This window comes from Populus euphratica, unplaced genomic scaffold (genome assembly GCF_000495115.2).
Source record: "Populus euphratica unplaced genomic scaffold, PopEup_1.0 scaffold153.1, whole genome shotgun sequence".
NCBI lineage: Eukaryota > Viridiplantae > Streptophyta > Magnoliopsida > Malpighiales > Salicaceae > Populus > Populus euphratica.
In genome coordinates, this window is record NW_011499953.1 from 679333 (window position 1) to 751421 (window position 72089).

Consider the following 72089-nt stretch of genomic DNA (forward strand, 5'->3'; position numbering starts at 1 on the left):
ACATTAAGGTTGAGAAAGAAAAAGGCAATGAAACACATGCCACTAACTAATTAAATTCTAATAGATGAGAAATTAGAATAGATTGTCTTGTAAAATATCTATACCATCCTTTATTGCATAGATAAAAACTAGTTGTGTAGAAGTGTTATGCTGCGGAGCCTTTTATGATAAAAACAATATTAATTTTATGATAAAAACAATATTAAAGTGGTGCCAATGTATTTTTTTTTAAAAAAATGTATCTTGAGCCATGGATCAAAATGAGTGAAATATATCGATTTTATTTTAATAAGATTATAAAAAAAGAAAAATTCATGATAACAAATAGATCAAATGTTTAAAAAAAAATAATAATCGTAACTTGGGAAAAAATATTTTTGTAAAATAGAATAGATAATATAACTCAATTATTAGCTCAATAAATATACAACGACAAAACCGATTTAAAAATATGATAAAAAATTAGATCAAGTCAATTGGAGTTGGCATGATAAATTTATAACTTATAGAATAAGAGACATGCTAACCTTAGTTAACTAGTCAAACCCATGGCCTAGATAATAAGATCAGGATAACCCGAAAAGAAATAAAATGTAAAAAATCACAAAATTAAAAAGAACATATGTAAAAAATAAAAAATAAAAAAGATGTTAACATATGTTAACTTTTCAAACCCATAACTCAGGGCATTAGACCAAAAACACTATATCTAGAAAAAACACAAAGCTGAATTCTCAACCTATTAAATGTTGAAGGATTAACTTGAAAAAAAATCAAATACACAAAAGAATCTAAAACAACAAATGACAATTAGAAGAATGATTATTAAAATTAAAATACAAAATAAATTTTATTTTTTATTGAAGGGTGAGTGGAAAGAAAAATTAATTTAACAAAAGAACCAAAAAATTAATCAAAAGAATAAGGATAAAAATTAATAAAAAAATAAAAGCAAATTTATGATTGAATTGTGAAATTGAAAAGAAAAATCGATTCAACAAAAGGTCCAAGAAATTAAAATAATATTGATCAAATTAGAAACAAATTATGAAAAATTAGGATGGAAGGATGAAATTGAAAAGAAATAAAATTATACAAGAGGGTCAACAACAAAAATTAAAAAACAAAAGAATAAGGATTAAAATTGAAATACCAGCAACAGAAAAGGTCAAATTGTAAATTTTAAGGGAGGAGAGAAAAAAAAAAAGAAAAAAAATTCTCATTGACGACAAACCAGACCACCTCCGCTAACAATCATCGTACCACTAAGAAAAGGACGTGGTGGCACTTCCAATGATACAATAAAAAGTCATTTTTAGATGTCAATAGGAACCTCCAACGCATTTAGAGTGCACCACACATGCCCCAACCTTTTATATATATATATATATTGCTCAAATACCAAATTTCCACTTAACTAACTTGATAATAACAACAAAAAAAAAAAACCATTATGAAAGGATAAAAAGCCCCTAAGGCCAGTTTTAATTTTTTGGTTTTTAATGGTATTTTGGTTGTTTCACTATTTTTATTATTATTTATATTTGATCAAATATCAAATTTTTTTCTCTGCTAGCATGATAATAACTAAAAAAACCATTTTGAAAAATACAAAAAAGCCCTTTAATGCCAATTTTAATGTTTTTGCTTCCAATGATATTATGATTGTTTCACTATGCAATTGAAATTGGAAAAAAAAAATACCTTTTTTGTCCTTTGTTAATTTGATAATGACTAATAAGCCTTGTAAAAAGACTTTAATGCCCAAGAAAAATTGTAAAAACACTGTTATAATAAATAATGTTTTCACTCACGTGCTATAGTGAAAATCCCTTCTCAATTAGCTTTTGTTAATGGAGAACCTTTTATGTTTTTATCTGTCATATTTTTATTTTGTTTATTAAATCTTATTAAGTAGATAAATTTAAATAGAACAAATATAACTTAATTTAGGGTGTTCATGTAAATGATAAATATTTTTCATTAAAAATAAATGAGAAAAATAAAAAAAAATATTTATATAAAAAATTTAATTAGAAGTGGTGTCTATGCTATCTGTAAGTCTTAGTGCTCATAAGTCCATTATGAATATAGAGTTCCATGAATCACTTTGAACATAGACAATTTATTAAGATTATGATAAGTTATATTCTAAATCTCATAATTATTTTTGAATTCTGATGATGTCCTGAAATATAAGTAATTTAAAAATAAGGATTATATGTTAGATAATTGGTTAATTTTTTGATTCAAACAATATGTTCTTTTCGCCCTAATTAAGGTGGCTGGTAGTCGGTAGCTGATACCTAATAGCCTAAGGTTGCTTTGAATAGTACCTAAAAAAGATTATTTTTTTTTATGGATTTAAAGAATCTTTATGCTTAAGTAAGTATCTTTTAAAAGAAAAAATAAAATAATATTTTAGATAAAGATGCTCTTAAAATATATATGCAATAGATAATAGAGATTGTGAACCCGAGCTCTTTGAAGGAATAATTTCGACCTTTTTAATCTATGAACCTTGTTCTTTTATAGAAAGAAGAGGCTAAAGTGTTATCTTACCCTGCTAATATTTATAAATAGATAAAAATATCTTATATATCATTAATAAATGATAAATATCTTTTACACATCATTAATAAGTGATAAAATAACAATTCTTTCAAAGACTTTTATATAATTAGAGATATAGGGAGATGGATATCTTTGACCTTAACTATTTATATTAAAGGTCACAACAAAAAACAAGCAGAGTCTTGTGATATAATAAAGATCCTAAGTTACTAATAATGGTAAGATTTGAATATGATTGTTCATAATTTTAAAGAAAGAAGAAGATCTAAACATGGTATAAACTAGATTATTGACTTGTGTTCCACTGCAGGTTAGATTAAAAGAAAATTTAGCATAAAAAAATATTTAGGCATTACTAGTATTATTATATTAGAAAAAAATTAACTACATGAGAATTGTCCCAATGTGATTCAAATGACTTGGCAAGTACAAAAGTAATATGAATGATAGGTAAAAATATAATTTGATTTAAAATAAATATTCAAAATAATTTTTTTCTTATAAATATTGAAACAATAACATATTGGATCAATTAAGTTCAACATGTGTTATATTGGATCAATTAAAGTCAACTTCGGTTAACTTGTCAATCCATGTGTTAAGCCATGAAATTATAATAAATCCATAACAAACAAATAAAAATAAACTATGAAGACTAATTTTCAATAAATGCAATGTTAAAGGATAAAATCTAAAAAAAAATTAAAAAATAATCTAAGTTAACCTGACAAACTTGCGACCTGAGTCATGAGATTAGGATAATCCAGTAACAAGAAAATTAAAATAAATTATAAATTCTAATTCTCAATTAACCTATTGTTGAAATATGAAATTTGAAAAAAATGATAAAAAAAAACTCGGGTTAATCTCCAAACTTGTTACCCAAGTCCTGAATATGTAATAACATCATAAAAAGTAAGTTTAAAAAATAAATTATAAAGTTCAATCTCCAATAAATCTAATGTTAAATGATAGAATTGAAATTAAAAAAACAAAAAATACATCTTAAATTAACTTGTCAATCTCATTACTCGATTCATGAGTTGAAAATAACCTTATAAAAATTAAATCAAAATAAATTATGAAGTTTAACTTTCATTTAATTCAATTTTAAATGATAAAATTAAGAGGGGGAGGCCAATTAGAAAAACAAATTAAGTGAACTAAGTTAACTCATGAAACTTACAATCCAGATTATAATATCATGATAATTCCATGAAAAGTAATATATATATATATATATATATATATATATATATATATATATAAAAGCAAAAGAAGAAAACAAAATGTTATTTTAATGAATAGTGCACAGTAAAAACCCTTCCTCTTTCAGGTTTTTATTTATTTATTGAACTGATAAGATGATATAGTTAAGGTATCAACTATCAAAATTCGATACTTTAGACCCATTGCAGCTGGGTTGCTAGTCAACGGCACTGTAGCCCCCTCAACCTCGCACCTCTTGCGCTTACTTCTTGTTTTTTTCCTACCAAGAAACTAAGAAATCCCACCTTTTTTCTCAATTTATATTTGTCTTTAGAATATTTGTGTACAATAACTAGACATTGAAACACATGTAGAAGACACCAATCCAATCTCTTTGAAGATTTAAAGCTCACTGACCCATATTATCATGTTATTTTCCATCCTTAATTTCCTCGTTCTAATTTAATTTAAAGATCAACCCAATGTGTTTATCACCATCAAATTAAGACTAAAGCCAAACCTAATAAAAAGGGTCAGAGAATCCACGTTTATTGTGAGAAAAAGCAAATGTAAGGGTCCCTATGTATATTTAGTTTGGATCGTCTTATATTTTTTTTGCATTATATATAAGAAGATGCTGTCGTTTTAATCATTCGTTCAATTTATTTGTCGCTTTTATAATTCATTCAATCTATATTCAACGAATTCAAATCTAACGGTGACATTTGAGAGATGATTGGCAGTAACTTGAGAAAGAAGATCCAAACGTATAAGATAATTTAATCAATTCTTGCTTTTGCTAGGAGATTTGGACCGAGGCTAACTCCAGTGGGGGCTGACAAATGAAAGCCATGAGGCTTACACGCGTGCGAGCCAACATGTAATAATTTTATAAGTGAGGGTGTTTGAGACGGTAGCCGTATTAAATTTTAAAAAAATTAATTTTTGTTTGAAAATAAATTAAAATAATATTTTTTATTTTTTAAAAATTTATTTTTATATCGAAATTAACCAAAAATATCAAATAAAATTTATTTTAATAAAAAAAATTAAAATTTGAAAAAACTCTATGTAAAACACTTTTATAAACAGCTAGTAAAAAAGGTTAAAAAAGAGGCTTAGAAAGAGGGAGAGGGAAGAGGGTCCCTTGAAGTGGTGGGATTTGCAGGACAAAAGCATGACATCCTAAGCTCTGCTCCCACACCATAAACTTATCCGTCTATATTTATTTCTATTTTATTTTTTTCATCTTTTTTCTGCCTTGTGGTGGGCTGTGGCCCCCACAACTCCCACTCTCCATCTACGTGTCGATCTGTACCACGTTTCGGAACTACACGTGTCAGGCCATCAATGGTCCTATTTCAAGTTTGCGTCATTATCGGCTACCCATCACCCCCACATCAATCCCTTCTCATTCACTAACAATTGCATGCCTTTGCCAGCCTATGCATGAATTTGGCGAGAACAGCCATGGCTAATCATGTAATCGCAACAACCACAATTACTAATCAGCCCTTCAATTGTATTACATGCTGGATTATGATTGGTGATTAAGTTAAAGTCTAAACAGACTCCTTTGTACCTGATTATTGCCCTAAATATCCATCAGGGTATATAGCTAGAGTAACTCTCTCCCCGTTGTCCTTTAAAAAAATGGGCCATGCCACCCCTATGCAACATTTGAACTACCTCTCTAAATTGCATGTTCTCTGATAATAAACCCTCTAAATCTCACGACTCCTCAATCTCACTACTCCATCAATGGAAAGAAATGATTCCTCCACAGGAGGTGCGGGCGGTGGTGATGGCGGTGGCCGCAGCTCGCAACAACCAAACCTTCCACCGGGGTTCCGGTTCCACCCCACTGATGAAGAGCTAGTGGTTCACTACCTCAAGAAAAAGACCACATCTGCCCCTCTCCCTGTGGCGATTATCGCAGAAGTTGATCTTTACAAGTTTGATCCATGGGAATTACCAGGTTACATCCAATTCTTATTTAAGTATTGTGTGCTATATATGTAAGGAATTAAAGCCTAGTAAATCTTGGGTTCATCTTGTATTCAGCTAAGGCCACTTTTGGTGAACAAGAATGGTACTTTTTTAGTCCGAGAGACCGGAAGTACCCGAATGGAGCTAGGCCAAACAGGGCAGCAACTTCAGGGTATTGGAAGGCTACAGGAACTGATAAGCCAGTCCTATCTTCAGGAGGTACACAAAAGGTTGGGGTTAAGAAAGCACTAGTCTTCTATGGTGGTAAACCTCCTAAAGGGATCAAAACCAATTGGATCATGCATGAATACCGGCTAGCTGATAACAAAGTCAATAACAAGCCACCAGGATATGACTTGGGAAACAAGAAAAACTCTTTAAGGGTAATCAGTGATCGCTTTCTACAAATTTTTTATTACATATATGTTGTCCTTTTACTTTCGATACTTTCCCTATACACAGCAGGATTAATGGTGATTGCTGTTTGTTTGTTTGTTTTACCTTTCTTTCCAGCTTGATGATTGGGTGTTATGTCGGATATACAAGAAAAACAACACACAGAAACCAATGGATCATGATAAAGATGATTCCATGGATGATGTGCTTGGATCAACACCGCCTTCGATATCAGTTGGAAGCCATCAGAATGGAACACTGCATCTTGCAAAAGGAACAAACTTTGGGGCATTGCTTGACAATGACCAGAATTTATTCGAAGGAATAATCAGTAGCAGTGATGGTATCAGAAGCAGCAGCTCTTCTTTGTCTCACATGGCCTCTTCAGTATCCAAGCGAGACCTACTTATGCTTCCACCTAAAAGAGCACTCCCATCACTATATTGGACCGGCGAGGACATTATTGGCCCTTCATCAAGTAAGAGATTTCAAGGGGGTATTAATGGTGATGAAATTGTTGTGAGGACTGATGGGAATAGTTCGGTAGCCACCCTGCTTGGTGAACTTCCACAGACACCTCAATTGCACCAACAGACAATGTTGGGATCTATGGCAGATGGGATTTTTAGGCCACCATATCAAATTCCAAGCATGAATTGGTACTCTTAAATTAAAATTAGTCTTAATTCACTGGTCTATGCATATATTATATTTAGGCCTATAAATACATTCCTGGTGGGTAATTTGAAGCGGTCAAATGGTGATCACGGTATATACTTGTTTGTATATACGATCGCGATTAATTAGTAGTAGTATCAGCTTCCCATTGGTGTATTGATCAGACTTTGATTGTTATGAAGAGATTAGAGAGTCATTTAATGGTCTCCAGTTCTCCAAATTAATGAAACATGTAGCTGCCAATTTGAAGCGAGGCCATATATATATATAAAGACATATATAGTTGCATATATATTCTATACGTGTTTGGTTTCGAATATTGTTGTTAAGGAAGCGAAGAAAAATTGGAGGTGGGATCCTGATATTGTAGAAAAATAAAATTGTTGAGTGATATAAATATTTCTTTAGGATACGGTAGATTAAATCTTGTATGTACAACAGTACTATATTCTTACTAGAAGTTGCTTAATTATCCCAAAAACATCACTACTGTTTATCGTTTCCCTTTGTGTATATTAATTTGTGTTCATCTGGGTGATCATTTAATAAGATTGTGCTATGAGTTGTTTTCGTTGTTCAATGATGCTTGACGTTTAAAGATGGCATGCTTGGCTCTTCTGCATTTTATGGCAGCTATTTTTTGGTGAATGCATAAACCCTATAAGGTAAAAGAGATCTTGGTGCCTTTTGTTACTTTATCTTTTCCAGCCACGCTCATGTTTGTGAAGAACATGTACAAAAGCATGTATAATTAAATTGTGATTATGGAACTAGCATAGTTGATTTTCTTATGACATAATATATATTCTGTAAATCCTGAGAGACTCGATAACTTTTCTAAGATGGAATTGCCACATTCGACAAAAAAAAAAAAAGAAATAATCTAGATAATTATTAATTTAATATACGCACGCGCACGCGCTGATCAATACATATATAAAAAGAAAACAGATAATTAACACAAAGAAATATAAATATGTTGGTAGTGGATCATCTGTAGATGTTCATGATATACAATAGCAACGTGAAAGAATCGACGCACATGGTTGTCGCATGAGAGAGATTGATGATCTCGTGAGCAACAAGCGAAAAAAAGGATTGATTAGTCGAAAATGAAGTTTACTAACCTCTTGTTGGTTTTTCCTTCTGCAAGATTATAAAAAGAGGGATGTAACTTTAGCACTAATTGGTGCATCTCTTCTAAAAATAAAAAAGCAAAAAAAAAAAAAAAACTTCTTTGGATTTTATAAAAATCTCTTCTTAATTTAAAAGACATTCATGAATAGTTCCTTACAAGTATTATCCTTTAGCTTTATAAATCGGAATGAAAAGTTAAACTAGGAGGTCGTAAATAGTTACAAATTTATTTTAATTTAGAAATTTAAGTTATTAGATAAAATTTCAAGATATAATTATATTATTTTTTAATATATTTCAAAAAAAAAAACCATCTGGACTTAAAATTTATACAAGTTTATTTTATTTTATTTTAAATTTTTATTAAATAATTAAATAGAAATTATAAAATTTAAACTCGTGGCTGTTTGGTTATTAAAATTTTAGTATTATATTAAAAAAAATATTTTAATATAAAAATTTAAAGATATTAAATAAAATTTAAAGATATAATTTATATATTTTTATTTTATATAGAAATGAAAGCTTTCAAACACATACTTGTAGAGAAAGATAGGATGGATTGAATTAAAAGAAGCTGATTTTCTGTTTTAGCCTTAGAATATAAATTAAATTAAATTGTATGTTTGGTACGATCTCCGAAAGAATGATAGGTATTCGAGGGTGGGTGTCCTTTTCTTGATTTCATCTGCCGAGTGATGATTGATTAGACATGGCTAGCTAAGTATATTCTATATATTGGATGACCTAGCCAGAGTCGAGGGTCACACACTAATATTGACAACAAGAGGCTACCTCACAAATGGCTTTTCTCTTGCTGACCATGGGACCATCTCGCTATCACCATAAGGAATCATTATCTCAAAGCCACACAAAATCAATATCTCCTTTAATTGCATTCCTTTCCGAGGAAAGCGTACAAAACAACTTTTCGAAAAATTCAATTCATCAGTGGTTAATCTTGGAATGTAAATTGATATTTGATAAAATGTGCCATTATCGATTCATCCCCGTCTCCTTTTCGGACGATGCTTTCTATTAATTAAGCCTTGAAAGCTCTGCGAATATGATTTATTAGATGAATGCTAGCTTCCATTATAATCTTTTTTGATATACATGCTTACGTACGTAGATTGATAATCATGTACACACACACAAAGATGTATCTTTCCATTGATCGATGCCTTACAGACATAAAATATTTGTGAGTTGAGTGGTTAATTACCAGCTTATAAGTAAATATATATACATGAGATCTGTGAGGTCGAGTGGTTGAAAACTAACAGGAGAGCACTTCTTGATTGAGAATAAATTCTATGCATCAATTAGGTCTTTATCTGCTAAAAGATGGCCATTGTCAACTCTGATATGCAAAGTTCAAGAATGCGAGTTTCATTTTCATAAATGAAGGTGCCGAAAGGATGGGGCTCTCCTTGACGAGGCCATGTCCAGCCAACTAAAGTTCTATACAATCTTCAGGCGCATGATTGAACTTGAAGAATGGTCAAGAGGGATTAACATCTAGTTTAGCTGCGACCCACAAATTGACAGATGGTTCAGGCAGAAAAGCACCCTGGACCATTGATGATTCAGTTGACAAAGGCCAAGTCGCCCCGTAATCATGGCTTGTTATAGCAAATGGTAGGCACCAGATTAGCAATTTGTAGCTCATAATTGAACATTTGGCCACTCCCCCACATACAAAATGTAAAAAGATTTAGCTTTTTAATAAACCTATTTGTCAATCATCGTCGACAAGAGTCGAGGATTTGGGTTGCAGATAGCTGGCGGTGGGTTGGGCTAGCTTGAAATAAAAGCAGAAATTTAAAAACTACCACATCCGTTCCCATAAAAAATTTCTATTTTATTTTTTTACATAATCTACTTCATACTTTTTTATACACTTACTATGTTGTCTTTTATATTTAATTTAATTTAATAGTAAAGCATGTGAATTTATTTTTTTTTTAAATAGGAAAGTAGTGAATTCTGATGTTCGATGTTTTACTTTAAAATAAAGATTATATATTTTGAGACATCCAAAAAAGGATTATTTTTATGAGAGTGAGGGAGTAGTTTGTAAGTTGCTTCAGTGTTCATCAACAAATCTATCCATAGGCAATTTCTCTTGAAAACAGCAGGCTCATTAGCAAACCGAAAAGAAAGCAAAAACAAAAGTTTCTTTAAGACAGAAAAAAGAGTCAGAATTATGCCATATTGATTTGGATGAGGCCATGCCAACACCTGACCATATTGTTAAGGTATTTATTTATTTAGCGTTGCGGTCCAATTGTATTTTTAAATTTTTAATTTAAAGATAATTTTTTATATTTTTAGATTGTTTTGACATATTAATAATAAAAATATTTTTTTAAATAATATAATTTTAATATATTTTAAAACAAAATGCACTTATAAACAATTTCAATCATACTCACAAATATTAAATGATGCATAAGATTATAAAATCTACCCTAATGAGACGGGGGTGGCCAATTATTTTCTTGCAATTTGCTTGTTCATCTTTGGTTAGTCTCTTGTATTATTTTTAGAGCAGTTATTTATTAATTTTTGCTCCATAAACACACAGAGAGAGAAATTATTTAATTTCATGCTTACATGAAAATTGTAATATCACCTTTGGCTAGTCTTTTGTAAATCTTTTTTTTCTCTTTTTTCTATTCTGCTTATATGGAGCAAACATTGAAAATTATATAATTTCTCTAAATACTAAAAATTAAAGTTAGAGATTAATGAATAAAGTGTTGAAGACACAAGTGACGAAGGGAGGGGGGGCTAGTAGGGGCTCCGGCCCCTCCAAGAAAATACCCTTTCCTTGTAAATATTTAATAAAAATAACTAAAATTTTTTCTTAGCCCCCTCTAATTTATAATTTGCCCCCCTTGATTTTTTTTTCCCATCCGTCCCTAGAAGACACTATGATGTTTTGAATCCAATCAAATTAAGTTTTTTTTTTTAAAATATTGAATCCAATCAAATTAAGTTTTTTTTTAAAAAAAAATTTATTTGCATTTCCATTGCATGCAATATCTAGTTACTAAAACAATTAAAATAAATTAGGTGGATTTAATTATTCATATCAACACTTAACCAAAGTTAATATTTTGTTTTTAATCTTGTGGCTATATGAGTTTTGTGTTATAATGTGAAAACGTATGGAATGTTTTTGAGATTGCGGGTTTGAGGTTAGGAAAGGTGCTTTATTAAATTTGAGGAGTCCATCTCTTTTTTAATTCAAAAAAAATAAAAAAATTCATTCATCTCTTATGAGCAAGTTCATATTAAAACAACTCTCAAATAATTTAATTTAAAATTCAATCTAAGTAAATAATCAAGTTATTTTTTTTAAATTTAAACTCTTGTATTCATGAAAATGCCAAAAACAATTCCAACAGTCTAGATATTATTTTATTACATTTAATTTATAAACTAGTAAGAAACTACATAATAACTGTATTTTTATATATTAGTTTTAACATTAAGATTATTATTATTTTTTTAATTGGATCTTATAGTTATACATGTATATTCAAATTGGCGCAATAATAAAATATTAAAAAAAAAAACCTTTTTCACAAATCACCATCCACACCGAACACTTCAAAAGGTTCCATTTAAAATGAAATTCCATAACTTGCCAAAGAATTGGCAAAAGGAATAAATATTAGTAAAAGGAAGCACAAAAAAAAAGGTAAGAAGGTTCCATTCATAAATTTTGTTTGTTTCTATATTTTAAAATCACTTTTAAAAAACTTTGAAATTTTTTATTTTTTATTTTAAATTAATATTTTTTCAGATTATTTTAATATATTAATATCAAAAATAATTTTTAAAAAAATAAAAAACATTTAACAAAATAATGATCATAATCACATTCTCGAATACTCCAAAATCATGTCGGTGCTGGTCATCGAAGCCATTAATATGCCGAGTAAACCGTTGTGGTTTGACAAGTAGTCTAACATTTGAAAGTCAAAAACAATGGCTTTGTATCCACCAAGCCTTGATTGACACACTACCAGGTGCTTAACAGTTCAAAGTCTTCTTGCCAAGCCTAACCATATGGAATCATGAGAAACAGAGAAAGTCCTGAAGAAAAGCCTCGTCAAAACATGCATGATTGCATTACTGTTTAAAAAGCTTTTAACATACGAGAAGCCAACTGTGACAGAACAATTCTCTCTCATTTCCAGCTCAAAATCACACCTCCATCTCTTTCTTGGCTCACAAAATGGAAACCATCTCCCAAAAACAGACGATAGGAAGGCTACAACCTCCAGCAAGACAGTCACTTGGTGAGGGCAACAGGGTTAGAGGAAATAATCAAGTAGCGTCCATATCTCCCAGGCCACGGTCAACTTGTACTTGCTCAAACCGTCCGGGGTCAGTCAGGTGTAGCAAGCACGGCTACCTGGTGCCTAGTGACAAGTTAAGAAGAAATCAAGCAAATACAGAGATATTAAGGAGGGCTTTGGCACCACCAAATCGGAGGTTAACCCTTCGGTGATTTAACTTCCAGCCAACGCCTAGTCGGCTTTCTAACATGTCCATGGCATAGTTATTTGCAAGATTTTTTTTTTTCAAGGCTTGAACATATGGGTGTTCTGTATTTATCTCAAGAAATGATTGTCTATATGTAAATCAACTGAACAGCAATTCCTTTTCGTTTGTCTTCTTTTTTTAACATTTCGTTAATATGGCATCGCTGTTTTTCAAATTTATATATCTGCTTGGTAGAGATTCTTAAGGTTGACCTGTTCTACTCTTGTTGTTAGAGAGAGGGATGACCTCTTCAAGTCTTTATATGGCATGAAATTCATAAGGTTGGCCTTTTCTTTTCTTCTTGTTAAAAAGAGGAATGATTTGGAGTTCTCCCATTTCATTAAGAACAGAAAAACACCAGAAAAAAGAAAAGTAAAAGATAAAAAATGTAAAAAAATGGTGAAGTGCTTTTTTAGTGCCAGGATGTAGCGATAAAAACAAACATTTTATTAGATTAGTGCTTTTGAAGATGCTATTTGGACAAGGACACTAAAATGTATGCAAATACTGTGCATGGAATCATGATGTTGCAGTATTGCGAGCAACAGTGGATGCATTTTCAAGTCCCAAAGATGTAGCTTAATCAATATGGAAAGCTTAAGAATTACGTTCAAGTGTCTTAAATTCATGCAGTATCAGGACTATCCTCTGGTGGGTAATTTTTTGGAGACCCTAGACTTTGCTCGACTACCCAGTATGCTGCTTGCCTTCTTATTTGCAGTGAATACTTTTACAGAAATTTTGTTCAGCTTTGAAAAACAAAAACCATTCCTCTTCGGATGCAGAGTTACTAACAATTATTTGTCATCGATTTATTTTACTATAAAAGATCTGTTTAGAATTATGATAGAAAAAATCTATTTAGAATTATGATAACAATAATGATTTAAAATATTTTTATATAAAAAATATATCAAAATATTTTTTAAAAAAATTATTTTTAATATCAGCACATTAAAATAATTTTTATATATATATATATATATATATATATATATATTTTTAAATATATTTAAAATTGACTATCGAGTTTTATATGATATGATCATATCAACCTCGGAACCGATATAAAATAAAATACAATTTAAATTGACTCGTCGAGGGACAGATTTAACATCTATGGTCAAAACTCTTCTTTGATCAGTCATCTATCACAGTGACCTTGCACTACACGGGTTCGCGACCAGTTGTTTTCTTGTGCTCCCTTGAGGTGAAATATCTATACAACTATAGCTTATTTTCATAGATCAGAAAATAACGCAGCATCATTTTACCTTTATTTATTTTTTACTTTTTTTTTTTAATTTCTGACTCTGTAATTTCATTCATTAGGAACGCTGACAGTGTTGGAGACAGACACTCGGTTCCGTTTCTTCATAATTGGTTTCTCTATTAAGAAAAGAAATAAATAAGAAACGATAAATTATTATTATTAATATTGTCTGAAAATGCAGCATTAAATTGACACCTTACCATTTTTGGAATCTCATTAAAAAATGGTTCGTATTTGGAAGGGAAGAAAGGGACAAAAAACCCCTTGACATACAATTTACTATGTATTTAGGTATCGCGTAGTTTTCTTACATTTATCATTTAATTGATAGTTGGACAATGCCGGATCCTTGCTTCTTGTGGCAAAAATACCGAACAATTGAACAAGACAGTATACTATCATATTTCTGTAGGTGAACAATACGGTTTTACTTTGGGATCACTGTTAATTTTTTTTATTTTAAAATTATAATTTGAGTTAACCCACCGATATAGTTACTTTATATTCCACTTAATCCACTTAATTCATAACTAAAATTTTAAAATGAATTGATCCTAGTTAAGTTAAATGTATGTATATATTAGTGGGTTTATATATATATATATATATATATATATATATATATTAAGCTAAATTTTTTTATATATTAAAAAAAATATTTTAATATAAATACAGGGACCCTCAACCTGAACATGTATAAGCTTTCAGAGGTCTACATTGTGAACCACAGTACAGTCTGGCTATTGGCTTTCAGTTCACTCCTTGTTTATGTTAGAGGGAAGAGCGCAGGATAGCAGAGAATGTGCAGGAGATTAGGGGGCACATAATAGGAGTCTAGAGAAAGGAACCTGCAACAATTTCAACCGTAGGCCAAAAAAGAAGTCATTAGACTCCGAATTATGAACTGGAACCTGTCTGGATTGTTGAAATTGAGACAACAAAAAAAATCATTCTAAAGAAAAAGAAAAGGCCTCTTATGTCTCCATTGCCCTGTCATCCACCTTCTTCCTTCCCTTCTTCAATAGCAATGTTACTACACCTCAATTTCCTTTTCATGAAAGAGGGCAACTGTGGTTGCAACTACACGTTACTTGTTAACTGTGTCTGCTGATTTAATAGTGAAGCTGCCATTGGATGGCTTATCAGATCAGAGAGGGGGGAAATGGTGGCAATCTGAGTCGTATGTTTCATTTAGGTGATGAGGCATTTCTGTTTCTATATGTGGCACCAGAAAATTCTATATTCCATGGAAACTTTCCAGTGCGTGATTTTTACAGTTGTTAGGAATGGAATGGTATCTCAAGAAGAGTACAACAATCATCATATAAACGTGAATATGCAAGATGGGTGAGATATATACGATAGCCAGACCGTCCAGCAACTTTCTGCGCCAATCATCACATTGTGGATCCCCTCTCAAACTCTAATGACCGAGTTGAGCGATCCTGTTTTCTATTTTTGCTCGTAATTTCTTGCATTCCATCTACTCCTGTTAAGGGGCAAACAAAATGGGTTTGATGAAGTAAAAGAACACTCAAAGCATATCATAACTTTCTAGTGCAGTCATTGCTTATCCAAACAACACAAAATAAAGTAGTTCTGCAGTATACCTCAGGGGAACTGGGCAGAGAACTGAAAGAAGCTTCTACTGCTGCCTCAGATATTCTTGCTTCTGATTTCTCGTTTGAATAACTACCAAAGAGGGGAAAAAAATTTAGAACTTCAGGCTCGAGTCAAAACAAAATGAATCCTTTATCACCAGACAAACACTTAATTGTTTATTTATTTACAGATATCTCAACACCATAAATAGGTGGTGCTTCCATGAAAAGGACAAAACAGAATAAAGACAGGAATTTGCTGTGCCATGTCAAGACCACATATTCACATATGCCACAACTAAGTAAACTGGAAGATTCTAAAGCAATCTCTAGCAATGCTGCTAGAAGGGACTACTGGAGATCTCTTGAAATTAATGTGAGAGAATTAAGCAACAAAGAACTCAGATAAAAAAAAAAAATACATCTACATTTCACTAGAAATATTTAGCGAATCAAAATCAACTCTTTCTTAGAAATAGATTATGCTTATCCTAAACAGATTTCCCAAGAAAAGAGTCCATTAATATTTTTCCAGGCTTCATTACCTAAGGCATGACAGTTCAGCAAGAAACAGTATGCTACTTACGTAGACAGTATGGTCACCCAGATGAGTTCTACACAGTCCACCCAAAGCAGTCTTTGTTCTACAGGGATCACACCATATGTGATAAGATGCGCAAACGGCCAAAGCTTCCATCCTGCCTGCACAGAAAAACGCATCAAAGAATTCAATAATCAAGCCAAGTTGCAAACAAGAAAAAAACTGAAGTTAATGTGTTTTTGTCAAACAGTCCAAGCAATAAACAAAAACCACAAACCAAGTACAGAATTCAGCTTATATTAACTGAAAACAGAAGTACTCCTCAATTCCTGACCATTCTGAAAAATTAACAAACTGGAAACTTGTTGAGTTCAAGCTTGTAAATGAGAAAACATTTTTTAAACTCATTCAGGTGTTAGAATGGTTGCAAACTAAACATTTAATTATGGACAGGAGATAGAACATGCAAATGAGACCAACATGCGTGATAACTTCCATGGGCATCAAACATCCAACTATTAATGCTGAGAGGAAACACTCAAAACTAGTGATGCGGTTTCGCCGGATCCTGCTCTTCCCAACTCCATTACCAGGTGATAATAAAAACAAATGCTAGATCAAAGTTTGGATCTAGACACAGAGGAAAGGACAGAAGGCTCTCTTACTGTAAGCATAGGCCAGAATGTAGCCGTCAGTTCACTGAAAATGCTGGCAGGTGATTCCAGACGCAAGAATCCCAAGGCTGTGAAATAAATGCTGTTCCAAGCTGCTGCCCACAAAGTTTGGTCAAAGGCTACTTTGGCAGGAACAACCCACCAATCTTGGAATGGAAAAAGCTCCTACAAAACAGCAAATTGATTGAGTAAATTAATGAAAATGTCATTGAAACTATTAAACTGCCACAGAAATTTGAATTTCGTCAATCACCTCACAAAACTGGTAATAGTAATGTGAAAGGGAACCATGAAATGTAAAGCCAACAAGGCCTGATCTAAACATTCTTGTGCGGTCGTACTCGAAGAGTGGTTTACCTTCATAGCACTGAAGATGAAACAGAAACCAACAAGTAAAAGGATGAATACACAACAAAAATAAGATATCTGAACATTGGCTTCACGGATTTTACAAACCTGAGCAATCCAATCCCCTAGAGAGTAGACTATGCCACTAATCATCATTTTTGCTAAAACTGGGTTTGTCTTTAGAGCTTCCTCATAAGCAGACCAGTTGTGTTGAGGAGCATATCTTAGTATCTCAAAGAGAGTCCACCCCTATTAGAAAAGTGAAAATTAGATTTAGAACATGTAATCGATAAACAACAAGGGAATTTTGCGATGCGCAAAAATAAAAAGAAAATATAAAACGCATCCAATTATGTCATCCAGCAATGCCTACGGAAATGAAAAAGAAAGAGAAGTTAACATCAATAGCAAGCAACAACTTAAATTTAGATCACACCAGAATTGTTTGAATAAATGAGTTAAAGACAACCAGAATATGAATCAAAGGTTCAAACGAATCTTCTGTACATGAAACAAGAATTATCTTGACTCCTTAATCTAATTAAGCCACAAGTCGAAACTTCTTTTATTACCACAACCAAAAAAGGTTTCTAGCATTCTTAGTCCCCCGATAAAACCTTCTGCTTCCATGAAATCAGATCTTAATTGCATAACTCTGAGCCAGAGACACAAATTCAAAGCCAAAGGTGATACAAAAAACAGAATCGAACTTGCTCCAGCGCCAAGAAAAAGGAAATTGATTTGAAGCCACTATAAATTTCCCAAGAAATGCCATGCGTGAAGGGCATTCCTAAAAGAATGAATGAAAAAATTGAGATACCTTTGCACTGTCCAACCATAATGAACAGAAACAATTTTCATAAAGAGCATGAAAGCAATAAAAACAAAGCCACAAGCAATTTACAAAGCAAAACAGGTATGAAGTGTTCTAAATACACATAATGTAAGATTGTACTTACATGCCAGTAATTATGGTCAATTGTGAGCAACTTGGTGATAGCATAAGTACCAGCACCAAGAACAATCATTGCATTGATGGTCCTATCAATTAACCTCTCGGATTCCGATTGCCTCTCTATACTCTCTGCATCAATACCGGAACTTGAAGCTGAAGAGAACCCTTCAAAAGAGAACCGGCCATCGCTCCCTCCAAACCCACTCACCTGAGCAGCCAACTCGGTCCCTTCTCTCTCTACTGGAATCGCTACCATCCCTTCTTGCTGGTCTACACTGTCACCGCTTTGTACTGGAACAACATCAAGCTCTTCTTGGACAACAGAATTCAACTGCCACCTTTGTTTGTTTCTGGAGAAAGTTTGGATCTTTGGCAATTTTGAGTTGAGAAGCTGAAGGTTTTGCAGGTTTTTTGAAATGGTTTTTTTGGTTTTTGAAAGAGGAAGGAGACCGTGAGGAGAAATGGCGTGTAAAGCAGCCATTTTTGCTACTGAGTTGAGGTTGGGAAAAAATGGGTTGAGTTGACCAAGTTATCGATCTCACTGTTCGTTTCCCCAAGTAAGAGCGTGTGAAGGTAGTCATGATAGGTTAAGAGTATTTTTTTTTTCTTCATTTTAAATTAATTTTATATATAGTTTTTCATATAATTTTAATTTATTAATATTAAAAATAAATTTTCTTAAAAAATATATATTATTTTCATATATTTTTAAATAAAAAATACTTTAAAAAATAATTACTAACCATTTCAATTCAAACCTAAAATTATTTGAAGATGAACGCAGTTAACGTAAAATAAGAAAAGGACAGCTGTTCTATAAATGAAAAAACTCAAATTAATCCTCTAACTATCCACAAATCCTCACTAAATATCTAAATTAAAATTCTAATCAATTGAATCTTTAAAGTAATAGGCATTCATGAATCACACAGCAAACATGTAAGTATTAATATCAATTAATATTTTATGTTTCAAATTTTTTTGTTTTGTGTGAAATTTTTTGTAGATTTTTATATGTTTATTTTTGGAAAATATTAAAAAAAACATCTTTTATATTTTTTATTTATAAAATATATCACAGAAAAACTAATCAATAAAGAATATTTAAAATTGGTCAAAAAAATATTTTACTATTAATATTCTAACTTAATTCAATTATTTAAAAATATATTTATTTTATGAAGTTTTATAAAATATTTTACTCATAGTAATTTATTTATAATATCATTTAATTATTTCAATTATTATCTTGCTATCACCATCTTATCCAAGACTATTATCATTTCATCACAGTTTTTTTTACCATCACTATTCAAAAATATTTTGCATGTAAAATGAAATATTTTACACAAAAAAAAATCATCATGCATCATATTTAGATTTAAATACCTTGAGAATCTAAATTTGTTTTGGAGATTATATTAAGAATCATTTCATAGTTGGGGGACTAATATGATATCTGGATATTGAAATGGACTTTTCAGCTTTAGCAAAACGACGAGTTTAATACAATTCGATTCTTTTTAGTCACAAAAAGATTCAATTTGCGAAATTTCGTCTATGGTATCTTGGATTGGGGCCCCACTAAATTTAACTCCTGGGCACAAGAACGTACAGATCATCATGTGCGGGGTCCTTTTTAATCTAAAACTGTAACCCAAGCTCATAGGGAGTCCACATGTCGTGGATCTATGGGCCCATTTGGATTTGTCCACATGTACATTTCTTTTTTCACCGAAATTTGTAAGCCATGTAGTTTTTGAAAGTTATGATGGAAACATGTAGATAAATTTTGTTTGCACTTGAAAAATAATTGAGCTGTGGACGAGCTAGTTTAAATTATTTTTTTAATTCCACAACAATATAATATTTATTAACGTATTTTTTAAAATATATTTTAAATTATATGAGATTCGATATAATTCAATTAATTTGATTAATTTAAATATTACCTGGATAAATATAAAAAAACATAGTTTAATTAAAATAATTTTAAGATAATATTTTTATTTAATATTAAGATGGTAATATGCTAAATCATTCGAATTAATTTTTAAAATTCACAATTTATATCATAAAACTATAATAACCTTACAAAAAGTAAATTAAAAAAAAAAATGAAATATCATTCTCAATCAACCACAAGCTTAATGATGATTTTTTTTTTAAAAAAAAGACCTAAATCAACTCAGGATAATTTATCAAACTTACGATCTACAACATGAAACTACGATAACCTCAAAATAAGTAAATTAAAATAAATTATAAATATTAATTCCTAATCAACTCAATATTGAAGAATTACATCAGAAATAATTTAATTAAAAAATGATCCAAGTCAATCTGGGTTAACCCATTAAACCCTGAACCAATGTTATGAGACTGAAATAATTTTATAGAAAAAAATTATAAAATTCAATTATCAATAAATTTAATATTTAAAAAATAACAAAAAAACTCAGACAGCTTGAATTAACTTGTCAAACTCATGACTCATGTTATAAAGCTGAAATAATTTTATAAAGTATAAATTAAAAAAAATTATGAATATATATTCCCAATAAATTTAATATTAAAAAATAAAATTAAAAAAAAACCGAAAAATTCCAGGCCCTTAACAATTTATAAAAAGTTAAATCAATTATATTTATAATATTTTAAATTAATTAATTTTAAAAAAATAAATTTAAATTAAAAAAATTAGGCTAGCTCATCCGTCTAGCTTTAATTGAAAAACTCTGGCATACACTTAGGTTTGTTTTTTTTTTTTTTTTTTCCCTCAAGAATGGATGCATGTTGTCCACTTCTTTTTTCTTTTTTTTTCCTAAGCAGTAGGTTTCTTGCATAAAAACCCAAAATTAAGTTATTTTTACTTGAAAACAATTTAAAAACACCATATAAACATTAAATTATTTACTAACTCCAAAAAATCCCAAAATCAATAAAAAAAATTAATTAAATTAAAAAAATATAATTATATCTCAATCTACCTTTTCCAACATGTTTATATGAAATATTTATTACCATCTAACTCTTTTTATCAGATAAAACTTCATTAACATTAGTCATTTGATTGTCAGCGTATTGCCATTTGAAGACTTAATATCTCCTCTGATGCTTTTTTTATTACATTCTCTTTTTTCTTTTAAATTTAGGGACTGAAAAATCAATAAAATAAACTTTTAGATCAAAAACTATAATTTCAAAAAAATATAAAGATTGAAAAGAAATAGACAAAGGAAGATAGGATGACTAAAAAGAGCTTTTTCACTCGAATTTGAAATTCATCATGGTTTTTCTCTTTTTTTTACACTTGGGTTTTCTGTTTGTTGAATTTTTTTTCTATAACAAATTATAAAAAATTGGTCGATAACATTGTCTTATAAGGTTGCAATTAAAAATAAAAAAATTAAAAATTAAAAAAGAAAAAATTGAGTTATTTTAGATTACTACAATGTTTTTATATATGTTTTATTATATTTTTTAATTATAATAAATTTTCAGGCTAAAATTGTATTTTTGAAAATTTAAGGGACTGGATATTTATAAATTGAAAAATATGGGGATCAAAGTGAACTTTTCACACTATTTTTGAAACTACCATCTATTTTCTTTGCCCTTTTCATCTTGGTCTTTTTTTCTTTCAACCTTGCATTTCTTCAACAATTTTGAAGTAATTGGGCCTCAATTTGACCTCAAAAGGATGCAGTTGGTCAGAAAAAAAAAAAACCTAAATGAAAAAAAAAAAAAGATACAATGAGTCCATAATTTATATACATTGAAGCATTATAAGCGAAATCCATGTGTGTACACTGCATTAAGAAAAAAACTTGGGAGAGAGAGTCCCAAGAATTCAGCTCTGGCTTGCCTTTGCAAACCAGTGGGGTCTTTTTGAACGGAGCTCTTCATTGGCGAGAGGCATCTGGTTGTAACAGCATTGCCTTTAATCTAGCGAAGGAAGGAGCTAGAAGAAAGATGGTGGCGCTGCGGTGCTGGTTAAGGGTGATATGTGTTTGATAGAAAAATAATATTAGCAAGCAGATTTCTGAACGCACAAGGGGTTGTTGCTGTGACGCTTTGCCTAACGGAGACAGTCTGGTTTCACTCTATTAAACACAGACTGATGAAGAATAGGAAGAAGAGCACAACAGTACGAACAATGAATTAATTTTAAATTGTTCCTTTCTTTTTTTTTAATTTGCTCTGAAAGCCAATAGTGAATCTTGTGAGAGAAAATGTTTTATTTTCATAATCATATGCTTTTTGTTGTTTCATATGGCCGGGTCTTGACAATTCACTATAATTTCAATATTCTGCTTAACATCTTTTTTTTTTTTTTTTGTAACCAACAAGGAAAGATCAAAGATTGTTCTGATATAGTTTATGTATCAGCTAGTTTTTCAAATTTAGGAGATTGATGATGATCCTAACAGTTTGATGGCTTAACGGGGGACTCCAACTCTCTAGCCCTCTAAGTTGCAATGCTGCATATTTTGATACGTGTTGATTATGTGATTATTGATTAAATGATGATTGCACGGTGTTACACTGCAGGCAAGGATAAGTTTTTCCTAATATTAAAAAAAATAAATTCAAGCTACTCTTAATTAATTTACAATTCATAATAACACTTCAAAAAAAAAATCCTATAAAAAAATTTAAAAAATAATAAAGCTCAAGATGTAATAACTTAATGTCAAATAATAATTTTTTTTTAAAATAAAAAAATATTAAAGAAAAAACAAGGGTAAACACAAGCTTACTTAATAACCCACTACCTGTAATATAAGATCAAATTAAAATAATAATTTTTTTTGAAAAAGATAGAAATAAAAACCAAAGTTAAATTAATAAAAAAAAATCAAGTAAACCTTAATTAACTTAACTAACTCACAACTCAGGTCAACCTCACAAAAAAAAAAAAAAAACTATAAAGCACAAAGTCTAATAATCTAATGTAAAAAAAAAACTAAAAAAAAGTATAAAAACCCTAAATCAATTCAGATTAACTCAACTAACTTGCAACTAATGATATGAAATTAAAATAAAAAATTAAATTTAAAAAAAAGACCTACAAGAAAATTTCAAAGTAAAATAAAATAAAAAAAATAAATAACAACTAAAATAATAAAAATAAAATCTGACATAAAAAAAAATGAAAGAAAACAATGGGGACCTAAATTGAAAATTAAAATAAATTAAGAAGATAACATAAAAATAATAATAAAAAATAAGAATCAATTTGAATATAAAAATTAAATGAAATAAAATGTTTAGAGATAAAATTAAAAAATAAATAGTAATTAAAATAATAAAGATTAAAATTGATTGAAACATAAAATAAAAGACAATTGATTTTTTTAAATGACATGAATTTCTTGGCTAGTAAAGAGAAAAAAAAGAGGAAAAGAAAAAAAAGAGTTAATTAAAGGTCAATCAAACCTCTTACATCAACACACGCTCCATCACCGTGAAAAGAACAACTCCATGAAGAGAACAACTTGCCGCTTCTAACACCAGTGATGATGGCATTTGATTATCTTAAGGTATTATATGCATTGCTCAAAAAGTATAAATACCTCTTACTTACTAGCTCATGCAAGACACACGCCAAACATTTTTTAAATTATTTTTATATATAATCAAAGTCTTAATTGTCCAATCCTAATATATAATTACAAAATAAACATGTTAAAAAAATCTAATTGCTTCCCAAAAAATATTCTATTATTTTTAAATTTAAAGGCAATATGGTTGTATGGTTGTTTTACGGTGAATTCAAAGAACAAATATGCCACAAAACCCTTCTCTCTAGTTTTATATATATATATATATATTTAAGTCGTTAGGCTGCTTATTTAAAATGTCAAAAAACTCTCTTGTCCCCATTAAAAATGATAATGACAAATAAATCTCGTTGAAAAAAAAAAACACACATTCTCACATCCAAAACCAAGTTAAATGAGTTTTTCGCCCAAGAAAAAAATAATAATTTCACTCGGTAAATCCATAGTGAAATTTGTGTGTAGATAGTAAAAAACCGAGTTTTTTTTTTTTTTAATGTAATTCAATCCGCCAAACCAAAGAATGCCATTGCTTTTATATTAAATTTAGCATGCTCCAGATCCAATCATGTCGTCAACAGCTTTAGTTGGAAAGGAAGAACAAAACAAATTGATATCAGAGCAAGCAAGTTTTACAATATCAAATGCAAGTAATTGAGGCAATAAGAAAGGTTTATTGAGGTCTCCAACACAAGGACACCAACCTGCACCAAGAAAATCAGGCTGATCCCATAACAAGTGCAATGAAGAAAAAGAATGACGAGTCTTCCGGTGGTAAAGATTATGTTAGTTCTCATTTGGCAATATGAGGCGATCCTGACCTTCCACGAGCTCTGCTGATCGAATTATATCCCCACTTTTTATCTGTGAAAGAATTTCTCTCCCAGTGGTTGTGTATCTGCATCTTGAAATCGCATATCATGATACGACTCCAAAACTTATTTACTACCACCATGAAAAAAGTTCATCAAAGACATACCCAAAAACTGAAAACTGCCCTTCATCGAAAGATAGCCCCCCTAAACCAGCCTACAAGACACACACAGGAATACCAAGATAAGGGGGTGATAGGGAAGGACAAGGGGCAATGGCATCATGTGAAGAAATTCAGACATTCATATTTTATTTTATTTGTTAGTGTGGATGGCACTTACATTTCTTTTATCATAGAGATAGAAGAAAAACTGATATGGTGCAGAGAAGTCCTCAGAAACCTCACTGTGCGCCATTGCAACTGCCCCATAAACAGATAGTGGAAGAACTGGCAATTCTCCATCCTTCCACATGGAAAGTGGAAATTATATAACATTGAAAAAAAAATGTTTTGCTACTTGCAATTGCATGGAACGCACGGAAATAGAAATAAGAGTTCTGTACCTGGACACTTAATGTTGTTCGGTACAAAGGTTCAAATTGGCCCGATGGCATTATCTCTAAGGGAACACTGTAACCATTGTTCTTATCAAGTCCATTGTCAGTGAGAACAGCTTGGTCAGTGAAGCTGAGCTTTGCCCCGTTATATGCTCCATCAACTACCTGAAAGAGGGCAGCACGTTCCAATAACTCAATGTTTTAGTTCCTAGGCATGTTTTTCACATGGTAAAATCTAAAACAAAGCTATCTGGACAGGAAAAGTAAAAATCAAAGCTTCTGAGACAGAAAAGAAAAGAAAAAAAATAGGATGCAATGGCATGTCAACTAAACTGGACAAGGAAAATTTGAGGATGGAGTGAAGTGAAAGGATGGGAAAATAAAATTTCCACAAGGCTGAGATGAGGTTCAACTACCTTACCAGTTTCGCAAAATTCCCAGCTGTTAATGGTGCTGAGAATCCGTCTATAACAACCTGAATCCAAGTGTTAATCATCAGTTGGTATTAAATGGATGGTAAAAAAATCAACATTCATTTGGACTGTTACAAGTAGTGAAGGTATATTTATCATATAAGATGCTGATATTCATTGCTTGCAGGTGGTTAGGCACAATATTTGGCCATTAACAAAAAAACATAAGGTGCAAGGGTGGATAACATCAGCAGAGCAACAAACTGGAGTACCTTAAAGAATTGAAAAGTGAAAGATAAACTGAAATGCAATTCATGTGCCATTTGAAACCAGAATTATATCTCTTGCTGGGAGGGAGTCCCCTTAAACTCAACAAGATATTTCAAGAACCAAAAGGTGACTCCAGTTAAGTCATCTGGGTTTGAGAATAGTTCAATAAACCAATGAGACCCTGTTTAAATATTACTCATAAACTCCAGGCTAAGCAAAGCATCATTCATATTATGGTATTATGTGTTCCCTAACAACATTTTATTAACATGATAATGCACAAGCTCACAATATTTGAGGATCAGCCTGCTTAAGCCAATATGTGCCTGAGCTCAGATTTCTCCTACATGGCTGGTCATCATAGTCATCATTTTTTCTTTGCATGGAGATGGCTTGCCAGAGGGTGTGGGAGAAATATGTGAAAAATGTTTTAGGTATCAAAGGAGCTAACACAAACTAATAGCAAGTTTCTCTATATCTAATTGAATTAATGTGAAAGCTTGCCGCTTAGACATGCAAAAGCTTATCAAACCTGAATTTTGGCATTCTTTTTGGGTTCACCACCAGCTTCTGGGGAAAATGTTGAGCCATCTACTTTCTCAATGGTAAATTCAACAGTCCCTCTGCCTGTTAGCCTACAAATAAATGAAAAGATGATGCTGACGCAAAGCATAAGCAAATTTGTAATATGCTAATCAAATACAAAAATTGCACATCAGTGAGCAGTCACAAATTGACAAATTAGCCACACACAGAAGGCAACAGCTAGAACCAAAATGAAATCAAGACAGATCGTATATTTACTAATAATATTTAATTTTATAGAAATTGAGTCAACCTATGAAAATGCTATTAGCCCAAAGTCTATGGATTAATGATTTTGATGATAACAACAATTAGTCAATTTAATAAGCATGTCAAAAGTTTTAATGTTGTACGAACTTTACTACTTTAAATTGAAGCAATATGGACTTTTTGGATGCAATATTGACTTAAAGATGCTTAAACTTAATTTCATGTAATTAAATCTTTATATAATTTAATTTTTCATTAAAAAAATATTTTTATTGCTGAATTAATCATCCAAAAATAGTTTTATTGCCAAAACTTATACATAGTGAAAAATAGCTTATGAGAAATTCTTTTATCATATATTTTAGTATTATCACTCAAATTCTTTTTCAATGGATAACAAATAGCAAGTGTTTTTTTATCACTAAAAAAGTTTCTTATTTATTTTTAACTAAGTGGTAAACTTGTTATTTTTAAGAAAGTTGTACTTGATTTATTTTATACTCAAGAGATATCTTGTCTTAGTGGTTAACTTATTTTACATTCAAGCTCGTGTAACAACTATTATTTAAAAAATAATGGTGATATAACGTTCTTAATAGATGGAATAGAAGAACACTCCAAAAGTTCAAAATATTTTACTCCATCCTTCCAAGTGTATATAATGTTTAAGTGATGATTTTTCACCTGTAAAAACCATATATTCACTTCATGTGAATAACCTTACAATTTTACAACACTCAGTGCTTACAAATTCTCTTATCTAAAAAGCTTTTATTATTTTCATAATCTTCTCTCAAAACTTTAAAAAAAATTTGGCATCAAATCAGAATCTCATTGAGCTAGATGACATTTATAAAGACTTGAGCTCCATTTATTATAACCTTTTCTTCATTGTAAGGTGTGAAAATTCTTGTAAGAGAATATCTTTTGAGAAAGTGTAAGTGTCACTTGAACCACTTGAGAATATCTTTAGTTGTGAGCCATTGAAAGGTTTAAATCTTGATCCTTGAAAAGGATTGTGAGAGATAGATTTTCTAATCTTAATCCTGTAAATATTAGTGCACTGATAAGGTCTCACTTATGAAGAAGATTGTGAGTTGATAATGAATACTTGAACGGAGGTTCAAGAAGTAGAGTAAGTGATTGTTCTAATGACTATCAAATTGGTTTGTCTTTCTTGATCTCCATCTCATTTTATTTGTGCCTTGCATAATTGATTGTTGTTGTTGAAATTTGAAGTGTTAAAGAATTAAATTTCACGTATCAAACTTTCAATTAAGCCCTCATTCACCCCCTCGTAGATGATATTTTAGACTTTCAAATACTATGGAAAAACTCTCTCTATGATATATCATGACATGAATCTTTTTAATTATGTTTTCATGTCCTTTTTATCAATTTATGCATTACTGTGAAAGTAGTTGCAAAGAAGGTACTCATGAAAAGTAAGTGTATGAAGAAGAAAAGATGTAGAGTGTGTTTTTTCAGAAGTGCTTTTTGCTTGGAAATGTATTAAAATGAAAAAAAAAAGATTTATTTATTTATTTTTAATATCAGCACATTAAAATCATAAAAAAGCACTAAGAAAACATCAATTTAATGTTTTTTCAAGGCAAACACACTTTTGAAATGCTAAAATACACTACCAAACATAGTTGACAATACACTACCAAACATGCACATAAGCTGCAACTCGTGAAACTTAGAATACAAGATTGAATAACTGATATTCTCATTGGATGTAATGGACAAAAAAAACATTTAAATTCATCAAGGATTATTTTTAATATACCACAAGCTTTCATTTATTGCTTCTCTCTTCTATTCAACTATAATGACTTAAGAATGGTATCCTAAAACCACACTCATTTGTTAGAGACACATCTATTTGTGGAATGCACATGGAAATTTCAGTTAAATTAGAGAATTAAATGTATATGGATATTCCTGGAGAGGACTGACCTTGGATATTTCAAGTATTGCTGGGGTAACAAAAATGACAGCCCAGGAGCCTGTTGCAAAAAGCTTTACATTGAGATTTGCTACATGCTTAACTTTTATCCACAATCTTGTAGTTATCTATATCATCAAATTCTTGGGCAAACGACACAATCCCCAATATAAGAAGTGTGAAAATTTTAAGGAAAATATCTCAACTCTATTCTTTTATATGGTTTACATGAGAAAAATTATTCATTATTACTGGCAGTCACATTTACCTGCAGCAACTCCAGCTCTGCAACTGTATCCAGTGAAGATGCAAGGCCAACAGAAACTCTATCTGGGTCCTGATCCTTAATACATTGAAGGAGTGCTTGCAAACCACCCTAGAAAAGCGAGGGAAATTTAGTATAATTATAACAAGTTCTAGCATAAACCATGTACATTAAGCTTCTTGTTAGTTTCTCATCCCGAACATGAGAAAGATTTTGTAACTTAGATGGATTGCGGATATATTGTGTTCAGATATGCATTATATAATCATATTGCTGTTGCAGCAAATAACACTAACTAAGAGTATTATGTTGCAGAACAATATTATATTTTTCATGTGCTCTTGGCTCAAGTTTCTGGTTATGCTCCTACAATTCATTCAACAGCTTAAAAGGATAGCACAATCGAATTTATCTTGTCTGTATCTGTTCCAGTCCACCAATGCTGGTATGATTTTCTCAAGCTAACAAATTTTCTCGTCAAATTGAGCTAATAAAATTATGAAGTTCTTTCCAATACCTTCCCATCTATTAGAGATGCATACAGTGTAGACCCCCTTTCCTTCAAGTCTGCTGGTATACTTGCCAGGATAGAATCCTTTTCATCCTGTGCTATCTGAAATAAGAAGAAATAAAAACTCCCAGGTAATTATATAAATTCATTATGAAAATCGTCAATGAGGGAATTAATTGTTTACAGCACTAAATTATTGTACATGTTAATGTGGAAATGAACTGAAGAAGACTAAAATCACTAATGGCATTGCATGCAAGGAAACTTGAACATATGAGGCTTAATATGTAAAATAAAAGTAAAACTAACAACAAAAACGTGGTTTCCAATTTCAATAAATGCTCAATTGGATAACATGGAACTAAACTTGTGCAAATAAAAAGTAATTTTCGGCAGAAGCAAATGGTTTGGGCCCATGTCTAAGCTAGAAGACAACAATTGATGGAGAAAATCATGATGTGAGATCCCAGAACAGCTAAAAAATGGAAAGCATCTTCCTAAACAAAGATCTCATCTGATCATTTTTATTAACTGAACTGAGCTACATAGTTTTGAATAGTACCACTCTGGCAATGAGTTTTTCTTTTTGAATCAATAAAGTGTAGCATGTACCTTTAGTGCTTTCTTCACATTACCCTCCATGGTTCCATAAGGTTTTCTTTGTGGAATTCTTAGCAAGTATGAAATGTCCTCGAGAGAAGTCTAGAAGCAAAAGCAAGATGGTCTGCAAACTGATTAATTTCCAAGTTAGGGAAGTTATGTAGTAATTTAATTGCTAATAACAACCTGTATGGACTTCATGTTTATGTTTGCTGGGATAGCCTTTCTTAATGCAAGCTCCCCAGTTCTTGGGACCTTGGTGTCCGGAGAATAAAGCACTGCTTTTGCTGGAGAAACATACCACAAGTCCCAACCACTCAAAGGTACTGGTGCAGAAATTTGGATAAAAATAAGTATCATAGCAATCAGATTCTTAAGTTTCTTCATTCCATCTCCAAAAGTCGACATGTACAAATTAGGAGGAAAATCGTGCTCGCATGCCAGATCCTACGTAACAAAAAAGCCATTTTAGAAAGCACTACAGAAAAGGGGATTATAATTTCCCCTGTTTGATCCATAAGGTAGATAGTCTAATCAGTGTGTAAGGAAAGAAGAAGTGACAGGCAAAAAATTGCATAATTATGGATACAAAGAGGGTAAAATAAATTAGTTTCTTGCAGTAAAATTGTAATGCATAGACAGGATTATCATACCAGGTTATCTACTATTGCCAGTCAATTGCAATTAAAAATAACAAGGACAAAGAAAAATAGACATCAATATATTCCAACAAAAATTGCTTCTGGGAATCAGATTCCTCTATCCATGGAGAAAACTTTTTCATAAATGGAAACACATAAAGCAAGACTTTGAATTATGCCCAGCATTCAAATGAACAAAGGCCATATATATTGGTTGATGATGCTTAGTAGATTTTTGCATTACACGTAAGAAGAAACCCTAAGGCTCGTATTTTATTATAAAATACTCGGAAAACCAAACTTGATTTGCAGTCTTCAAAATTTTTTTATTGCAATTCTTCCCAGATTACTAATTATTTTTTCACCAGAACTATAGACTAATTATCTCCGTGTAGCAGTCCCAATCAGAACCAATTCCACTACTATCAGCTTCCACAACAGTTACCTTATTCCTAACCAGTAGTACATCAACACCATTTGTATAATTAAAAATCATTAAAACACATGGTGACGCCTAAAATTCCAACAGTGAAGCTGGGAAAAGAAAAGAGCTCGAATTCAAATATTTGTTGACTATAACTAAGTAGACCCTAATCATAATCTTATGTCAATACCATTTCCTTGATTAGTACATTATGCCATCAGCATTGGAAAACCCTTCATTTCATAGAGGAGATTTGAAAAACATAAAACCACACCTTGGCATAAGTACTTGTTGTAGAGTTGCAGGCACGGACTGCAGGTCTTGCTGTGACATGGTTACGAGATTCATTGAGTCGAAATGCAAAATGGGCAGAGAGGAAAAGGTGCTTTTGAGTCGGTTTTTGAGAGATGGAGACATTGAAGGAGAGCTTCTTGGAAGAGATGATGATAGAAGAAGAGGATAAAGGCAAAGCCATGACTTTGAAAGCGGTTGGATTTGTGAGAGTCAGACACGGAGACAGAGAGACTGAGGTTTTTTTTGGCGCGCCTCATCTATCTAGACAGTCCTAGCTGGATGGTTTTGATTGGTTTGTAAGAACTTGAAATTAATGGGACACCCCCATACTTATACATATTACCCTCCGGCTACCTTTCCTATTTTACAACTTTTTTTATAAAATTTTACAACCTTATGAAATCGGCACGTTCCCCCAGTTATAATGCATCCACTCCATGTAAGAAACTCTTGAGTTGAGACTCTAGTAATCATACTGGCTGTGGTTATTTATTTTATTTTTTTAAAATAAAATTCTGCTACCAGTTTGTTGACAGTAAGGATATTGCAGAAATTACAGAGCTAAGCAAGACATGCTAACAGCACTACACTTCCAAAATACATGAACAGCTGAAATTCATTGATAAAAACATGGAGACAATTCTCAGCATCGCTTCACATTACAGTTTATCTTTGAAAGCAGGTACAGAGTCTTGCATACGCATTGCAAGTAAAAAAATAAAATTGAAAGGTAGTAAAAGTAGAGAACAATGGATAACCTACAATACGATGCAGGAAGATTTTTAACTTGATGAGATAGTATTGCTAAGGAATATTAGATTTTACAGCAAAAACCCAAAACAATTTGTTTTTGCAGTTCCCGGAATGATTCTTGATGCCTTTAACACCATAAATTCTCCAGAAGTTCTGTTCCCTCCTCACATTTGGCTGTCTGCATCTCTTCCCAATTTTATTTACACCTTCTCCACAAATTTCAATTCTATGGTTTCTTGTGATTATTCAAGGGGATGGATCATCCAATCTCTCTAGACTCGCAACTGAAAGAAAATGGTGAAAATGGAAGTGAGGAGTGATAAAATGGAAAAGGCAATGGAGGGTGGGCACTTGGAAATACTAACACTGTAGAAACTGAAATGAAACAGGCGAGGAAGAAGATTTCTACAAACGTGAATTGAAACGATGCAGATTCAGAGACGTACCATCTTTGCAATGCATTTTATTGAACTTCCTGCCTGCCTGCCAGCTTTTTCCACTACTAATATAAAGACTCCCGAAACACACAGAGGGGTTCAAGGGCATTCTTACTGTTGGAATTGCCCCACTCCACTGATTCCCACCATTCTTTTGGATATGCCTGGATTTTTCGAAGTGGTGTTGGGCCATTAGCATGGTTGCGATGAGAGAGTGATATCCTCTTTAGATTTGGGCAGTTAACCACTAGAATTTCTTGTAGAGAACCACAAATCACTTCCCCGTGGAAAATGCTTTTTAGTTCCGGTAAGTTGCTTAATTTCAAAGCCTTCAAATTTGGTAGATTGGTAACAGCGTAGTGGCCGCTGCTGCTGCTATCTTCAACCATCACGCCTTCTTCTTCATCCTCTACTGCTATTATCTCCTCCACTTGGTCACAGTCATCAACTTCAATCACTTCCAAGTTTGTGAGATTTGGCAACAAGTCAAGGGAGAACAGATTTTTCATACTCGGACATTCACCTATTGTCACTTTTTTAAGACGAGAGAAGGTACCATTCGATTGCCATGATGATGGAGCAGCTCCTTCTCTTGTAATGAAGACACAAAAGTTCTTCAAAGTTTTAAGGTATAGCGATTGGAGGCTTTCAAATATATCCGTGGAGGATTCTGACATCGAAGCCAAGCACTCTATCCGATCACATCCCCACATCCCCAAGGACTTCAGTGAAGTTGCATGTTTAAATGGAGAAACATCGCATAAGCTCCTTGCGTCGTGACATCTTCCGATTGACAAGGATGAAACATCTTCTGGGAGCTCAAGAAACCTTCCTTTTTCACCGATTTGGCAATCATGAACCAAAACTTCTTTATAAAAGACTTCCTCTGGTGTCATATAAAGTAAAGAATCCATAACTGGATCCACACCTAGTTGTCCTATTGTGAAGAAGTATGTGGTCAGAGATTGCCTCACTTCTGGAGATTTGAGGTACTTCTTGAAGTCAACAAGATCACAGAATTGGTATCTCAAAGTTTCCATCCTCTTCAAGCATGCTACTTCCTCTACTCGTACTGTCTTGAAAATGCCGAAAGCCCGGTTCACGTTAAGGAATTGTAGCTGTGAGAGCTTAGGTAATATACCAGCAGGCATCTCCTTAAGACTACTTCCAAAAAGATTAAGATACCTGAGACGGTATAGCAGATGGTCCAAATGGTGTCAGTCATTCTATCCTTTATGATGTTTGCTATTTCAGATCAGTGAATTTTGATCCAAGTATTTCACAGTAAAAAAGAAGGTAAAGAGAGGGAAAAAAAAAAAAAGGATACCGGAGATTGGACAGCATTTCCATCCCTTGAGGCAGTTCTTCAAGTGCAGTATAGCGGAGATCCAACTTCCTCAACTCCCTAAGCTTTGCTAATGATGGTATATATCCTAGATTGTGACACCTTCTGAGATATAAAGCAGCGAGATTCACCAAATCGGAGAAGGAATTTGGCAATTCCCGGATAGCGGTGGCTGATAGATCAAGAACCTTGAGCCCTTGCAAATGTTTGAAAAAGGAATCCGCAATCATTTCTAGCTTGAAATTTGAGGATAAAAACAACGTTGAAAGCTTGGGACACATTGGTGAACAGCCAGAGGGAATTTCCTTGAGGTGATTTTTCATTAACGAAACTCTCATGACATCCACTTTCCACTCATCCTCATCTGGTAATTCTTTTAGTTGCTCCTCAACTTCAACCATGATTGGTGATTTCTCCCTCAGTTTCTGAAGAGCCATATCTCGAATCAAGTCATGCATCTTGAAACATCTGTAGTCTTCTTTGCTTATATAACTTTCCAGTAAGCAAGCATTTTCAAGTTTGTTAAGCATAGCCTGACCTCTATCATATTCTGCCTGCCTGCTCTTCATTGGCTGAATTACTCCCTCATCGATCAAATAACCTATCAAGTCCTCTCTATCTATGGTGAAATCCTCTGGAAAAAATGCACAGTATAAGAGACAGTGTTGCAATGCTGAGTCATTTAAGTGCATGTAACTAAATCTCAAAATATGGAATACCTCAGGTTCCATGTCTTCCACCCCAACTTCTGATTGTTTCAATTCTGTCAATGCATTCCTCCATTCATACAAGTCATTCACTTCCCTCATGCTTCCTGCCATTGCTACAATCCCAAGTGGTAGGCAAGCGCATTCTGCTGCAACAGATTTTGCTATGTCTGCGACTTCAGGAGAAAGTTTATCATAATGCCCAAGTTTCTCCACGAACAAAGTCCAAGCTTCTTCTTTAGTAAGAAGCTCTACTTTGATGCTCTTTTGGCAACCCATCCGCCGACAAACTTCTAACGATCGACTTGTGAGAATCAACTTGCACGCGTTAACTTCAACAGGTATGCCCACCATTTCTAGCAGAAAATGATTCCATAAATCATCTAGAATAAGAACAGATTTTCCCTTTGCAGCTAAAGCTTTAGACAGCTTTGCAGCTCTTTTCTTCTCATCCTCTTCATTAGAAAGGTCTAACTTAATAGCTTTGGCAATAAGATACTGCAATTTACTGATGGTGAAATTTTGTGATACAGTAACCCAAAACACATAATTGAAAGAACTTGGTCTTTGTAGCAGCTGATTATGGATATGCGTCACCAGTGATGTTTTTCCGACACCGCCCATCCCATAAATGCCAACACTTAAGACGTCATCCTTCATTAACCAAGACCAGATCATCTCCTTATTTCTGTCAGAAGCCTGACCTACCAGCTTTGTTGTCAGTAATGCTTCTCCTTTAGCCTTGTGTGCATGAAGCCCTTCGGAAACTCTACTTTCGTCAGTAACTACGGACACACTACTGATGAAGTTGTCTGTCAAATTCTCCACTCTACCATCTGAAACATCTGCCCCTGGCTCTTCATAAACTCTGACTTGGTCAATAAGTTCAATCCCTTCCACGGCTCTGCTCTGTGTCGAATTCTCTGTATCTAGCATGTCTTCATATACTCCTTGCGCTTGAGAACCACCAGCTTCGTTAATAAACTCTTCCCATCTCGTACTCTCTGTCCGATCTTCCATTGCTATATCTGGGAGATCCCTCCCTTCTTGCTCTATTCTTTGAGCTTCTACATTTGGAACTGCATGATCAATTGGTGGGATGGCATTTTGTTTTCTGTGCATTGCTTGGTAGGCTGCTGCTTTAACATCAACTGGTACTCTTCCACAGATACCAACTCCTTTCCCACTTTCTCCTGACAAATGATATTTGAACCTTGAGATTGAAGTAGACGCAGCAAATGAAGATTTGCAAAATTTGCACTTGAAAGGACCACCATCATTTGTCTTCTCAACATGATCCCAAAATGGATCAGTATGTTTAACCCTCTTCTTTTGTGGGCGCTCCTACAGACACCAAATCAGCATTAATGAAAGGAAAACAATGACTGATGTTTTCAAATAGGGAGAAAAAGAAAGAAAGAAGAGAAGCTAGCCGCCCCGCGGCCCCCCCCGCCCGCCTACCGTCTCATTGTCTCAACAGCCACTATTCTTTTGATCCAATAGACTGTTAAATGACATTAACAAAGAGTTTACAAGTAAAAAAAAAAAAACAACGTTTCTTAAATCTTCATCTTATGAATGCTTTTACTCATATTGGGTTTCGACTTGGTTACTTTGTAAGTTCTGAGAATACGAGTAATATATATATATATATATATATTTTTAGAAAAAAGAACTTGCAAGGACGTTAAGAGCAAACTCGTTACAAGCTATTATTAGTTAAGAGCAAACTCGTTGCAAGGACGTTGATTCATCCATTACTACTTCCTCGTTTCTCGTAACATTGCTTTAGAAAAACAAAATCCATAGTGAGGGTAAACAAACAAACCAAATCCATCCAAGAAATAAATATTGGATATTGGGGCATTTACAAAGAACGAGAGAATTTAAGAGCAACATAGTGAACGAAGTTGGACGAAGCACTGCACAAACCCACTTTCAAGGTAAATTTACCTCTTTGGAAATTGGTTATATCAGCTCTACTGCTTTGATTGTGAACATGTCAACCGTTACACTTTCAATTTGAAGTTACGGGGTTTTTTATTTAATTTAATTTTAAATTTAAGTTAGATAAAAAGGTAAGCTGAATATTTTTATTTTATTTTTGTAATTTTTAAAATGTCAATTAGGATGTTTTTGAAATGATTAAATTAATTAGGCCATATAAAATATTTTTTACATTATTTAATTTTAAATTTGAGTTGGACAATGAGTTAAATCAAGAAATTTTTTTTATTAGGTTTTTATTTTTTCAGTCTCCTCATCATATTTCTTTTGTCATTAATTGAGTTGTCTTTGAAGCAATCAAATTATTTTATAGAGCCTGGGAATGTTATTATCTCCCTCTATGATTAAGAAAATAATCTTAAAGCATTTTTTATATTTCATGTATTTTTATTTAGATTTTGTTTAGGGCCGCAATTGAATTGAGTTTTCATCAAATTTTGATTTTTTTTAAAATAAATATTTTTTTATATTTTTAAATTATTTTAATGTACTAATGTCAAATAAATTTTAAAAAATAAAATAAAAATATTATTTTGATGCATTTCAAAGAGAAAAGCACTTTAAAAAATATTCTCTACACAACCTCAAATAGATCTTTAATATCAAAATGTCCTTCTATTTGAAAATTACTTTAATATTATGATTTTAATTTCAACTAATAAAATTTTTTTAAAAAAAAGTTTATATAATCTATTAGATTAATACCCAGCGGCTAAACAATTTGTAAATATTTTATTGACTATTACATTATGTGTTTTAGTTAATACAAATATATATCTTTGTTGAGAAATGTATATAATATACATGCACCAACCCCAAATTAAAAGCTAGGGTAGTGATCAAGGAAAATTTATTTTTATTTCATATTTTTTATATGAAATTAATATTTAAATGATCTATTTTTTTTAATATACTAAATTAAAGAGGAAAGTGCACTTTTAAAATTGATAAATAACTTAATATTAATTAGCACATAAATCCACTTTAAAATCTTCTAAATCTCAAAACATAATATATATATATATATATATATATATTATAAATGCACTAACACAAACAATTTATTTGAAACAAAATCACATGCTAAATTAAATTCATTTTATAAGTAAATTTAAATTCAATTAATAACTTATTATAATTTTTATGTTTAAAATATTAAATCACATAATTGAATTCAATTATAGTGTTTTAATTTTCTTATAGAAATGAATTAAGTTAACAATCTTCACTATTTGTCTTTTAATTTAAAAATCATTTTTCTTATAGATTTATCCATCCATACACTCATGTGAATGTTCTAGTTTACAAATCCAACTTCTTTATATTTTTCAAAGGCAACACATTTTTTTATTAAACTTGCATAAGATATTTTTGGTTCTTACAAACATGTTAAACTCAATATTTAATTGAGTCTAACAACATGTTTGACCCAAGTTTTGTTGAGTCAGATATAGATGTCAAACCCAAATATATTAGATCTAGTATTGTTATTGTTGTTAATATGATTCTTATTATTATTGAAGTAAACATGGGTCAAACATATTACCAAAATCGAGTAAATTTGAACCAGGCATGTTTGTCAAATCCAAGCAATTGTATAGGTCTAATATGGTTGATACACCAAAGACACGTTGGTCTGGCATAGTCTTTAAACCCAAGCATGTGAATCTGACATGGCTGTCATATCCAAGTTTTTTTAGTCTAATATAATTGCAAAATACTTTTAATATTTTTTTATATTTTAAAAAATAATATTAATTTGTTGCATAGTAGAGCACAAACCAATATATTAATAAAATCTATAGTTGGATGTATTTAAGCATTATATTTATTATCGCGTGTTATTATAAGTTATTATATCTACCTTTATGTTGTTTTTTATGAGACTTGGTTGTTAAAAGGAAAATAAAACGAGAGGTATGTGTTTATAAAATATTATTTTCAAAGTTAATTTTAATAAGAATTGATTTGAAACTAAGAGGGCTTCTTTTAGATTTTTATTTTTATCTTTTAACAATTAAATTCTATTTGAAATTCAAATTAATAAACTAAAAATAATAACTAAATCAGACTATATATAAAATCATAAGATAATTATTTCAATTAGGATGTCTTTATAGGAAAAATACTTATATTGATAACCTAAAGAGCAATAGTTCTCATGAAAAAGAAGAAGTTAAGAACATGTATTAGATTCATTAAACTAAATTAATTTAATGTAATATGATTTTGATATGTAGTTGCTAAAGCACACAATATCTTATTCTTAATCTTTACTCCTAATATAATAAAACAGAATGAACAGTTAAAGTATATTGTAGTCCATAAAAGTGTCACACTTTTTATTTATTTGATCCCTTTAGTTTTAGTTAAAGATTATTTTGGTGCTTTATTTTTTTTATATTTTTCATTTTAATCCTTAAATTTTCATTATTTGGTCCATGTAGTTTTGGTTAAATTTCATTTTAGTCCCTTAATTTTTATTATTGGTCCATAAAGCTTTGGGTGTTTGTATTTTTTTTATCAATCACATTAAAAAAAATAAATTGATCTTGACTTTATTGGGTTTATCATCACGAGAAGAGTTTGATATAGGTGATTTTGGCTTTTATTCATGCTAGAAAAAATAAAACAAAATCTAGAAAGTGTTTTTTGTTTGGATTGATTTTAAATTAATTAGAAGGTGTTCTGGGTTTGAAATATGATTATTAACATGGTTAGGATTTTTTTTTCTTCATATTTGTAAGTAAAAACATGTTAAAAATAGAATTTTAGAGTTCTATAACTTAACCTTGAGGTCATTAATGGAAATACACTCTATTTAAAAACATAAATACTATTGAGTGGATGGCATATGAGATACTCATTTTTTTAAAATGATGCAATATGGGAATGGCCTTCATGCATACACATGTTTGGGCCAAATTTAGTTGTCAAATTGAGAAAATAATTTGTTGTTTATTTAGTTTTTTTGGAAAAAAAACAAATGAAAAGTTGTCTAATGCCAAGAATTTACCCATTAGAGAGGTGGCTAAAAAATAGGGGATGTTTTTTTCACATTAAAATCCATTATTCAATTTGTTTTTATTTAAAAATATCTAATAAATACTTTTAGATCTCAAAAAATCAATTTATCAATTCAAAAATGTCAAAAATATAAAAAAAAAAACGCATAATCAACATTAATATACATTTTTTGGAAATATGAAGGTTTAAAAAGAGTTTAATGAGACTCCTCTCATTGAATAGAACTTGTCAATATTGAGATCGACCTTTTTTGCTATCGAAATATGGCCAACTGACAACTTTTTTTCTATTTCATTATATAAAGGGTGCATTTTCTCTTCTCTCTCAAATCTAATGATTGAAATGTAAATAAAATAAAATCTTAAAATAATTTCCAAACTAAAAGGAAAAAAAATAGGCAAAATCTTAAGGCAAAATTTTCGAAAAGGAGTTGCTATTTTACTAAACTTTCAATTTTGGTCCTTTTATCTTTCATTTTTTCCAAACAATAAAATTGAATTATTTTAAAAAAATTAAGAACAAACACAATGTTGGAATTTTTTTTTAGACTATTATAAACTGACAGAAAACAATACAAAATGAATCATTAGGCTAAATAATCAATCAATGCGATGTAGAAGGATGGAATTAAAAAAAAATAAAGGACCAAATGAGAATTTGTTTTCTGAAATAAATGGCTACCATTTCATGTTACTTTCAGTTTTGGTCTTTTTATTTTTTTCACAGACAACAAAATCATTTTTTTTCTCAAAATAAGGAAACAACATAATGTCAAGATGTTTTTTTAACACTGTCGTAACTAGAGAAAAAAAAATCAGCATCAAGCCCAATCATCAATCAATAAAATATGAAAAGATAAAATTAAAAAAAAATAGTTTAATGATCATAGTAAAATAAATGAAGAATAATTATTTTTTTTTAATATTGTTCCAATTTACTATAAGGAGAGGACTAACATTTCCCTTGTCCTTTGTAAAGGGTGTATAGATAAACTAACTATATATACACACACTCAATAGATGGATTATAGGTGGATCTTGCTAATAATTTTACAATACCATATGTCTGTTAAAAAAAAATCAATAATATTTCAATACTTACGTAATGGAAACAAATATGTAAACAAGTGATGTCAAGTATACCTATTTCTATTATAATTCATATTCCTAGTATAGCTAAGCATAATTATAGGAAAACACTTGCATATAAGCAGTAATAACTCATTCAATGAGATACAATTCTAGAAAATCTTTTCCTTATTTGCTTTACAAGGTATCAGAGTTGGTAACCTAGCTCTCTACCTTTGCCTCTATTTCTTGCCTCATTTTTTTGCCAATTGTCCAAAATTATGAAGCGCGAACAATTTTCTAATGAAGGCAAGAACAATGCCTTCGATCCTATTTTTTTTCCCCTACCAATCTAATCATTCAGGATTGGTGTTTGTTTCTAAGTATCTCAACGACGATAATTACTTTACCTAGTGCAGATCTATAACCATTTTCTTAAATGCTAAAAATAAGTTGGGTTTATAGATGGTATAATATATATGTCATCTACCAAAAGCCAACCAAACGATTATGTTTTGTGGGAAAGATGCAATGACATGATTCTATCATGGATTTTTAATTCAATTACACTAGAACTTATAGACAGTGTTATATATTCAACTACAGCCTTAGAAGTTTGGGAGGACCTTTGAGATCATTTTTCTTATAGCAATGCCCCTTGTATCTTTTAGATTGAGAGGGATATCGCTTGTACTTTCCAAGATTAAATGACTGTTGCAGCCTCCTATACAAAGCTAAAAGGATTGTGGGATGAATTGGTTTCTATAGCGAAATTGTTTGCTCTTGTGGGGCAAATCATAAGTGACGACAGTTGATGCAATTTCTCATAGGATTAAATGACTCTTACAAGGCAATTCAAGGGCAGATCTTATTGCTAAATCCTCTACCTGATGTTCACCAGACATATTCCTCTATTGTTCAAGAAGAGAAGCAACACAACTTAGGTGATACACATGAGACAACAGAAACTACAACCATAACATTTCAATGAGATTAACTCACAGCTATAACAGTTAGATCAGGATAGGATGCTTCCTTCCACTCCAACTCTTTTAACTGTAAGCCGCCGTATTGCTCATATTGTGATAATTATCATCATATACAAGATACATATTGGAAACTGCATGGTTATCCATCAGGCTATCCAAAACATGAAGCCAATCGTTTCAACTGCTAAGGCAATCATCCTCATTACAACAAGTTTGCCCAGCCTTTAGCCAATTATGTCAAGAAAGGTTCCACAATGCAAAAGATGTAGTCGGTGATGAATGGATTCTCTGATTTATAGTTTTAACAGATATTGTCTATTACAAACAATAAAGGGACAGATCAAACCTCTAATCCTCAAGCCAATTGTTGTTGTTACTTCTCCAGGTTTGTTACAAGCACCATTAAGACTACATCGATTGATTCTTGAAAGTGGTGCAACTGACCATATCACTTTTTCTCTAAATTTGTTTGTCAATAGTCATCAGAACTCTATTTTACCACCAGTTATTATGCCAAGTAAAGAACAGGCTCCAATTATATCTACCAAGAATTTACTTTTAAATTCTGTTATTTCTCTAAAAAATATCTTTGGTGTGCCATCTTTTAAGGTGGATTTGATGTCAATAAGTCAAGTTACAAGAGGTCTCAATTGTTCAGTAACCATTTTTTCCTATTGGTGTTATTTACAGGACTTGGTAACAAAGATGACAATTGATTTAGGTAAACAACGAGGTAGACTTTATTAATTGGTTGCATTAGCATCAACAACACCGACACCAAAATTCCAATGCTCTACTATCGTTGCTACCCGATCATCCTATTCTAATGTCATCTCCTCTACCGAGTTGTGGCATCGCCGATTAAGGCATTTATCTTCTTCTAGATTAAAGTTTATGGCAAAAAATTTACTTAATTTCCCTTTCAAATTCAAAGATGCTTATGATATTTGTGCACTTTCAAAACAATATCGACTCTCTTTTTCTGCTAGTTCAATTTCCTCTATTCGACGATTTGAATTAATTCTTTATGATATTTGGGGCTCTTATAAAATTTCTTCTCTTTCCGGTGCTAAATGCTTTTTGATAATTGTGGATGATTATTCTAGATTTACATAGGTGTTTTTTATGCATCACAAATATAAAACACAAAATTTACTTATAATTTTTTTTCCTTTGTCCAAACCTAATTTAACGCATCCATCGTAAATATTTGCATTGATAATGGAGAGAAAAAATTTTCTATGCAGAATTTTTTGCGACAAGATGGCATAATTTATCAACACTCTTGCATTTATACACCCCAACAAAATGAGGTTATAGAACATAAACATCATCATATCCTTGAATCCGTTTATGCCCTTCTTTTTCAAGCTCATCTCCCTTTGCATTTTTTGGTAGAATACGTTCTTACTGTTATTCATTTAATTAATCATTTACCCACATCACTTTTTTCTCATCAAACCCCTTTTGAAATACTTTATGACAAGGTCCCTTCTTACTCCCATCGTAAGGTTTTTTATTGTCTTCTATATGCTACTGAAGTGCATACCACACATAAATTTGCTTCTAAAGCTAAACATTGTATTTTTCTCGGTTAATTGATCGGTCAAAAAGCTTATAAGCTCTACAACCTTACAACCTATAAATTTTTCACCAATCATAATATTATTTTCCATGAACACATTTTCCTTACATATTATCTCTAACCATTCTTGCACCTCATGTACTATCAGCTGCATTTATAGCTCCCATACTCATCCTTTCTCTTTCCATATCAAATCCTCCTTCTGCAAACTTCTCAGTCTCCCCTTCTATGTCTCCCACTCTAATCCCTCTTATTTTTTCTCCCTCTGTTCCCAACAATATCACTTAATCGCCTTCTCATATACTTTATGTGCAGCCTTTATGTAGTTCGTAGCGACATCACAACCCTCTTCGAGCTTTACGTGATTATATTTGCAACCAAGCAACGTCTTCCAAACCATCACTGACTTTATCATCTAGTCCCACCATAAGTACAAGGTATCTACTTTGTAATTTTCTTTCTTACCATCGCTATTTACCACAATATTGCTCCTTTGTTGCCACCATTAGTCAGGACATTAAGCCCCGCTCTTTTACAGAAGTTGCTTCCCTTCCAACATGGCAAGATGCCATGCAATCTGAATTAGCAACATTGGAAGCTAACCACACTTGGTCCCTCACTTCTCTCCCTTTTAGAAAGACACCAATTCATTGGATCTACAAAATCAAGCATCATTCAGATGGCACCATTGAGCGTCACAAAGCTCGGTTAATGGCCAAGGATTACACATAGATGGAAGGTATTAATTTCCATGACACTTTTTCTCCAATTGCTAAAATGATTACTATCTATTGTTTGTTGGCTCTAATAGCAGCAGAGAATTTGTCCCTTCACTAGTTAGATGTGCACAATGCTTACCTTCATGAAGAAATTTATATATTTCCACCTCCTTGTCTTTAGCGACAAGAGAAGAGTTTGGTATGTCGCCTCAACAAGTCATTATATAGATTAAAGTAAGCTTCTTGCCAATGGTTTACCAAATTCTCTATAGCTATTCAAGTTGTCAGATATGTTTAGTCTAAAGCAGATTATTCATTGTTCACATGTCGTAATGACAAATCCTTTACCACATTATTGATATATGTTAACAACATTCTCATTACAGGTAATGACCTTAAGGCTATATACACTCTTAAATGTTTTTTGCATAGTCATTTCCAAATTAAAGATTTTGGTCATTTAAAATATTTTATGGGCATTGAGGTCTCTTGATCACAAAAAGTTATTTTTATCTCATAGTGGAAGTACACTTTGAAAATTCTAAAGGATAATGAGATTTTGGATGCTAAACCTATGAATTTTCCTATGGAACAAAACACAAAGCTCTCATATGCAAGTGACTTACTTAAAGATCCATCTCAGTGTAGGCGACTTATGGGACGCCTAATTTACTTGACCATTACCCGACCGGATATCATGTATTCTGTATATGTGCTAAATTGATTCATGCATGCGCCATACAAACCACAAATGGAAGCTTTTTTGTGTGTGTTGTGTTATTTGAAAGGTGCTCCAGGACATGATTTGTTTTTCTCTTCTTAAAATGATTTATCTATGCGAGCCTTTTGTGATTCAAATTGGACAGGTTGCCCAATGACTCGAAGATCCACTACGGGTTATTGTGTTTTTTTTTTGGATTTTCAGTTGTTTCTTGGCAAACAAAAAGACAGAAAACAATATCACTCTTCTTACCAGAAGCAGAATATTGAGCCATGACAGGTACATGCTGCAAGTTATCTTGGTTACATTCATTGTTAAAAGACTTATAGATATTGCATTCAAAACCAACGTTGCTACACTGTGATAATAAAACAACTTTACATTTAGTAATTAATCTAGTTTTCCATGAGAGAACCAGATATATAGAAATGGATTGTCACTTTTTCGGGATAAAAAACAGGATGGGTTAATCATGACCAAATTCGTTACTTTGGCAAATCAACTTATGGATGTATTCACTAAACCACTCAGAAAGGAGATTTTCTCTACCATAATTCGCAAGTTGGGAGTTCTCGACATTCACTCTCCAACTTGAGGGGGAGTGTTAAGAAATGATCAATAATATCTCAATATTTATGTAATGGATTAGAAAACAAATATTTAAACATGAGTTGTCAAGTATATCTATTCCTATTGTAATTCATACTCCTAATATAGCTAAGCATAATTATAGGAAAACACTTATATATAAGCAACATTAACTCATTGAATGAGATACAATTTTGGCAAATCTTTTCCTTTTTTGGTTTACAAGGTTTAATTGTGTATTTTTAGTAAATAATGTATTTGTTTTTAATAAAAAAGGGTGTATAGCTCAACTATATATTCAACGGAAGATAATGTATTTTTTTAACATTTCTACGTATATTTAATATAACTAGTTGAGATAAATTTTTTTTGTTATTGAAATATGGTAAACCGCTAATTCTTTTTTATTTCATCATTCAACGTGTGACTTTTTTCTTTTTCTTCTAAACCTAGAAATTAAAATGTGAATAAAATAAAGTTTTGAACTAAATCGAATAATTTTCAAACTAAAAGGACCAAAAACAATTGGACAAAATCTTAAGGCTAGATTTCTAAAAAAAAGCTGCTATTTTACTAAACTTACAATTTCGTTCCTCTCATCTTCAGGCTAAAATCTTAGTGTCCAATTGAATGAAATTCTCTTTACACCGAGTGAGTTTTTTTTTTTTTTTACTATCTATAATGTTCGTATGAGATAATGCAGAAAGCTGTACCGAGGTGAGTTGCTGCCATTGGATTGACTGATAGCATAAACCTCTAATCAAACCTCGTACCAGTAGGAAATTGTTGGATTGAAAAAAAAAGCAAGCTGGAGATTCTTGGTTTCTTAAGCATGATGAAGTCAAATATAACAAGAAAATAGCACTAACAATATTAAGCAAAAGTGAAAGGAAAAAAATACTTGGTCCATTATATTTTCTTCAAGGATTTTGATTAGCACACAGAAGGAACCAGTGCCAAGATGGTCGACAACCAGGAGACCTCCTGTCCTGCTTTGAGAGAAAGAAAGAATTAAGTGAAGTTAAGAGCAAAAAAGAATCAGTAAAAGGAAGCAAAGTATTCTATACGAGGCCATACCAAGATGTCATACATACATACAGAAACTAGATGAACATTTTCCAAGATAAACACAAAGAAATCGAGAACCATCATAAAGGGTAAGATCAACAACTAGCCACTAGATGAGAATATGCCAATTAAGTCCTGAGCAGCGACACACAAAATCAAAGAGTTACAAGAAGGTCCCATGTGTTAGCCCCTCAAGCACGCAGTCTGTTTGAATCACACGCTAGATTAATGACACCGATAAATTGTTTGTAAAGCTCAATAAGATACTTTTAATTCTTTCTTTTTTTATGAGAATTTTAATTCACGCTTTACTGTAGCTCGTAAGAACACAATGAGGAAGAAACTATGTCCTGAACTCTGATCTGATCAAGTCAAGAACTCCAGAACAATGTCAGGGTAAAAAGAGTAACTTGCAAGAATTCTAGATGAGACATGTAATCTTGGAGAAAAGAAAAAAGAGAACATGGAGCTTACCTGGACCAACAAGATCTTCAAACGATGATCTGACTTAATCAGAACTCAGAAGGTGTTAGAGAAGCAGTGATGAAGGGAGAAGAGAATGTGGCATGCACAGCTAGGAGAGGAGTTCAGTGCAGCGTAGAAGAAACGCAATTTATTTGTGTCAGCCAATGGTTTTTCATCGTCAACTGTTTATAGACAAATAATAAACGTTGCCAGTTCCTGGTTGCTGTTCGCGGCCCAGAAGGCTTCTCAAGTGTCGACAAAAAATATCAGTATTGGCTGCAATTCGGACAAAACATGAGATTACAATCTCTATCTTATATTTGATTGATTGTAACTCATAAAAGTTTATTTTTATATTTTAAAAATATTTTAAAAGAATTATTTTCTAACTTTAAATTATTATTTTTATATTTTCATATTATTTTAATATAATAATATCAAAATTAATTTTTTTAAATAAAAAATATTATTTTAATATATTTTCATATAAAAATATACTTTAAAGTATTTTTGTAGCTTTTGTAGTTATGATTTGAAAAAAATTATTTTATAAAAAAATTTTATATTTGAAGTTGGTTTGATATTTATATATGTTTTGTTAAAACTATAATTGAAAATTGAGATTGAACAAAAGGTAATTTAATGTGTTTGATTAAAATAATACTTTTCAAATTAAGAATATATATAGATATATATTTAATGATTTTTAATTTAAATATAGTAGATTTAACAACTACTATTAAATTATAAAATAAATAATACTTATATAAAATATTTTTTATTATTCCATTAAACTATCTATAATTTCATCACGTATGAAATTCATCCGATAATAACTATAATTTCCTTAGTTTCTTTAAGCACGCAATAACATTAGTTAAAATATCATTAGGAGCAAAATTTGAATTGCGATTAAATTCTACAAATGTTATATTATAAAGTTATTTCCTTCTAATTTTTCGAATAAAACACAATTAAAAATAAAAATAAAAAATGATTTTTTTAATTGGATCAAACCTGGTTCAATGCATTCAGCTTTGGACTAGATCCAATCCGGTTGAAATAATAGATACTACAATTTTCTTGGTTTTTTTAAGTGCGTAACAACATCAAGCAAAATATTATCAGGAATAAAATTAAAATTGGGATTAAATTCTATAAATGTTACGTCATTAAGTAATTTCCTTAATTTTTTTTGAATAAAATACAATTAAAAAATTAAATTAAAATTAAATTTTTTTAACTGAGTTGAACTTGATTTAATATATTTAATTTTAAAATGATTTCAGTCCGGCTAGAATAGTTGAGAGTATCTCAACTATTCACAAGAATTGTTGAGTCCCTCTCCATTGTAAGGGATGTAGGATGCGGAGAAGAGAAAGTAGCTAAGAGTTTCTTTCTTTAAACCTGAGGTTCAAACACAATTTATATGGGTTACGCATCAACAATAAAGTAAGTTTTATCATTATAAAATATATAAATTATATGATTTATTTTAAAAATTGTTGCTGTTACATAAACAAATAGATATTAATAAATAATCACTATTATACTTTTAAACATCTCCCTAGTATTTTTTTTCTGATTTTTAGTGACAATTTAATTTTTTTTATTCTTACAATGTTATTCATTTTTTTATTAAAATTTTCAATCTCATAAAATATAGATAAAATGAAAAAAGCATTTAAAAAGGGTAATTAATTGCTAACTGTTGAACAAAAGATGACGAAGAACATAAACAAAAAACAGAAAGCAAAGCAATTGATCCATTCAATGTCATATCCAATTCTAGTATCTTACCAAACTCTACTTGTACAAAATGCATTCATGATACCTAATTTCAGGCGCCTGCCATTTTCAAATTCCTTCTGTCTTGTGTTACCATAACCATGGGCACAACAATTGATAACAACCAGAATTTTATGAGATGAAGCTCCCTCTGTCTCCCCAGCTTAGAATGCGAAACCTGTCTTTTGTTACAATATTTTCATTGATAAATAACAATAAATTTTACAGATAGAATATTCCCTCGTCATGAGATGAAGCTCCCTTGATTAAAAAATAGCTGCCACTTGCAGTGGACACCTATTTTTGTCTGAAAGTATGCATGACGATGAATCTTCCTCGAGAAAGAAAAGAAAGAAGGAATAATGTTAGATCACGACTTTTTGAAGCAGAAGGAGTTTGATGCCACCTTCCAAGAAATAATGTTAGGCGATGACTTTTCATGCTTCTATGAGGTGTCCACGACTTCCAAGTCTTCTGAAAATGGTGGCTTATTAAGAATTATTTGGCTATTGACCTAGCGCTATAATGCTTTGAATTTTTAATTAGGTAAATGGTGACCAGAAAAAACATAATTAGGACTTTTTACTCAAATTTAATAATCTTTGATCAACTTCAAAGTCATTGCCATTTGTATTTTTGTACACTTCATTCCCACCCGGCTTGCCGGCCAGCCTTCTACACAAACTACGAGCAAGGTTAATTGATTTTATTGCATCTCAAGCATTCCAAAATTAAACTTTACGATAAATTGCTTAAAATATTATTTTAAATTAAAAAACTTATCTTATTGGATGAGGTCAAGAATGATTTTTGTATTACTTTTTAATAAATTTTCTTAAACAAAAGCTTTTCAAGTTTAAACTTATAATTATCTTATGTTGATTTTTAAAAAAATATAGTCACAAAAAATAAGGGTAATAAAGTTTTGAACTCTAATACCATATTAAATATATATATATATATATATATATCTTTATTAATTAATTTCAGATTTAACATAGAAATAGCTTAAATATTTAAAATATATCTTTATTTGAATATTTGATTAAAAAGAGGTACAGTAAATCAAAATTTAAAGTTCACAGTTGATAGCAACCTATAATGCTATTAGATTATTGGTCATATGAAAATAATTTATTGAGTATAATTCAATAGTCAAATTAAAAATTATTTTTTTAGCTATTTTTCTAGTTTGATACAACCAAAACTTCTTTTGAATTTAAATCTATCCTATTAGTCCATAAATATATCTGTTAGATTATCCATGTAATCTTTTTCATAACTCAAATTTTAATTTTTTAAAATAATAATAATAAACAATAAAAAATAAAAAATGAATTAATGAAAAAATAATTTGAGAATTGAGTTAAGACAACACAAATTAAAAGTCTAAAGACTAATAAGAATGCAATTACAAATTTAGGGGTCAATTTGGTCAAAAACTAGAAGAATTGATAAGTTTGAGATTTAATTAAACTTTGATTTAATTAATTAATGCAATTAAAAGCTTAATTGAAGAAATTTCAAAGTTTGAGGTTAATTTGTGTTGAAATTACAAGAAGGATCAAAGTGAATAGATGGTGATACTATAGGGGGATTAATTGATTTTTCCAGGGATAATTTTGAAACAATTCAAAGCTGAAAAGTTAATTAAGGATTAAATTAACTAATTTGAAAACCATGGACTATTTTGTAAATGATGCTGAAATCTAGGGGTTCAATTATAATTGATCAAGTGGAAAAAAAAAATTTTAAAAGAGAAATTTTCCTTGAATAGGAGCCCAATTGTTAAATATGAAGTTCAGGAGGCAATTATTCTCACCTTCTATGCGAGACAAGCTATCTTTAGCTATGAGCCTCTTCTTGCTTCTCCACGAAAATAACGTTGGACTTTCATGTGTTAGGCATAGAGCTAGCCTTCCTTCTAAGCCAATTGTCGAATGCTGCATCCAAAATAGCCTTGGGTTCTCTATAGTGTATGACCCAAATGGATGTTGGGTCCTGCAAGGTCCAAAATCCATAATACATTTGGTAATATAATTTATTTACTTCAAAAAAAAATTCAAAATTCTTTTTTAAATAATAAAAAAAATCATTTAAGTAAAGAAAAAAATTAAAAATTTTCAAGATGCCATCTCAATATATTTTTTTAAAGAAAATATTTAAAAAATAAAAAAAACATAAAAAAAAAAATTATCAAAATATGAGCCTACAATTAACTCGGAGTAAACTAGTCAATCTATCAGGTCAAACCAAAACTTGGGTGATCCAGTAAAAATTTAACAGGAAATTTGTTTTTTTTTAATAGTATTTTTTCTTCTACCCTAAACCTTTTGTTTTTTCATAGTTTTTAAATACAAAATAATGTAACATGATGGGTTAAAAAACCAAAAAACTAAAAAACAAATATAAAATATTCTCTTTTTTATTTTATTCAAAACTGCTTTAAAAAATTTTAATTATTTAACCCTAGATACGTGTGAGTCACATAACTAATACACCCTAGACTAGGCTTCATTCCAACATCAGCACTAATCCTAGGCGGAACCCTATATACGCTCTAGACCTCAAACTCATTTAAGTCCATGAATTGATCCCACCCCTAGTCCACACCTCAGGCGCTCCAGACTTGGTCTTTCGGTCATAGCACGAACAACGAGCATCCTGGACTTGATCATGGCCGGAACCCTAAATTCCCCAGCATCAAGCTTGCTCATTATCCAAGCTACAAGTGCTTTGAACTCATTTAGGTTCAAGTCCTAACACCAATCCTAGATCGGATCTATCCTGAACCCCAATCAAGGCTTTAGTGTAAACCCTAACTTCAATCCCGAGTTTCGAGACAAGGTTTAGGCTTGTTTAGCACTCCTAGCTTGAGCAAACAGGCAACCCGAACTAACTCCAATCTTGATCCATGAAATTGATGTTAGTTTGAATAACAACAGGATTATCGACCCTACTCCGAACCCCATCACTATCCTAGATTTAACTAAAAGTGCCTTAAACTGTGTCTTAGTTTGACACCCACTACCAATCTAGCCCAAACCTTGGACACCCTAAACCATATCCTAACTCAAATCTTAAGCATCCTAGACCTGACTTAGGTGTAAACCTCAACATCAAACCCAACACAAACCTGGTACCGATCATGTCTCAAACCTCAGGCACCCCAGACCTAGGTTCAAATGACTTTTGAGCCCCCTAACCCACGTTCTTGTACAAACATCGATCACCTCCTTCCTAGTCCCATGTTAACTCTTTAACACCCTAAGCCTTCGCACAGTTAAAACCATGAGCTCCCCCAACTTAATTCGAGAATGAAACCAAGAATCACAAATCTAGTCCCATACTATATCACAAACATCTGACACTAAATGTTGACAAGAACATGAACACCCAAGACTAGAGTGTGTATTTGAGAATATGATATGCATTGTATTTTTAAAATTTAAAATTTTTTTATTTTTATTTAAAATAAAAAACTTATATTTTTATATCAAAATAATTTTATAAATAAAAAATTTATTTTAATATATTTTTAAATAAAAAATATTTTAAATTATTACCGCTATCATAATTTCAAATATCAAATAGACTCTAAATTTTATCATGAATTTTAAATAATTCAAATAAAATATTAACCTAAACCAGTTTAGTCTCCTACTCAAGCCTCAAACTAGATCCCGGCATATATTTCAAGGACCTTGAACTAGTTGATAGTTGACACTAAGCATCCATTATCATTCTCTCACTCTCGACCCTAACCCTTCTTAAGACATTTTGTTATTGTGAAAAAACTAGTTTAAAAAACTTTTAAATCCTAGTTTTTTTATTTTTTTTATTTACATGTGGTGTTCGGACCAGTTTACGCATAGCTCGACTAATCCCCACGGTCCATTAAAAATCTTGCAAGTCCAATGAACAGGTTTTAAAAGTTTTTTTTTGTTAGCAGTTTTTTTAAAATCTTAGTTTTTTTATTTTTAAAAGTTTTAGTTGCCATTATTATTATTTTTTTCCAAAAAAAAAATAAACAAGCTTCATATATTGTTTATAAAATTTAAAAAAGAAAAATAATATTAAACAACCTTAATAAGGTTATATTAAAAAAAAATTGATATCATGACAGAATTCCCATTTGTTAGAGATAAAATATGGTTGGACAAATATCAGAATAGCTTCGAAGCTACAACTCAGTTTAGTCTCCAAGAATTGCTTATTAATATCTAGTTCCTAAAGTTTTCAATTAAGTTGTGGTCCAAACTCTTCACATATTTTTCAACCTTACCACAAACCAACATCATTTTCTATGCATAAACATATAAATTGAAATTAAATTATTATAAAAAATGTATTATAAAATTTAATTGATATATATATATATATATATAATAACCTTCAAGAATCCCGCTATAGTAGCTAAGACTTATTTGAGTTTTAACCTAACAAATAAATAAAGGACAAAAAGGTAGCTATATAATAAATAATAAATAAATAAAAGGGCGAGTTTCGAAACGGGTCGGGTCAGGGGGGTAGGGCTGAAGTCGAGCTTTCTTAATACATGCGGTGAAAGTAGTTGTGGGTCTTTCGGATATTAAAAATGGGCCTCAGCAGGCCCTTTATCCATTTAAGTTTATCTCTTTGAGCTACTAAATATCCTTCTATAACCACACCGGTTTTTTTGAGTGGCTGGTTCTAGATTCGCAGCCTTTATCGGAGTTTATCCACAGTTGCTTTTGGGCCCTTTTATTTATTTTTAAAATCTTTATTAGCTTTCGGATTTAGAAAAAAACTTGATTACTGAAGCACACCAAGGGATTTATAAAAATGAAAGCATTTATGTTAAAATAATAAAGATAAATTTGTGTAATAAATAAAAAATTTCATTCGATTCCCCAAATATTTAGATTTTCTAAACTCTATGTGCAGCTACAAAGAACACCTCATTAGAAAAATGCTCATCCTAAAATCAATCCATATCTCTACCCCCCCGACAATGTATCTATGGATTTATAAACTGATACTTGAGAAAATTATTTGGATTTTTTTGTACTCATTTAATAATGCTTGTTGTTAGTTTAATCCTGTCTCTTTTTATACAATAATCTATTATTTTATTATTTGATTACTTTATCGAAGCAACCAAATAGCTAGTGTATATCAATTATCTTATTACGGCTAATTTATTTATTAAAAAATAGTTTTTTTAAGTGGTTTTTTTTAAAAATAAATTTTTGAAAAATAAATTATTTTTCAATAATTGATAATGTTATAAAAAATAAACTGAAAAACACTTCCTAGTGTTTAATTATATTATATAAATGAACTAAAAAATAATTTATTAATGAATTAAAGTTTTTTGTCAAATTCATCTAATATATAAAAAATATTTAATATAAATATTTAATCGCTTATAATAAAATAATAAAATCTAAAAAGTGTAATGATAAATTTTTTTATTATATCCTATATTCATATATAGCTTATTTTATAAAATATAACTATACATGTCATATAATATTATAGAGATATAATCTTGTGAAATTCTTCACAAATAAAATCTATTAATTTTTTTTAATTATAAAAACTTAAAATATATTTTTTTTTGTCATATGAAGAAAACTAGATTAGATTATGGTATTAAGTAAGAGTTAGATATTTAGGTTTTTTTGGTATGAAGATTTTTTTAATAAATAAATAAATATAAAAATATTTTGATGGGTTTTTTGAATAAAGATTGTGTTTTTTTTTATGGATATAGGCAATTATCCCTTTAATATCCCATTAATATATATCGAATAAGTATTAAGAAATAAATATAAATATCTTACATCAAATATAGTCATGCATAAATATTAAGTTTTGATGTAATGCTCATACATATTAGTTCAAATTAATAAGCATAAACATGCTAGACTGAAACATACTTGTCAAATAACAAACATAAACTTTTTTATCATAGTGAAATCATTTTAGTAATCAGGCTTGTAACAGTATTGGTTCACAAAAGTTTGAACCCAAATTTTTCTCAAATTAACATTTTTTGTCATAAATGTTTTTACTAACATTTCATGTTGGATCAAGTGATCAAATGCATCCCAATAGCGATCTCATTAAAACCTTCAATTTTCATCACTTATATATATAGCTCATTAACATCAAGTTGATTTTTAATGAGCCTTTGGATTGCAAATGCTATATCTTTAAATATTTTAGACAACTTTTCAACATTATCATCTTCATACATATGATTTCTCTTTCTATGTTGTCTTTTTTGTGCACTAGAAGAAGATGTCTCCTTTCTTTTGAAGTTTCTTCATATTCCTCTTTATTTTTAATTAAAATTGATTACTTTTTAGTTTTCTCTTTCAAGTTGACATCAGTATATGATTTGACAAAATTTCCAGTTTTCATGTCTTTTTCAACAATAATTGTTATTGCCTTATATATATTAAGTTTTTTATTGAGATACTTGTCATGATTGGGGTTTTCATAATATATAATTTATATTTCTTTCTTGTTCAATAATAGATACCCCTGTAGCTATCACAGTTACAGCTACTCTCATACGTTCTGTATGAATAATCTTACTATTCATAACAAGAAAGTGAAGTTTTTTGCTAACAAAACCTAAAAATTTGAAGAAATAAACATTAAAAAAAAAACATATAAATACTTACATAATTAATACAATAAATTATGCTCAAAGAAGCTAATTCTCAAAACAAACAATGCCTTAAAGTATATAATTATATAATGAAGTATGTATCTCAAAATAAAAAATACAATAATTTATTAATGAATTTTATATATAAAAAGTTCACGGTCTTAAGTTTTCTGCCTAAACCATTTTAGTTTTTTATTACTGTGTATCATCATTATAATCAACACATATAATATTTCACGGTCTTAAAGTTTTCTACCCAAACCATTTCAGTTTTCATTATTGTGTGTCATCATCATCATTAACGCACATAACATCACTATGCATCATCATCAACGCATAGGAAACGCACAAGAAACACATATCATCAACACAGGAAATCATAAGAGAAGAAGAAGGAGAGCCAAAAGTAGTAGATTTGGAAAGATGAAGAGATGGAGTGGAATTGAAAGCATATCTTTCTTATTAAACAAAAGGAAAAACAGAACAAAGGTTTGTTGTGTTTTTTTCACAGAAACCAAACAAAACATTTTGTTTGGTTTTTGCGAAAAAAACACACAACAAATCCGATTTCTGTGAAAAAAACACAGCAAGAAAAAAATAGGTTTGGGTTTGCTATATCTGATTTCTGAAAAAAATACAAGGATTTGGGTTGTTGTGTATTAGTTACTTGAGTATGTTATAGAAAAGGATTTGTTGTGTATTGGTTGCTTGGGTATGTTATAGAAAAGGAAGGCAGAGGTAGTATATCAGATGACAAAAAGAGGTGGCTCGGCAGGGAAAGAATGAAAAATATCATCTCATCAAGGATGACTTATTTGTTGGAAAAACAAAGGGCGCCTTATGCTTAAGTGATTCTCTGAGTTTGTTGTGTTTGTGTATGGGTTTGATGTGTTTGATTTCTAGAAAAAATACATACCATAGGTTGCAAATAAGATAAAACATGAAAAAAACACAACAAATTATATCACAAATTTATGTCATTATTATAACTATATATTAAAAATAAAAAGGATGAAAACATAAGATAAATTTGAGGAAAAAAAGTTACTTGGAAGAAGAGCTGAGAGATTGTTCAATTGTTTTATAAGAGATTTGAGAGAGAGAGTTAGGGATTTGTATTTTGAACAATACTCATCATTTTTTTTTTGTTAACAAAGAAAAATGTTTTCCTTATAATAAGAAAAAAAAAATAGTTTTCTTCTAAGAAAAATGGTTTTAAAAAAATAAATTTCTAGAAACAAACAAGGCATAAGTGTCTGTCTGGTTCAGAAATATAATAATTTTAAAAAATATATATAATTTTTTTAAAACATAAATTATAATTTTAAAAACTAAAAATATTTTTTTTTGTGGACCTCACAACAAAAACCTAAACCACTTCCAAATCAAATACTATTAAAAAGCATTTGAAACTTAGATGAAATGTGTTTTTGATAATTTTAAAACACTTTAAATGAAAATTATTTTCAAATATATACTTATTTTATGATAAACACCGACATTATATTTAGTCAATGAAGTGAAATTTACAATTAAGGTTCCGGGCAGTGAGAAGTGGAGAGCATCCTGGTGGCTAAACTCTCCTCTTCTCTAAGACAAATCTTTGCTTGATCTCAAGAAAATTAGAAGGGTCATCGCAGGATATGATTGCATAGGATTTATTTCCCATCTAACTGATTAATTTTCCATTGTCCACTTCCCACTCCGAGCCCTATGTTTCCTCCATCAACGACTACGATGGCGACTGGGCACCAACCTGGCCGTACCTTCAACTCCCCACAAAACTGCATCTTAATTAGCAAGATATCGCTCTTGTTTACTTAAATTGCAGACCACATGGCCTGAATACTGTGGTGTCCACCTTCTGATCAGGCTGCTTTAAGATCCAGTTAACCACCTGCAACAAATCTGGGATGATGCTTCATGGAAAAAAGAAAGTTGTAGTCATAACTCATAAACATTATGGTGTCAGGGTTTATGCTTTAAATAAAGCATCCGATTTGTCTCCATGGACATCAACATTTAAAATAAAAACTTCTCTAAGAAAAAAATGGAGTTATATTTGTTTATCATGATCGAGCACATGGTGCAATTAAAACACTCAAGGGCTCGCCAGTATTCACGAGGATGATCTAATAAACAATAGCCGATAGAGATGTTATGCAGCACTAGGCTCGGATGGCTAGTTGTTTTTGCCTTGGCGTGCATGATTCCAAGATACCATGGTTCAAAAAGGAAAAGATTCAACCAGGCTAATTATTTCGGCTTTAATGCAGTTTTTTCTCTCCTTCAAGTTTATTCTCTGTAACTTTCATGGTAATCATGAAGAGATTCAATATCAACCTAACTCGCTCCAAGTTGACTCAAAACATCACATGTTTTTCCCTATCAAAGATCAAGGACTGACCTGACAACAAATCCTCATCGACTCTCTAAGCTCAGGGTGTCCACCAAAGTTGCATCCCACCAGATATATCACTGTCTTGAATCTTCAACCAGGGAAAAGCAAGAGAATGAAAGTAGGATATCACTCTCTTCAATCCCAATGTCTTTTTTTCCAGGCAGGCAAGGTCACATGAGCGTGGAAAGCAGCAGCAGCTATAACATCAAGAGACATGGGCTTAGGCTATCCTTCGAATCTACACAAAACTCTTTCCACTTGTAATTCAATGATTACAAAAGTCCAATACTATGTTTTGAAACAATTGTATGGTGAGCTCCAACCACCTAATTTGGTTGTGCTAACTTCTGTAAAGCAGAACACAACATGTTTCATCAACTTGCTGGATACAATGATAACCTTTGTATAAAGAAGTTGATGATCATAACTTAGAATCCAAGATCAACCATGTTATCCTGTAATTAAAACGCAAGCTAATCTCCTTGTATGGTTTAACTATAATTATGAGAGGTCTGATTCTATCTTTGACAAAACTCCGAAGGACTGAAATGCTGTTCTATCTTCTTTGATCTCATGAATTAGGATGAAATTCAGAAATTTCACTCTTCTTTTCCGGCTTGACATGAATGCCAAGATGCACAGGCATGCAGCAATTCAAAATATGACTCCACGATCAATTCAAAAAAATCAGTTTAAGAAACAGTAAATTTGCAATCAGTTCCTTCATTGATATACAATAACACTACTACATCACATGTATACGTTTTCAACAAGGCATCTGGGCCGGCTTCGTCTTCCCAGACTTTTGAAAGTAAGATCACCAGTAACTTACGTATATTTCTCTAATCTTTTCCTATTTTTCATCTTGATTTATTTTATTTTTTTCCTAATTTTTTTTGACAAATAACTAGGATGTGTACTAGCACATCAGAACCTCCAATCCAGGCGAACCTCACCAGGACCGTGCATGTGCTGACTAGGTTTCCGAAATGATACGATGTGGCTGCTCACCATGAAGGCAGTTACCCGCTCTGATACTCTAATATCCTCCATCTTCAATTCTTGGAGTCGTCGGACATATTCCGGCACATGTAGTAGATCCCACAAAACCCCAACACCACAGGGCTTCAAAACCCTGACCATCTCACCCAGCACCCTCATTCTTTCTGCTGCGGCCTCCACTGTACGGTGGCCATACTCTTTTCCAACTGTGTGTACAAAAGTAGCTGATACCACAACATCAAAATAGTTGTCACCAAACGGTAGACTCCTCACATCACCCTCTCTGCAAGTGACATACTCTCCCACACCTGTTCATGCAAATCATAATAAATCCATCATCTATAAGCGAAAACAATTGAGCAGTTCAGGGCATGTGCAAGTAGAAGATAGTCTGCAAGTTAATTCAATAACCAGAACTTAAGTATGAATTTCTCAAAGTGAAATTGCCACAATTGTTAGCAACATATTCGAATTGACAAAAGTTTGTAGAACTTTTAAGAAACTTAAGATTTGTCATGTAAGATACCCTCTAGAAAGAGATTGGTGCTTCAAGATTGAACCAAAAAAAAATTTTTTTTTTTTTGGTGGGGGGTGTGGGGTGGGGTGGCTGCAAATAGCTCAATAACCTGCATAACCTAAACTAATTTTGAACCAAAACTCCAAAAAGCATTAGGAAAACAAGAGCAGCCGCAACCAAATAACCAGAAACTAAACCGAACCACCAATTACGCAAAAACCAAATTCAAAAAATTCACAGCAGCCATAAATTTAGAAGCAAAAAAATTAGAACATGTTTAGGACTAATCATAGCCTCTAAAATTGAAAAAAAAAAACACAATCATCATGAAAACTCAAAAATAAATAATAAATTTAGTAAAAAGGTCAGTATGTCAAGGATTATCAAAAGGTGCTTAACTTAATCCAACACCAACAAAACTCACCTTCCATGTTGGCGGTTCGAAGCGTAGACAAAGTAGTTCTTTTAGACCGGTCCAACCCAACAACCCGACCCGAACTCCCTGTCTTCTTCAACTGAGTAGCCACCGCGTTCAACAAAATCCCACGGCCGCACCCAATATCAAGAGCAACCTTAACAGTAGACCAATCATTCACACAACTCACGATCCTTTGCGCCATTTCATAGTGCAACCCAACAGCACTATAAAAGAAGTTCCCGGCCGCGAAAAACAAACAAACAGCAGACAGTGCTGTCACGCAGCCGGTGAATCCAGCAGCAAAACGTGCTGCACTGCCACCACCGGTGGAGCTGGCGGGGGTGAAGATGAAGAGAGTGTCTAGAAATTGACAGATTGGTTGGAAGTAAAGGAGGAAAAGGATTGATAAAATGGAGAAGAGAATAGCTTGAAACGTGAGAAAAAGTAATGTTTGCCATTGTTCCATGCCATAAATTTTGTAGATCTGTGTCCAGTCTCTGCTGTTTGTTGACGTGGGTTTGTGCATTCTGTGATTTTGATGGTGGAGATGAGGTTTGATTGCCAGTGACATTGCTAGATTCAAAATCCTGCAGTGGGACACAAGTGGAAGGATCATTTAGTTATTACTAACAGAGAGAAGAATATTAGCAAAAGATAATATGAGAGAGAGAGAGAGAAGAGCAAATTAAGTAAGAAAGTGCGTTTTTTTGACATTTTATCTTGCTTCACTAGAAAAATATTTGTAGAAACAAAGCACAGGATGAAGAGAAAATTTTTGTTAGGTAAGGCAGAAAAGTTGCAATCAGCTGAATTAAGTAGAGCATTTCACATACCAAACAAGAACTATGGTATCTTGCTTTTCCAAACGCTGCTGCTTGAAAACTTCTTTTCCTTTTTAAATCTTTTCCCGTCTCTCTTATTTTCTGGGTAGCCAAAGAAAATCCTAAAAATGCAATCTTTTTTTTCTCAAGAACCCAACTTCATCAGTACCTGCTCAGAATACCATCTGCATCAGATCCACTGCATGTTCCAAAGAGAATCTCACTCTTTTTATCTCTGCCTTCGTCTGTCCCAGAAACAGCGAAGATTGTAACTGCCCTCGGAGCCCAAGCTGCTTAATAGTTGAGTGCTCTTTTCAAATCAAAGTGACAAATAAGAGATAAGGAAAAGAGACGGTCAGTGTAATAAATCTGCAGATGCCAGGTTTGTTGTTTGGGGCAGCATTGAAATCTTCAAATCGGAGTGTTCGCTACTGCTATTAGTACTAACATTTCACGCGCTTTTTAAGTTGCAAAATGAGACGATCAGGTTGTTCTTGTGTTTGTACTGGATTTTGAAGTTACAAAATGATACTGGGCTGGCTTCAAATCTTTCTGGATTCTTGCTCTTTGAACTAGAGAGAGAGAAAGAGAGAGGTATGTGTAGTGCGTCCTTGGGAGGGAGGGGCAAAATGGGAATAAGACTGGGGTTGTGATTTTGTACCAACGACTGGGTTAATTGGCATTTCCTCCGCGTTGAAAAGTCAGATTTATAAAGGCCATGCCTATGCAATGTAAATTTTGAGATGGGAAACCTAAAAAACAACGTTTCAATTAGGTACCTAATGTAACAATGAATTTTCAATCAGATCCTTTTAGTAATTTCAATTAACAAGATTGTTAAGTAAGCATGTAAACTTAAATTTAGTAAAATCCTCTCATCACGTGATATAGTAGACAATATATATATATATATAAACAAGGTTTTATGTTTTTTATATAGTAATTCTATCATGTGATTCGAAAAGAAGATATTAAAAAATTAATAATATAAGTTGGGGACTTAAACGAGATTTTCCCTAAAGATATGGGGCTATTATTGAGGTTTGCTCTTTTGAAATCTAGCGGTGGTTATAAATTTGAAGGGCTGGGATTTGAGCAGTATTTATAGAAGACGGAGCAGTGTGGAAGTCAGCAAATCCTCCTTTGTCTACGAGGATCACTCACTTCTACATGGAGTTTACATTTGGCCATGTTTCATGATGTTTTGGTCGCACGACCGGCGGGCAATGAATTCATTGCAAGTCTTCCCATTTCTGAAACAGAAATAGGGCAGTGCAAATGTTTCACGTCTTAAAAAAAAAAACCAATTAAATCGTATTTAAAAAAAAATCTAAATTTTTTTTTATTTTTAAATCATTTTAATATTCAAATATTAAAAATAAAATTAAAAAATATTATTTTAATATATTTCTAAATAAAATATATATTAAAAAAACAATATCTCTCGTATTTTCTTAAGATATTTCACTTGATTTAAACTAGATCAATGAACTCCTCTTCTTTAATTAACATATTAATTTTTATATATGTGATTAGAATTTAAATTTTTTAAATATATTTTTAGATAATTTTAAAATTATTATTTTAATAAAAAAATATTTTTAAGATTTTACTTGATTTTGAGTAGAACAAGAACAGATTTCAAATTAAAATGTATTGTTAATCTAAAAAAGAACCACATCAAGGAAGTCCTCTTCTTTAATTAAGGTTATCTTGTATCGATTAAACCAGAATTTAATCGGGTCAACCCCATCATGGATCCATCCACCTATTGGCTCGGTTAGTTATTTTTTACTTCTTAAAAAAATAACCGTGGAAAAATCAGGGAAATAACGTGAATGGGAAAACAAGAAGCGAGTGAAATTTCATTTTCAGCGATAAAAGCGTTTGGTCAGCCGGAGTAATTAGTGCCCGCAAATCATGGAAAAGAAAGATTAATCAGGACGGTACAGGTAGACCAGGTGTGATTAGTGTGATTGATGTAAATATTGTGGAAGGCAGCAGGCATCATCGGATTTTTTACCATCACACTCCCTTTTCTCAGTCATGCTCTGCGCTTTCCTCTCTGTGTGTGTGTATGGCCTCAAATTGTCCATGTTTTTTTTTTATAAAAACAAAATGGGCAACTTATATTTTTTAAAAAATTTAAAAATTGTTAAAAGTTAAAAAAAAATTATATAATTTAGATTGTTTTAATGTCTTGATTTTAAAAATATTTTTTAAAAAATAAAAAATATATTATTTTAATATATTATAGCATAAAAAACATTTTAAAAATAAAGAAACCACATTTTTATTTGAAAATATTTTTAATTTTTATATGCATTTTTTTCTTTTATTTATTTTTTATTATAAGATCTTTTTTATTTGCGTGATCTAACTACCCTTTTATTTATTTAGATAGATAGATTGATAATTTTTAAATAATTAAATTAGTATGTGTGTGTATATAGGAGTGGATTTAAAAATTTTAGTTAGAGGTCAAATTAAAAAAAAAATAAGGAGGGCAAAATTTAAAATCTTCTAGTTTTAAGTTAGAATTTCAAATTTGCAGAAGGGGCATGAGAAAAACTTTTCTTCCTATTTCCGCAATTGTTTTATGGATGCGAGTATATCAAGGGGTATTGAAAATAATGGTAGCTGATGCTTTTTAAAAAATAAATTAAAATAAATTCAATATAAATATATCATATTATCTAAAAAAAATTAATTGACCGGTGTCTACGTTTGGGTTTGGCCAGGTAGCTGTTTTTAGCAACTCCTCTAAGTTAATATTCAACTAAACCCCCGTATTTTAATTACCTAATTAATATCTTTTGGCCTGTTCAATATACTTTTTCTTTTCAAAAGTATATTTGTCTAGAAAAAAATAATATATTAATAATTTTTTTAATAATTTTAATATATTAGTATAAAAAAAATCTAAAAACATTTACCTTGATATATTTATAAATAAAAAATATTTTTAAAAAACATTGTATACCACAATAATTAACGCACTTACTTATAATCTAATAATTTCTATTATATAAAATTTTATGGATTGCAACCATAATTTTAAAATTTAGTCTAGTTCTAAGTGGTTGACTTAGGATGCTGATAACTTGAGGTCAAAATGGAACTAAATTAAAAATAAAATAAAAAGAAAACAATCCAATTATAAACTATTAATTATTTATTTTTAAAATAAAAATAATATTATTTTTATTAAAAAATTAAAAAATAATCCAAAATGACCCTATGAACTCATCAAGACTCATAATTTAAATTTAAAACCGGCTTTGACCACCATACTAGATTTAAAAACTTTTGGTAGAGGACCAAACAGAAACGCAAATGCCTGCATAGTTTGTAATCATGTAAAGTGGCTCTATGGTCATTTCATTCAATGACGATATTGTCCAATGAAATCATTTGAAATTGGATGAGGCATATACATTAATGTATGCATGCATGATTTACTTCCCTTTTTTAAATCCAAATATAAGGATAGATATTAAAAAAACGATTAAATTATATTGAAAACGTCAAATATAAAAGATGTATGATTAAGATTATTAAAAAATAAATTCAATTTTAATCAAGATACTGGTGAATAAAGAACGAATAAATATTAAATAAAGTGGGTCCTTACCATAGAAAGAAAAAGTCAAAGTAGGACAAAGACAAGGAAAACGCGGGAATGACAGTAAGCAAAGCAAGGTTTTTTCATTAATAAATAGAGGAAGTGAGGAAGGCACGAAGAGAATTCAGATTGCCGTATTTAAGTCTTTTGCCTGCTTTATTATTATTTATTTATTTATTTATATTTTTTAGAAAATAGAAGCTCCGAGTCAGATATCACCGACTCTTAAAAGACAATTTCAAAACAGGAGTGGAGATAGCATTTGGAATTTGAATATCTTTATTGATGTCTCCATGTTAGATAAATTGGTCACAAAGTTGAATCCAGTACATTTTCAACGTGTTCGGCTTGCTTCTTTGGAATTATAGATTAGGCAAGTTGGGTTTTTTGCACACTTTAAAGTCAAAACGTACATTCTAGTTTCCGTACGGAGAGGTTTTTATTTTTTTATAATAATTATAACGAGATTACAGTGCTTTTTTTTATTATAATTAAAATATACATTGAAGCTAAATTTTTTTATCAATACAATATTTTAAAAAATAAAAATTATAAAATTAAATTTTTAATCAGTTTAATATTAAAAAAATTGATAGAGATAATTTAAAAAAAAATAAAAAATATATAAAAAATCATGTTGAAAACACCGTAACAATTCACAAATTGATAGAAAAAAATAAAAAATATAAAAAAAATCATGTTGAAAACACTATAGCAATTCACAGTATTTTGTAATGAAATTTACAGTGTTTCCCCACATGATTTAGCCTTACTTGTAATAACTTGTAATTATAATTCTCGAACAATTCAATATTAAAAAAACTTAACAAATATAATTTTAAAAAAATTATAAGGAAGAAAACATGTTAAGAGATATTGTAGTAATCTACAATGTTTTGTAAGGAAAACTACAATGCTTTCCCCCACTTGATTAAAATTTCTTATAAATTTAAATTATAACTAACTCAATATTAAAAAAAATAATGAAGTTAATTTTGAAAAAAAATATTACAAAAAATAAAAACACAAAAGAAATAGGAAAAAAACAATTTGAGGAAAAACTGTATCAATCCATAGTATTTTGTGAGGAAAAACTTGTATCTACTTGTAATTACAATTATTAACCAGCTTAATATTTAAAAAATAAAATTGAAAAAGATAATTTTAGAAAAAAACATAATAAAACAGAAAAAAACATATGGAAAAAAATAATATAGTAATCCACAGTAATTTACGAGGAAAGTCACAGTGCTTTCGTTATATATTGTAACTGTAATTTTTAACCAATTCAATATTAAAAAAAAAAATAAAAAAGAAAATTTCAAAAAAAAATCATAAAAAAACCATGCGGAGAAACATTACAGCAATCAACAATGTTTAAAAAAAATTATAAAACTAAAATATTAAAAAAATATAATCAAAAAATATAATTTTATAAAATAAAAAAAACTATGTAAGAAAACACTGCAAAAATTCATAGTATTTTAAAAAATTATAATCAGTTTATTATTTAAAAAAGTAAAATCAAGAAAAATAAATGAAAAAAAAAACAAAGGAAAGTGATTTTGATAAAAAAATGAAAAAAAAGGGATAGTTGTGGAAAAAATGAAAAAAAAACACTATAAATTATTGTTTTAATCTAGAATAATTTTGGTGTGGAGAAATGGTAATTTTTCTATACCATTTAGAGTATTGGATAATAAAAACTTGAACGACATGGATTGTTAAATTTTGTATTAATTATTTTTATTAAAATAAAATCTAAATTAGTCATTGATAAGCGGGTTTTATCACTCGGTATTGAATCCAGAGTTCTCCAAATTATCCTCCTTGTCCAAGTCAGTTTTACAACAATCTGGTTTTAAAGTGAATATTTGACACGTACGTTTAATTACCTGCACCTCGACTAGATTATCCCTAGCCATGGTCATGGTTCCAGCAATTGAGTTTAACCGAATGTTTTGAATATTTAGTTCAGTATTTACTGGTGCAAAATGCAAAAAAGACATCGGTGTGTTTGTATATATGAGAGCCAGTGATTGTACTGGGAGCAAGATAGAATAGTGTTCCTTTTCTTTTTCTTCTTCTTTCTTCTTTGATTTCTTTAGTTATTGGATTTTTCTTTTTCAATTTGATCCTTTCATGTTAAGTTTATCTTATCTAAAATTGGATTTAGTGATTTGTTTATGTGGGCTTGATATATGGTTCTTATGATGTCAAAAAAAAAAAAATTCTAGCACTTTGTTTAATGGTTAGTTTAGAAAAATAAAATTTAATTTTATTAAATAAAAATAATTAGAGATTTAGATCAATTTTGAAACAAAAAAATGTTTAGCCTCTTTTTTTTTTGCCAAATCAAGGATTAAACTAAACAAAAAAAGAAAAAGTTATTTGCTTGTATGATATAGACACCAACATGTGAGGAAGCCCATTATACTATAGAGGTGCATGCGATTTCCTCCGAGCTTCGAAAGTGGTTTTCCTTGGTACTATTGAAATTGACTCGGTGAAGGCTTACTTATCCAACAACACGTGACGCAACAAAGTTTCAGTGTGGCTCTGACAACCCATTCTTCTTTTATCTTTTTTATTTTCTCATCTCCTTAGTTTTAATAACTAACTTTCATCAATATAGCAGCGTGGATTTTTTTAATAACAAAAGTAGTTTTCATTCTCTTAACTACTATTTTTAGCAATAATTATAGTTTGATTTCAAAAAATTGATATTCCATAAATCATAAAATTATTCAATTAAAAATTATGAAGCCTAATGAAAAAAATATTCAATTAAAAAAATTCAAAACTTGGTTTTTTTTTATCCTTTAATTTTTTTTAGAAACTTGATTTTTTTTTTCAATTTAATCCTTTTTCATTAAGTTGATTTTGGAATTGAGATTTATGATTTACTTTTATTGACTTGATATGGGATCATCACGGTGTCAAGAATATGTTCCAACATTGATTTAATGTTTGATTTGCCAAAATAAAATTCATGATTCAAAATAATTCAAACTTTAAGGATCAAATTTGAAAAGAAAACAAATATTCATCCTATTTTTTTCGGGTAGTAGGAAAATGAAAGAAAGGAGAGTAAGTGGGTTGATTGCCCACAATCTAGTCACCAAAAAAGTTATTATTAGGTATCAATAGGTTCTATTATAATGTTTTTAACCCTTTATCTTCGAGGAAAAGGTAGATGGAAACTCTAAAATATTTTTTGAATTTAATTGGTTTTTTAGTTTTTTAGAGATTGAAGGCAAATTCGAGGTTATTGACTTATTTATTGAGGTTTATAAAGAGTTTTTGAGAAGTTTTTAGGTGAGAAAATGATTGACAAGCAAATATTATGGCTCAGATAAACCTGTTACAACCCAATCTTTCCAACTCCTTCGTGGAGAGTTGATTCTGATTTTATTCCACCATTAAAATAAATTGTTTACCAATATCATGCCTCGAGTTGCCACACAACAACGTAGATCCCCACACTTCAAATATCACAAATATTCACAACAAAACATCAACAACAATGTATTAAAATTTGTTCAATTTTAAAAATTTTCATAATAATACACACTAAAATCAACAATAAACAAAAATGATCATTAAAAAAAATTTACAATTCGAAATTGATCTTCTAAAATGGATGGAGTGGACTAAAAGTGACTGGAACAATAAGAGACAATAATGGCGTGTGCAAGTCATGCATATGCAGATAGCCAATATGATTGGCACGTCATTTCATAAGGTAGTGAGGTTAGAGGCATGAGAGTCACTCTACTAGATGTGTGACTTCTTGGTTTTTCTTTCTACATAGGCAGTGTCGTCCACTATCACTTATGAAGAGAAATTAGATTACAGAAGTTTCAGTTCTCTCTCTATTCTTTCCCTGTTTTTATAACTAATTATATTGTTAGAACAAAAAAGATGATTTTCGTGAAAGAGAGAGGAAGGCACAAGTTCATGATAAGGCTGTTGATCACGAGAGAGGTTAGTTTGGGTTGTTCAGGCTTAACTTTTGTTAATGGGGTTTCTGGGCTGGTATATCTACGGTGGAAAGAGAATGTTGGCTACCATCTATAAAAAGTCATGGTGGTGATAACTGGGGAAGGATATATAAATAAATGGTGGTTAAAGTTTAAATTAGATTCTTTTTCTTAGTTAAAAAGGGAAGCAAGAAGATGGATTTGTTTTGTTTCTTTCTTTTTCTTCCTTCCTTTCTTCCTTTTTCTTCTCTCTTACATGTTTTTTCACTATTTACTCCTTATTTTGCCTTTCCCTTCACTCTATTCACTCTTTTATTTATACTACCTAACATTCCTTCTTTTTCCATATTTCTCTTATCTTCTTTTTTTATGATTTTTCTAGAAAAAAAATTGTTTTAAAGATTTATTAACATGCATACAATAATCAAAAAAGTTAAAATTATAAAATAATTAAAAATTGGTCAAATCACATCAAAAATACATTTTGATATGTTTTGATATTTCTTAGAAATCTTGATTAAAAATTTGAAATAGGAAGTAAAAATTATGTTACGATAACTTTTATTTGTTGTATTTCCTTTAATACCTTTAAAGAAGAACTACAAAAACCAATTTTATTGGTGTACAGCCGTTCTTTTATTAAAAAAAAATCTTTATATTATAAGATCAAATAATATGTATCCTTCTGTGAGCTTCTCTACTCAATTTTTAATTAGCACTAACGCTATTTTAAATTTGTTGGCATTAACTTCATATTTTTTATATAGAAAAATATTTTTATCCGGTACACAATGAAGCGCAGCCACCCCATCTAATATATACTAGGATAATAGAAAATTCATGCATGATTAGAAAATAACCTTATCTACTAAGCATCTCAATTTTTTTTTTATTGTAACAAATAACAATTAAGTAATTGGTAGTTAACGAACAAATGATTCTATTGTACTTTTGAATATGGAATAACGACGAAAAAGTCTAGGAAGAAATTCTGTCCACACTCTTACATGATGAAGTGGTCTCGAGGCGCACCTTAAACGTCCATTTGTTGTCAGTTTCAAAAGGGCCCCAAAAACACAATCACCACTGCCGGTTTAACTGTTCCTGCTTGATTAGTGGCCATGCACGTCTTTCATTATTAATTCGGCACGCCGGAAGAAAAAAAGTTTATGATTTGATTAATTGTTTGGTAGCTGGGAAAGTGTAGCAGAGGAGTGGTAGCTGGGAAAGTGTAGCAGAGGAGCTCCATCCTCGCCTCAGTGGTCATCTACAAAAACAAGAAAATTTAAGATGATCAGAGAGTGATTAACCACTGCAATCTGCTAAGCACCAAGCTAAAATGGTACCACGTCAATTTTGCCCATTCAGCATTTCCTAGCAATTGCAGATTATCATAAATACATGCCGGAAATGTTAAGCCATAGATCCATGTTCTTCTTGTTTGAAATCTTGTCCATCAAAAAAACAAAAGAAGGGGGAACCCTTGCCGTCCCTAGTCATGTCTGGACATATCTCTTGAAAGACTATATATATATATATATATATATATATTATAATAGGGAAATAAATATCAAAATTCTTCTTTTTTTCCTTCTTCTTCTTCTTCCATTTACTCTTTATTTACTCAAATCCGTCTCTCTCTACCCTGATTGGATGAAATTATGGTTGACCTGTACAATTAAAAGAAAAGTGATTAAAATATAAAAAATAAAAATAAAATATGTCTACTCCTAGGATTTTGTGATTTTTTTTTTTACAAAGTTTATTTTTATTATTTTTAGTATGTAAACTGAAAAAATATTTAGTTGTTATGATTTTAACAATCAAAATAATTAAATTTAATATCAAAATATTTTATTTGATGAGAAGTGATTGATAGTATCTTTTAGTCCTTGCTAAAAAACCACATCCAGGCTTGGAAAAATTTGTGGTCTCAATTTGAGTTTCTAGTTTTAATTGATTTTGTTGCTATTTAAGGTCACGAATGAATTTATTGAGAATTTATTGAGGTTTGTTGAATGTTTCTCAAGGTTTTTTAGGTGAAAAATTAATTGGAAAATGACTTGTTTGATCCATAAAATTGAAATCAATTTTCTACCTAGTTTTTTTGTTGTTTTGACCACTGAAAACTCGATAAATGCTTGACACATTGTTTTCATATTTTATTTCAAAAAAATAAATGATGAATAATATGTTATCAAACTCTATAATAAAATAAATAATAAAAAATCAAGTTGGCATGCCTAACCTATTATTATACAATAGATGTGACCCTTTTGTGTCTCTCACTTTTTTCTTATTTTTAAACTAATTTTTTTACCATTTTAATTCACTTAATCTTCAGTCTTGATATGGTTCTAAATAATATTATAAATTTTTATTTCAATTTTAATAATTATCTTTTCAATTATCATATATGTTATGTGAAAATAATAATACTAATAATAAATTATTCATAAAAATTTAATTCAAATTGTTTTTTTTGTTTTAAAAATTTTTAAATAAATTTTCTAATATGATTCTATCACCTATGATTTTTTTAGCTTTCAACTACATATAAAATATAAACTATGTTTATATTTTTTTAACTTGTTTTAACAATCATAGTAATGTTTTTGTAATATATGCAATGATTTTAGTTAAAAACCTCGTGTTTGCTAATTTTAAACTTGAGAAATATGTTTTTTGTGCTTAACTAAAATGACTTATATTTTTTTTAAAAAAACTATTGTTATATAATTAGATTAAAAGATTTGAAATGCTGCACGCAATATCACATCAGATATCTTAATTTTCATTATTATCTCAATTTTTTAACTTAATTTTTTATTTATATCATATTTATTATCATTGACATATATAAATATCAATTTATTTTATTGATAGCATACATTAACCTTCTATTGGGAGTAAAACTAATGCCTCCCAGGTGCCAGGTAGCACGTGGCAATTCGATTTCAATAGTGGGAGTAAAGAGATATGTCATTAGAGGTAATTTCTTGATCTCTCTCGTTTTCCTTTCTAAGAATGAATAACCAAGTTTGTTCATCTAAACTAGTTTTACCTGTTTTTTAAAATAATTGAATTAAATTAAAACCGGTTTTAAATTCAGTCAATTTAAATCAATTTTGGTTTGGTTTTGATTTTTTTAAAAAAATTAATTTAATTATTATTTTTAATAAAAACTAAATCAAACAAAAAAATTATTACACCTATTTCAAAACAGGTGATGCTGAGTCATCATCTTCACTATTTATTTATTTACCCCGAATTAACCCAAAGCAACCTGCCTTCTTAACTCACTTCCCTGATTTCCAAAAGAAAGCATTTCTTCTGGAACCATAATTAAGGCCACACTGATATTCTTCTTCAAAAGCAGTAGCCCTAAACACTATGCGGTGTCGGCATAGCTCTCAAACCCACAACCTTACATCATTACATGGGATCCAGTTGACCGGAGAAGGTCAATATTATATCATATAGTATTTTATTTATTTATTTATTTATCCTAGTGAAAGTCGACACCACAGATATCATGAAACTTTACTACAACGTGTGTGCAGTCTTAAAGACGAGTGGATTCAAGCAAACTAGCAATAGGTTCTGCTTAAAAATTAAATGGTCTATAAAAGGCACACAGAACATGGATTTTCCTGCCTCACCAACGTATTTTATTCTTTCTTATGAGATTTCAAGCCGCAGAGTGAGTGAGAGCACACAGCCTAGCCATCGTGAAAATTTCTTGTAATAGGTTCTGGTGATGCCTGCGGGTGATCTAAAAAAAAAGGCTTTGAAAAAAAAGCTATAATCTACTTTTTTTAAATATAAATTGTCAATTCTATATATGCTAATATTTTAAGAGCAATAAACTCACTTTTATATGTTATCTTTCAAAAAAGTTCGTAGTTAAATATTGTGCTATCTATATTACTCTCTTCATATACCTAAGAAATTATGTATTTTTTTTTTTGAAGTTCAAGTTCTCTCTCTTTTAAGATAATTTATAATTGTAATTTGCTTTTTTATATTATCATTATTGTGAATCTTGATTACATTGAAATCAAGTTATCATAGTAAAATAGAATATATAATTCTTCGTATTTGTAAATCTTGTTTTTAAGTGTTAAACCTTTTCTAATATATAAATGTAGCGATTAACAAGACTAAATTAAATTCTACGTAAAATAAAAAATCCTAATATTTTTATAAAAAAACGTAAAGAATCTTCAAGAAAAGAATTAAAAAAAAGTCTCATAATAAAACTCATTGTAAAGTATTTTTTTTTAAAAAAACTTCAATGTATTTTAAGGATTTTGTAGGAAAATATAAAAAGAGATGGATTTATTTGGAAGAAA

General features: G+C 30.6%; 5 protein-coding genes across 8 annotated transcripts; 1 reads left to right on the top strand and 4 right to left on the bottom strand.

Moving 5' to 3' along the window:
* The first annotated feature begins 5415 nt into the window (after positions 1 to 5415).
* LOC105138176 (NAC domain-containing protein 18-like) lies at positions 5416 to 7420 on the top strand. Its single transcript, XM_011044199.1, has 3 exons — positions 5416 to 5761; positions 5848 to 6155; positions 6286 to 7420. The coding sequence occupies exons 1-3, from the start codon at positions 5545 to 5547 to the stop codon at positions 6835 to 6837; spliced, it is 1077 nt and encodes a 358-aa protein (XP_011042501.1). The 5' UTR covers positions 5416 to 5544; the 3' UTR covers positions 6838 to 7420.
* A 7611-nt stretch (positions 7421 to 15031) lies between these two features.
* On the bottom strand, positions 15032 to 18522 carry LOC105138177 (uncharacterized). The gene is made up of 7 exons (XM_011044200.1): positions 17943 to 18522; positions 17092 to 17232; positions 16889 to 17002; positions 16627 to 16800; positions 16007 to 16122; positions 15430 to 15511; positions 15032 to 15308 (listed from the first exon to the last, which is right to left on the bottom strand). The coding sequence occupies exons 1-7, from the start codon at positions 18417 to 18419 to the stop codon at positions 15303 to 15305; spliced, it is 1110 nt and encodes a 369-aa protein (XP_011042502.1). The 5' UTR covers positions 18420 to 18522; the 3' UTR covers positions 15032 to 15302.
* A 5493-nt stretch (positions 18523 to 24015) lies between these two features.
* Positions 24016 to 31270, bottom strand: LOC105138178 (Cyclophilin-like peptidyl-prolyl cis-trans isomerase family protein). Its single transcript, XM_011044201.1, has 12 exons — positions 31018 to 31270; positions 29865 to 30125; positions 29691 to 29780; positions 29085 to 29180; positions 28571 to 28678; positions 28314 to 28363; positions 26089 to 26191; positions 25295 to 25348; positions 24880 to 25038; positions 24657 to 24779; positions 24482 to 24531; positions 24016 to 24400 (listed from the first exon to the last, which is right to left on the bottom strand). The coding sequence occupies exons 1-12, from the start codon at positions 31216 to 31218 to the stop codon at positions 24289 to 24291; spliced, it is 1407 nt and encodes a 468-aa protein (XP_011042503.1). The 5' UTR covers positions 31219 to 31270; the 3' UTR covers positions 24016 to 24288.
* Positions 31271 to 31635: 365 nt separating this feature from the next.
* LOC105138179 (probable disease resistance protein At4g27220) lies at positions 31636 to 46697 on the bottom strand. 3 transcript variants are annotated; one of them, XM_011044203.1, is made up of 6 exons: positions 46525 to 46696; positions 45884 to 45971; positions 33555 to 35623; positions 32237 to 33412; positions 32138 to 32150; positions 31786 to 32066 (listed from the first exon to the last, which is right to left on the bottom strand). In XM_011044203.1, the coding sequence occupies exons 2-4, from the start codon at positions 45890 to 45892 to the stop codon at positions 32293 to 32295; spliced, it is 3198 nt and encodes a 1065-aa protein (XP_011042505.1). In that variant the 5' UTR covers positions 45893 to 45971; positions 46525 to 46696; the 3' UTR covers positions 31786 to 32066; positions 32138 to 32150; positions 32237 to 32292. The 3 variants fall into 3 exon arrangements, with proteins under 3 accessions (XP_011042506.1, XP_011042504.1, XP_011042505.1); XM_011044204.1 differs by lacking the exon at positions 32138 to 32150 and having other exon boundaries at positions 31636 to 32074; positions 45884 to 45966; positions 46525 to 46697; XM_011044202.1 differs by lacking the exon at positions 32138 to 32150 and having other exon boundaries at positions 31636 to 32074.
* Positions 46698 to 58043: 11346 nt separating this feature from the next.
* Positions 58044 to 60749, bottom strand: LOC105138180 (uncharacterized). Of its 2 annotated transcripts, none has more exons than XM_011044206.1 (3): positions 60139 to 60749; positions 59312 to 59892; positions 58044 to 58678 (listed from the first exon to the last, which is right to left on the bottom strand). In XM_011044206.1, the coding sequence occupies exons 2-3, from the start codon at positions 59874 to 59876 to the stop codon at positions 58296 to 58298; spliced, it is 948 nt and encodes a 315-aa protein (XP_011042508.1). In that variant the 5' UTR covers positions 59877 to 59892; positions 60139 to 60749; the 3' UTR covers positions 58044 to 58295. The 2 variants fall into 2 exon arrangements, with proteins under 2 accessions (XP_011042508.1, XP_011042507.1); XM_011044205.1 differs by having other exon boundaries at positions 59312 to 59897.
* Between the last annotated feature and the right edge of the window lie 11340 nt (positions 60750 to 72089).

What these genes read in the sequence shown, in the direction of transcription:
- LOC105138178 (XM_011044201.1), bottom strand. Translation starts at nt 31,218, where the DNA reads ATGGCTTTGCCTTTATCCTCTTCTTCTATCATCATCTCTTCCAAGAAG. An exon ending in TAAACATGAAGTCCATACAG is followed by an intron (nt 29,781 to 29,864) that starts GTTGTTATTAGC and finishes TTTTGCTTCTAG; the next exon opens with ACTTCTCTCGAGGACATTTC. An exon ending in CTGGGAATTTTGCGAAACTG is followed by an intron (nt 25,039 to 25,294) that starts GTAAGGTAGTTG and finishes GCCCTCTTTCAG; the next exon opens with GTAGTTGATGGAGCATATAA.
- LOC105138180 (XM_011044206.1), bottom strand. Translation starts at nt 59,876, where the DNA reads ATGTCACTGGCAATCAAACCTCATCTCCACCATCAAAATCACAGAATG. An exon ending in TCGAACCGCCAACATGGAAG is followed by an intron (nt 58,679 to 59,311) that starts GTGAGTTTTGTT and finishes TTGCATGAACAG; the next exon opens with GTGTGGGAGAGTATGTCACT.
- LOC105138177 (XM_011044200.1), bottom strand. Translation starts at nt 18,419, where the DNA reads ATGGCTGCTTTACACGCCATTTCTCCTCACGGTCTCCTTCCTCTTTCA. An exon ending in TTGACCATAATTACTGGCAT is followed by an intron (nt 17,233 to 17,942) that starts GTAAGTACAATC and finishes CTTTTCTAATAG; the next exon opens with GGGTGGACTCTCTTTGAGAT. An exon ending in ACTATTACCAGTTTTGTGAG is followed by an intron (nt 16,801 to 16,888) that starts GTGATTGACGAA and finishes GCTGTTTTGTAG; the next exon opens with GAGCTTTTTCCATTCCAAGA.
- LOC105138179 (XM_011044204.1), bottom strand. An exon ending in GAAATGCTGTCCAATCTCCG is followed by an intron (nt 33,413 to 33,554) that starts GTATCCTTTTTT and finishes ATACCGTCTCAG; the next exon opens with GTATCTTAATCTTTTTGGAA.
- LOC105138176 (XM_011044199.1), top strand. Translation starts at nt 5,545, where the DNA reads ATGGAAAGAAATGATTCCTCCACAGGAGGTGCGGGCGGTGGTGATGGC. An exon ending in TGATCCATGGGAATTACCAG is followed by an intron (nt 5,762 to 5,847) that starts GTTACATCCAAT and finishes TCTTGTATTCAG; the next exon opens with CTAAGGCCACTTTTGGTGAA. An exon ending in ACAAGAAAAACTCTTTAAGG is followed by an intron (nt 6,156 to 6,285) that starts GTAATCAGTGAT and finishes CTTTCTTTCCAG; the next exon opens with CTTGATGATTGGGTGTTATG.